The sequence below is a fragment of the Cryptomeria japonica genome, chromosome 8 (assembly GCF_030272615.1).
Source record: "Cryptomeria japonica chromosome 8, Sugi_1.0, whole genome shotgun sequence".
NCBI classification, from domain to species: Eukaryota; Viridiplantae; Streptophyta; class Pinopsida; order Cupressales; family Cupressaceae; genus Cryptomeria; species Cryptomeria japonica.
Genome location: NC_081412.1, coordinates 300,428,996 through 300,501,084, shown reverse-complemented (window position 1 = coordinate 300,501,084; position 72,089 = coordinate 300,428,996). Strand labels below are relative to the sequence as shown.

The 72,089-nt window shown below is 36.3% G+C and overlaps 1 protein-coding gene across 1 annotated transcript; it reads left to right on the top strand.

Annotated features, from left to right (window-relative positions):
• Positions 1-11,627: 11,627 nt before the first annotated feature.
• On the top strand, positions 11,628-68,634 carry LOC131060549 (uncharacterized). The gene is made up of 5 exons (XM_057993796.2): positions 11,628-12,055; positions 46,895-47,013; positions 67,557-67,614; positions 67,778-67,855; positions 68,084-68,634. The coding sequence occupies exons 1-5, from the start codon at positions 11,857-11,859 to the stop codon at positions 68,275-68,277; spliced, it is 648 nt and encodes a 215-aa protein (XP_057849779.1). The 5' UTR covers positions 11,628-11,856; the 3' UTR covers positions 68,278-68,634.
• Positions 68,635-72,089: the final 3,455 nt, after the last annotated feature.

Genomic DNA, 72,089 nt, shown 5'->3' with positions numbered 1-72,089 from the left:
AAAACAAATTCGATTCAAGGCAGATTTCTGAATATAAAATCAAATATTTGACCAGATGAAGATTTGCAATAATTTCAGGAAGATTACAATCAGGAATGAACCCAACCTAGATGCTGAAAGAGTAATATAACCAGGAATGAAGCTGTGACAAGATTCTAGCCCTCCAAGTGCTGCACGTGGGAAGGATAGTGGCTGCCAGGTACAGTTGTACGACTGCCAAGTACACCCAACTAGATAGAAACCCCCAAACCCCACGCTGAACTCTGTCAAAATCATTGAAACCTCTAGAAAGTGTGTCGTACAATCTCCAAGATGCTAATAATTGCAAGCAAATCCAAACCATTGTATTGGGGGCTACGTCCCAAACAGGCAAGGCATTGGGATTGGCATTCTACATGCTGAAAAGCTCTTCCAGAGCCAAAATCTCAAATCCAAGATGTAAAATGTGTAGAAGATACCCAAGAATTAGGTCTCAACTTCCTTATAACACCTTCTCACTTAGCTCGAACCCTAAAAGTGACTCAATGTGGCGTTTAGGGTTAAAATGTTATATTTCTCATTTTAAGTTGCCAAGTGCATAGAAAATGACCCTTTTTCAAATATAAAGAAATCCGTTCCCCGAAAGGATCTGAGTCAAGAGAGAAATATTTAGAAAAGTCCAAGACCTTTCCAACGAGCTATTACACCAAGGGATATGCATCCAGATGAGGCCAAAAACCCCTTATTACTCCAAAATGGCTATAAACATAGCCTTATTTAAATAATAAATGCTAACTTAGGAAGTATTAAAAATATAACCCAAATAGCTACAAAATGCTCAAATGACACCACAAACCAGCAAGTCAACTTGCCACCTATCTGTGACTGAAGTCAGAAATCAAGGATCCACTAGCAATCTCATCCCTAAAATCTAGGGATGCTCTTAGAAACTAGGAAACAAACCCAAATCCTCTGAAACTGAACCCAAGGAATAATCTCAAGGAGACCCAACCCTGGGTATGGTCATAACCTCCTAAATAGTAGGGATATCCTCCATAAACGTAGGAACTACCTCCTAAAAATAAGGAACTACTCCAAACTGATCAACTACTACCAGAACACCAAGTCCCAAACACTGTATAACCACACTGAGTCTCTATCCATCACTGTCAACCTACAAGACCCCATAATAAGCTGACTCACATGTCTCTGCTAGACAGAGCTAAAGAGGGGACATGACAGCTAAGGCAGACATAGTGAAATCAACTAGCTTATCCGGAACAGAAATAGCCAAAACCCCTGTCGCCGGATTAGAGAGATTTTTAACTTCCGGAAGACCGGATTTCACCAGAGGCCTGACTCCAAAAAGAGAAGACTATTTATTTTCTTTACCTCTATCATGTGGGTCCCCAGTTTTGGAATCTTTATCTTCCACCGATTTGACTATCGCCTTGTCCCCCTCAGTACCCTGAGAAGCCTGAGGACCAACATGATTACCAGCTCCAACTGCAGAAAGACCGCCATCCCCAGGTTTTAAATTTGAATTTCCTGCTCGTCGCTCCTCTCCACCCATTTTCCCTGCCCAAATAGTGATATAGTAACAATGATCATTGTTAAGAGACGAGTTTAATCTACATTTCACAGTACACAAATAGTGATATAGTAACATATATTCAATGACAGTCCGATATGCTTTGTTGTAGCATAAAGAATTTATACAGTGAAGTCAACCATTCACAATGCATCAATGGCTAGTAAAAACAATGCCTAAGGTCTTGACAATGATGAGGACACTATCAGAGCAGTAGATGCAAAAGCATGTGCAAATTTAATAACTCAAAGATGCATTTCAAGAGCACTTTCAGAAAAGTACACACGATGACGGTCATTATTAGAGCAACAAGATACAATGGCAAGAACAGGCCATTGACAAAATAAAGAAATCTTCAATACATAGTCACAGATGATGATCCAAGCAAATATTAAGAAAACAATGAATACAACATGCAAAGGGTGAAAGAAGACACTCCAAGAGCAATATTCAAATCTAAGATTTGTTGTAACATCAAACCACTAGTAGTACAGTCCATATGAAGGATACTCAGAGCAGGAAAACCCTTTAAAAGCATTAAAGAAAAATATGACAAAATTTGAAGTTTAGTGCCTTTCACTGTTCACAATATTACTGTTATCAAAGACATAATGGCATAAAGACAAACAACCTAAGTCACTGTCCAAAGTTGATAATGCACAGTAAGCACAAGGGTATCTTTGACAATAAAACCTTGAGTGACAAAGATCACCTTCACATCAGCCATGAGACCTACAGTCACAGAGAGATATTGCATCTACCAAAGAAAGAGAAGGCATGAATAAAGGATTTCAAACAAAACCCTAAATATAGGCATGAAAAAGAAAAGACTATGCGTTTTTTCCTTCTAGAAAGAAATAATAGCATGAAGGAGGAGAAAAATAAGATGCATACCATACAAAGAAATCCAAATGCAAAGCCTTCAACTCCAGTTTGAGCACAAGCTCAAAGCACATGCATGGCGGCCACAATAGAAAAATTCTTCAAGAAGATACAAAATAAAATGATGCAATGCTTTTAGGGTTTTCTTGCTTTTCTTTTTACATGCCCTAGTTCGAATTATCTTGGATGGGCTTTTTGATTTATTTTCAAAAAATAAATCATTTCCCTATTATTAACCTCGAGGGTCGTGACTTTTAAGTCAATGAAGACTTATGCTGCTAATGAAACCCATGAAGCTAAAAGGGTTCATAATATATTATAACAAGCATGATGCCTTCATATGCTTATATGTCATCAATAAATTAAAAAAAAATTATCAGAACAATTTTATTAATTATTTTAATAATGTTATTTTAAATTATTTAAAAAGACAAACATTTCATATGTCTACATGTCATTAATGATTTAATTTAACATTTATTAAAAACCAATTTTATTAATTGTTAAATTAAATTATTTACAATTGCACATGAAAAGATTGAGGCAATATATTATGCATGTGAGATTGAGTGAAGATTAAAAAAAAACAAATAAACTTTATTGGTTTTCTTTAATCATTCAAAGGAGGAATTTGGAGGCAAAATTGAAAATATGCATGTAATTTGAGAGTTTTCTTTTGATTTTTAATCAATTGAAGACTTTTTTAAGGTTCACTTGAGTCAAGTGTATCATTGGACAGAGTTTGGAAGCATGACTGCATGGAATACTTTATTTTTGCTCCCTTTTTTATGGGATTTTTATTTCTGATTTGAGAAGCATTGTTTTGCTTTTCTCACTCTCAGTTAGCTGTGAGTTCCACCTCTTGGGCTCATGCTTTATTGTATTATAAGGAAATGAGGTTTTTTCTTTTTCCTTAGTTTTTGATTTTTATCTTTTTGTTCTTGGCAAAATAGAGAGATTTTTTGTAAGTCAATTTTACAGTTAATATTATGCAATGACTTTTTTACATGTTTTATCAAATTTGTTATCAATAGATGGATTCTTTTTGGTTTTTATTATTATTCAGTTTTTCCTTCAAGATATCATATATCATAATTGTGGTTGATTTGATAAGAAATTTTACTGAGTTTCATCTGGAAACCTTTATTTTTTTCGTCTTTTTAATGAGTGTGTGTATGCAATTAAATTCACAGGTTATACATTGTGCATGTGATCTTTATCACTTTTAGTTGTGAAAACATAGTTTTCCTTCGAAAAGGATAATTTTGTCAGAGCCTTTGTATGAAATATTTTGGTGATTAAGCTATCCAGGTTTGCTTGTGCAAGTAGAAGTACTAGAAAGTCACTGTGAATCGGGTTGCAATTAAGTTTTCATCATTAGGTGCATCACCTTCATTTAAACTCAGTTCATGCATTCATTTCAAACCCTTTTTCCCTTTTCCATCAAAGTTACAATCTTATATTATAAAATCATACAGGAAGACGACCTATAATTCGGAGGTCTATTTTCAATATAAGTGCCCATAACCTGAAAGTATTCCCATGTTTCACAGGATTGCAGAACATTTATTGTTTTAACACATGGGTGCAATCCTTCGTGACAATTGAAACAAGGAGGAAAGAACACAAACATAGTTTAATACAACCACAACCACAACCACAACCACAAGATAATCCCCCTAAATTCACTCAATGAATAATGCCCCTAGTCAAATATAATTTGACACTATATAATTAGAGTGATTACAAATGCCACTTTCCAAAAACAACAAAGTGGTCTCGATCTTGGTACATACAAATTGCTAATTTTTTTCATAAGCTCAAAGTACAATTATTTATATAGGATGAGATCAATCAATCACGCTGTTGCAAAATACAAAAAATTCATCCACTTAAAAAAAATGGCACCCAAAAATGTTATTGCAAGAGCAAGAACAAGGCCTTGAAGGTTTCTAGAATGCGAAATGCTCAACAACAGTTGTGAGAAATTTCAATTTCTATAAAATTCGGATATCACAATAAAAATTTGCTCGCACCATTGTAAAAGAGCATTGAATTCTACCATAAATAAAAAAATTGGTCACAAAAGGGAGCCTAATAACTAAGATATGCCCTTCCAAAGTTTTACTTCAAATTCAAAAGTGTCATTGGAGAGAGGGGGGCAAATTAAAAAGGCCATACTAAAATTATGCCACATCAACATAGGCCTATAGCAAAACATTTCCTTCACCAGCTAGAACATTCCTTCGTTAGCACTAAAATAGAATATTCCTTAGGATCTTGGGGTGGATGAAATATTCTCTATGAATATTCTATTGGTTGAGTGTGATGTTAGCGTAAGGATATGGGACCTACATGGGAAAATGGTGAAGCACCACATACTACTTGTACAAGTGCCCTACTTGGCACCTTTATATCGGTACCTAGTATGAAAAGAAGTAAAATTCAAATTCTTTTTATTTTTTCTTTCAACTATACCTTATTGACCTTCCCAAGAAAAGTGGTTCGATTTTGATGATTTGGCAGGCAATCTTGTGGTTCTTGGGCCTCCTAGACGCAATGGTAGGGTTAGATTTGATTCAAAATACTCCAAAATTGCAGCTACCTTTTGGATCTGGTAACCACCTCTCAACTTCAAAGCCTTATAGTTTAGGCCTTCTATGTTCAAAATTGATGAAACAAAAAGCAAAACTAACTTTCTTGAGTCCTCTAAACATAATGGTGACCTTAGATTTGTGCTAACAAGCTTCAATTTTGATTTACAATACAAATTCATAAAGAATAACTCTTTAGAATCTAGTATTTTTATTAGTTTTTTTGTAATTCTCCAATTCATAATTCGATGCAAGAGAAGAACATACTCAACCTTTCAAGATCTACCAAGATCTACACTCAAGATCTCTTAAAAAGACAAACAAAAGGAACCCAACTTGCTTTGATACCATACAAAATTTGGTTATGGAGATAGCCACCCAAGATCTAGAGGCCTAATGAAAAACACAATGAAATGGGAATATCTGTAAGGAAGTTAAGTAGCAGATTAACTTCCTTACAAGTGGTATCAGAGCTTGATCACCTTTGGTTTCAACTGTGGGTTGTTGGGTTTTTTGAACTAATCTAAATTTGAGTGGGAGCTTGTGCAGAGGACACTTTTTGATCTTGTTGCAGGAATTTTCAGATGACATGTTTGTCGGGGAGAATAGAGGTAGAGAAATTTAATGAAAGTAATTTTGAGATGTGGAAGCTGAAGATGGAAGATCTACTAATAGATCGAGATCTATGGGATGTTGTTGATGCAAATGTCTCAAGACCCTTAAATCCTACTACAGTTGCTCAATATGATGTTATGGACCATAAAGCCAAGGGTCTAATAAGATTGTTCTTGGCGGACTCTGTTTTGATCAATTTCCACGAAGAGAACTCTGCACAGAGACTATGGACTAAGCTTGGTGAGATGTATCAAGCGAAATCCTTATTAAATCAGATTTTCTTGAGGAAAAAATTGTATTCCTTGAAGATGGAAGAGGGTGGATGAATTGTAGACCACCTGGAAGCATTTAACATGTTGGTGGCTCAATTGGTATCTGTTGGTGTTAATATGGATGAAGAGGAGAAATGTTGGATCTTGATTTGTTCTTTGCATGATTCATGGGATTCTCTTGTTATGGCTATTGATAGTACTTCTATTGTTTTGAAGTCTGAAGATGTGGTGGGAGCCTTACTTGGTGAAGAGATGCGGAGGAAGGTATCCACCAGTTCGAAGGAAGCCCTAACTATTTGTGGAATACCTAAGGAAAAAGGCAAGAAGAATGAGAAGCGTAATAAATCCAAGTCCAAAGGGAGATCAAAATCTCTTGGAAAGTCCAAAGTCATTTGCTGGAATTGTGTTAAACCATGACACATCCGTAAGGAATGCAAAGAAGAAAAGAAGAAGTACGATTCTGATTCTGAGTCCGAGAAGGAAGATGGTGATGCATTCATTGCGGCTTTGGCTACTCATGCAGGTAATGATGCATGGTTAATTGACTCGAGTGCATCTTTTCATATGACTTCCAACAGAGATTGGTTTTTTGAATATGAAGAATTTAATAGAGGTAAGGTGTACTTGGGCGATGAGTCACATTTAGATATTATTGGTCGTGGTAAAGTTAGGATCAGGTTTCCTGATGGTAGAATAAAAAAGATCGACAGTGTGTTGCATATCCCTGCATTAAAACAAAATTTATTATCTATGAGCAAACTGATAGATGCGGGTGCGTAGGTAGTCTTTTCTGATGCAGGATGCAATATGATTAAGGGTGCTATGGTGATTTCTAGAGGTGTTAGGTTTGACACTTTGTATAAGTTAGAGGCATACACTGTTGAGTGTAATATCACTTTTGTAAAAAGTAAATCTGTGGATACTTCGTCGAAAGATTTGAGGATTTCACCTTCAGCAAATGGACATGGCTTTTGTGTACCTAAGGGTGCTCTTTATTTTGAAGCAAAGTTACTTGTAGAGAAGACTGTGTTATGGCACCAAAGACTAGGTCACATTGGAGGAAAGGGTCTAAGGACCTTGAAAAATAAAAACCTTGTTGAAGGTTTGAATGATTGTAATTTTGAATTTGATTTTTGTGAGCACTGCATTTATGGAAAATAAAACCACGTCCAGTTTTACTTGAGTTCTCATAAAACTTGTGGTGTTTTGAATCTTATTCATTATGATGTGTTTGGTCTTGTAGATGTTCCTTTGATTGGAAAATCCACTTATTATGTTTCATTTATTGATGATTTTAGTAGGACATGGATATATTCTTTAGAGAGTAAATCTGAATTTTTCAATTGATTTAAAGATTTTAAAGCAATGGCTCAGTTGCAAACTAGAATAAAAGTTAAATGTTTGAGGACTAATAATGGCGGTAAATTTTGCTCTAATGATTTTGATAGATTTTGTAAAGACTGTGGCATTAATAGACAAAAGACAACTCCGTATTCTCCACAACAAAATGGAGTTGTAGAAAGAATGGACAAGACATTGATGGTGAAGGCTAGGAGTATGCTGAGTGGAGCTAGTCTAGAACAAAAGTTTTTTGCAGAAGTTGTTTCCATTGCTTGCTACCTGACTAACAAGTCTCCTACATCAGCTCTTGTTGATAAAATTCCTATGGAAGCATGGTCGGGTCACAAGCCTTCATTGAGACATCTTAGAGTTTTTGGTTGCGAGGCATATGCACATGTGCCAAAGGAGAAGCAAACAAAGTTGGAGAACAAGGTTGTGAAAGGTATCGTCATTGGATACAGTTATGGTGTGAAAGGATACAAGCTTTGGGACCCTGTTGCACAAAAGGTGATACATAGTAGGAGTGTTATTTTTAGATAAATTAAATCTCCTTCTATTACATTGCAACTAGAACCTAATAAATAGGAAGATGTGATTCAATTCCCTTATACACCTAAAAGAGTTGAATCGAGACCCCTAGATAGACAAGAAGTTGAGGAGAGCTCGTCTAACTCCGAATCTTCAGAAGAGGAGGAAGAACCTCCAAATCGACTTGTTCAAAGGTCTACAAGACATAGACAACCACCTGAAAGATATTCACCTGATGATTGGGATGTATTTTTGCTTTGAATACTAATATGGATGAACCTAGATCTGTAGAAGAGACATTAGGTATGAATGATGCAAAATCTTGGAAGATTGCTATGAAAGACGAAATGGCAGCTTTGAAAAAGAATGATATATGGGATCTTGTGCCATTGCCTGAAGGACGAAAACCTGTTGGTTGTAAATGGGTGTTCAAGAAAAATATTGGTTCAGATGGAAGCATTGAAAAGTATAAAGCAAGGTTGGTTGCAAAAGGATACTCTCAAGTTGAGGGTGTTGATTACGGTGAGATATTTTCTCCTGTTGCAAAAATGAAATCCATTAGATTTTTGCTTTCTATTTTTGCTACTTATGGTTTAGAGGTTGAGCAAATGGATGTGAAAATTGCTTTTCTTCATGTTGATTTAGAGGAGGATATTTATATGACACAACCAAATCACTATGTGGTGAAAGGTAAAAATAATTTGGTCTCTAATTTACAGAAATCTCTGTATGGCCTCAAATAGAGTCCTAGGATGTGGTACCAGAAATTTGATACATATGTGTTGAGTTTGGGATTTGAGCATTCTAAATCAGATCACTATGTTTATTATAAATCTGATTGTGATCATTTCCTATACATTGCATTGTATGTCGATGATATGTTATTCATTGGTAAAGGGAAAGGTATGATTTTAGAACTTAAGTCTCAGCTTACTACTAAATTTGAAATGAAAGATCTTGGTACAACAAAGCACATCCTTGGGATGGAAAGTAGAAGAGATAGAGTGAACAAAAAGCTATGGCTAGGCCAGAGTAAGTATGTGAATTCAATGTTACAGAGGTTCAACATGCAGGATTGTAGACCATTGTGTGTTGCTTTTATAGTTGAAATGAAATTATCTATTTCAAATTGTCCTACATCCCCATCGGAGATGGAAGACATGAGCAAAGTGCCTTACCAGAGTGCAATTGAAAGTTTGATGTATGCTATGGTCTATACTAGACTAGACATTGCCCAAGCAGTGGGATTTCTTTCCAGATATATGTCTAATCCCGGTAGAGTTCATTAGGATGCAATCAAAAGAGTTCAAATATTTGAAGGGTACCTCAGAGTATTCTTTGTGTTATCATGGTAATATCGTTGGAGACATGATTTCCCTGGATATTCATGGTTATGTGGATTTAGACTGGGCAAATGATATTGATAGCAAAAGATCCACCAGTGCTTATGTGTTTACTTTATTTGGTGGTGTACTTAGTTGGATGAGTAAGCGATAGTTGTGGTTGCTTTGTCCACTACTGAAGTAGAGTATATGTCAGCTACTCATGCTTGTAAAGAAGCCATTTGGCTTAAAAGACTGTGTTTAGATATTGGAATAAAACAAGGAGCAATGACAATTTATTGTGACAGTTAAAGTGTGATCTGCCTAGCTAAGAACTCGACATTTCATGCCTAGACTAAACACATTGATGTTCAGTATCATTTTGTCAGAGATATGGTCGAAGATGGTAGGGCGAAGCTAGTTAAGGTAGAAACTTTGATGAATGTTGCAGATTCTTTAACTAAGGCTATGAGCACAAATAAGTTCAGATGGTGTTCCGAGTCTATGGGCCTCATGGCCCCTAGCAATTAATTTATTGTGTTGATACTCCCTTTGCTCTTGCAAGGTGTTCGACAAGTGGGAGAATGTTGGGAAAATGGTGTCTCAACCTTGCATTGACATGAGATTACTATTTATAGCAAGTTTTCATTTGAGCACGAAATGGTGTGAAATTCTCCCCAAAGCTTCTGGTTGGCTAGATAAGTATACTAGTAAAGTTTTGTCGCAAGATCATAGCTAGTTTTGAAGATATTGAAGTTTCTATTTTGGAGGGGTGTGATGAAAGGTTCAAACTTAATTTTGAGGACTTTAGACCATTTGAAACACCTTGAAAAGTGAGCGTAAATAGCATAGTGGTTTATGAGGTGATAGAGCACTTCGCGAGCTTTTTGGCACTTCGAACGATTCATCAATCGAACACATGGTTCACAAGTTATGGCCTCTAGAAGTTTGGACTCCTAAAATAGGAAATATAAAATGCATCAGACACATAAATGAGCTATAAAAGGGAGGGACACGTGTTGATGTGTGTTTTGACATGTCATTGGGCATTTAGATTGGAGATAAGGTTGGCTATACTTTATTGGGTGGTTTAGCCCATGGGTTTGTAATACTGTTTGATGGTTTCTTGTATTGTATCTCCTATGTATGAGGTGTGTGAGATAGAGGTTGTGTGTAAGAGTCTAATGGCTATTGAGTTACCTCTGAATCTTTGATTAGTGGTACTCTTGCGAAAAGCTTGCTCTGCAAATATATTGTAATCTGTTATTAATTGCTGAATAATATATTGAGCTGCTTTTGGAGTGTGGGGTTTTTCTCCCAAAAGGGTTTTCCCCAAGTAAATCATTGTGTTGTGGTATGCATGTTATTGTATCTATTTTTGTTAAGTTTTTGTAACTATTGTGATGATTGTAAATTTTTTTGCATTACCTCCTCTCAAGATTAGTGGAGGAAGTTGTTCCGCTACTTAACTTCCTTACAAGATCAATATGATAATAATAGTTTGTATTCTTATTAATGAATGCAAATCTACAATGAGAATAAAATGAGGTTACAAGGGGAACCCCTTGGTTATATAGACTAGGGTGAGATAAAATATCATAAGATCATGGTAAGTGGCTTAATCTTATGATATGAGACATAAAGTGACAAGATAATATAAGATCACATGTAAAGTGATAAGTATTCCATGTGAACCCTAAGTAAACATAAATGATAAGGTGTAAAGAGGATCTAATAGTGAAAATAGTTAGGTAATACCCCTTTTTACACCAATATAGTAGACTAGGAAGATAGGTTTTGTATATAAGATGTTTCATCTCTATATATTCTACTTAGACATCACTCTCTTTAACGATTTTTATACTTCATTCCTACTAAAAAAATGTAATTAATGAAATTTGTTTCTTTCCTAAATATTGAATGAATTGTTGTTCATTAGAGAAACTCAAATTATTGAATAGTGTAAAGGCATAGATTCATTCCCAAGAGCTTGGAATGTACATACTCTATCATATATAATAGTTATTTGAACCATTTTTACATAGATTTTAATTTTAATTAGTTTTCTACCACTTTGTAATAATGAATGTATATGTTTCTATAATGAATTATAGGTACATTAATAAAAAAATTAGATATGCTGTCACTCAAACTTAAAACCTATTTGTGACTTAAAACCTATTTGTGACTAGTGAAATTTTTCATGACTGAACTACTTGCTCTTTCATGAGGAAACTTTTAAAACCTCATATAAATGTACTTCGTTAGAATACGCTCTCTAAGATACATTCATGTTGAGATAATTATGATACAAAATTCAAACTTTCAACATAATATACTTTAATTCTAATTTTTTAAAATGAGATAGAAATTATGATACATTTAGTACATAAAATACAATATATATATATTTTTTCCATATAATTTAGAATAAAAAATATATTTAGTATATTAAACTTTAATTAAAAATTTAACTATGGAAAATTTCTCTTTTTATCAGCTTGCCCATTGATGGTCTAGTGACTTCTGAAGAAGAGAATGCTCCAATTCAAATCCTGCCGAACGTGGCCATATAAAGAAACCACCGCCAACTACGGGGCCCTAACCGAGAATCTTCCACAGAGTCCTACAACCTTTTTCAAGGCTTGGGGTTGAATTCCATTTTCTTCGGATAATCGAAATCATCGAAAACGGATAAATTGGGTTTTGTTTTGATCAAACCTTCTATTGCAATGGCTCTCGTGCACCCTGTAATGGGATTAAATACTGTAGGACAGAGGTGGCTTCATTTGAGCACGCGTAAAGCTCAATGTCCTCGTCCTCTCATTAATGCCACATTTCATCCTCCTCCTGTGCACAAAGGTCTCAATTCCTTTTCTCCTGCAAGAAGAATAAGAACTGGCACAACAGTAAAGCGGACAGCCGGTAAAGGTAAGACAAACAAACGATTTACCCGTGCTTTTGCAGTGCCAGTTATATTTTGTCACTCGGTCTGCATCTTATACTATCTATCGATTATTCTGTTGGCTTAGTTGTTAGTTGTTTATGCTGCTTTGGTTGACCTGTTTTGATTTCTTCAGTTTAGCTCAGCCAGTTAAAAATTATCATCAGGTGTTTAAAAGGGCTGTTTTTTTGGGAGTGGCTATATTTTGAGTTGCCAACTAGCTATTGGTGCTCATTTAATTGTCAAAGTTAAATGCTTGCATCGAGCATTGTTAGGGTTAGGATTAAGCATATAGGTAGTTTGATACTTAGAATTTACCATGGAAGCGGTACATAATTAAAGCACCAACTGTGCTAATAAGCACATCCCTTTTTTGATACTAATGGAGACAGAAAAGGGATGGGGTTCTGGTATTATATAAATTGTATCCCGCTTCTTCCTTTTATTCCTCTTATGATACAATAGATTTGGGGAAGCATTTCTATTGTTTCACAATCCACCTTTCCATCATTCATCTAAGGTACGGTATGATTTCAGTTATTCCGAGCTCTGTCTGTCCTCCTAAATAATGAAAAAGTCTTCACTTGCTGGAAGGGGGTGAGGTTTGTTCTAGTGTTTCAATTTTGCAACTTATACCGATGGTAAAAAATGTTGTAAATTTATTGTTTCCTTTGAATGACATCAATTTTGACCATGATATTGAGACGAGATGAGAGGTCGGAATTAAATAGATTTCTTAATTGCTTAAAACAGCTGAATTTTACCCGTGTCGACTGTCTAGTATTATTCATGATATTACTTCCTTCACTGCAATGTTGTTAGGGTTAAATCTTAAAAAGATAATTTTTCCTACATTGCCACTAATGATACCGCACATACCTCTTATATCTAGTTTTGACTTGGAGCAATGCCCAAAGATTATTTGAAGAATGCAGAATGAGTGGATGCCAAGGCTGAACTGCTCCAAGCATGCAATATGGACCAGGAAACCTATATCAAGTTACCAGTGATGCAATGTTCATCTCATGTAGATATAATGATGTTGTAATGCGTCTAATTGTATTCTAATGGGTGTCTGTAAATTTGTCAAGAAAACATCGAGGAGAGATTTGTGGGGACATCAACTTAAATGTTAGGTAATCAAAAAAACATTATTTTTTGGTTAAACTTAAATGTTACAACATGCTATGTGTTTGTTTATTATTATTTTAAATTTTTTATTAATATTAATAGCAATGGGTATGAATGTGTTTTTCATTTCAGTCAATATTTCATCATGCCACAACATAAAGACTTTGCATGGGAATATTGTACTCCAGTTCCCCATATGAAAAGGATAAAATGCAATTTTGTAAAGAAGAAAGTGGTGGGGAAATCCACTGTTTCAAATGTCACCTTACAAGGTTGCCAAGACATGAAGTAAAACCTTGCACGAATTTGTGTCCTCAGAATGTGACCAAATAAGCAAGGTTGGCATTGCCTATGTAGAAAATAAGGGAGAAAAGGCTAGAACAATCTTGGGTTCATTGATACGGTCTTCTGGTGAGTGTGATGATGATCATAATGCAATGACCACTTTTGGTGAGGATGAGGACTATCTACTATCAACACCAATGCATGATTCTATTTCTTCTAGTGAGTGCTACAGCGATCATGATGCAACAACCACCTTTGGTGAGGATGAGGAATATCTATTATCAACATTAGGGCATGAATCTATTTCTTTTTGTGATAGCACCTCTTCCATACCTTGTGGTGGTAGCTCATATTGGCCTCTCTTCCACATAGCCACCAAAGAACATTTTCAAAAGATTTAATATTGGTGGTGGAAGGGTGAATGCCTTTTTTGCACCATGCAGCACATCTAGATCCCAACCATCATTGGAGAGCATGGGATGAAGGAAAATTGTTCATGCACATACAAGGAAGACAATATAAATTTTTTGGTATTACTTGAGCATTTCATTCTACATTACTTGATCTTCTTTTTGGAAAGCAATGGTTGATGTTATTGCTATTTTAGGTTCGAGTTTCAAGTCCCCTCATCTAAGATCCTTAGAGTTGACATGTTGACAAAGGTAGTATAGGATTTTACTAAGATGGTCATTGAGTATCACAAGCTATAGAAGATTACAAGCTGTAGTATTATGTTTGATGGGTAGAGTGATAGAAGAAAATGTACATGGATCAACTTTCATTTTGCATCAAAAAATGTCATGATGCTCCTAAAATTTGTAGATGCATTGGATAAAGTGAAATCAGGTCACTTATTGTTTTCACTTTTTGATGAGTCTATGATGGATTTTGGACCAAAAAATGTAGTCCAATTCATTATTGATATTGCAGCAAATTGTAAGCAAACTTCTAATGGAGAGCCCCACATTGTTTTGGAGCCCATGTGTAGTACATTGCATTGATCTAATCCTTGAGGTCATTGGAAAGCTCAGTTGGATTTAATATATAGTGGAGAGGGGGAGATCCATGACCAAATTCATTTATAACCACACTATGATGTTGAGCATGATGAGAAAATTCACTCAGGAAAAGGAACTTTTGAGACCAAGGGTAGCAAATTTTGCCACTAATTTCTTGGCAATTCAGAATATATGCACCCAAAAGATGAACCTCAAACACATGTTTGCTATGTGATATTGCAGGAGTGCTCTTTTATCTGGTTAGATGGAGGGGATCAGCATTCCTTATCTTGTATTTGATGATGCATTTTGGAAAGGTGCAAAAGATATTGTACAAATTTCGAATATCTTTGTCTAAGTGCTAAGATTTGTTGATGGGGGAAAATCCTCCAAGTGTTATCTTTATGAAGCCATAGATAGGGGCAAAGATGGCGATACAATCCAAATCGTGAAATGGTAAGAAGAGATTTATGTTGGTTTGGGAGATCATTAATGCTAGATGGGATTGCTGTAAGATCCTTACCAGAATAATTTGACCAAACTTGGAATTTTCACAATTTTAACACATGGGCATTTCACCAAACACTTTGCATATAACCAGATGCAAGGTATTCCTGAGTGCAAACATTAAGGGTTGCTGCTGCTAGCATTTAAAATAACAAATTCAACATAAAATCATACCATTGTTCATTGAACTCCTTCAGACATTTTGTTAAACAGTTTGCATTCAGCTGATCTGAGTTTTTTTTTCAACTTGTTTGAAGGAACATGGTAAATAGTCATCATAGCATTTTATTCCTAATCTCAAATATTGATTATGTTTCATTTATATGAAATCATTGGATAAAATGGTCAACTAACAACTTTTCTGTACCACTTTATTGCTGTTATAAAAATAATATACTCAGAAATTTCAAATTCCTTACAGCTGAATTGTCTTTATTAAACCATCAATATTCACACACAAAATTGCTGACCTGTATGGTAGAGTAGTAAAAAACCAATCAATAATCTTCTTATATTTTCCTCTTGGCTGTACGGCAGGTTTGAACCTGGTACAGTAGCCTTTTGGCATGGGATGAACAGATTTAAGTGTGGCAGCTCCTTTTTAAGAGGCTGCGATTCCTTGCTGAGAAGCACTCAGGAAATTTAAGGCTTTACAGCCTTAAAAATATGCCAAAAATCATTCTTGCTATCATCTTAAATAGGCACGACTCCGTACGGGGCTTCACTTATGGTACAATTGGGTTAATCTCAGCATGCATAATAGTATATATATATGTATATATATATATATATATATATATATATTTTAAACCATTTTACCATTGCACACATATCATTGTAAATATTTTGATTTATCTTCATTTCACACACAACACTTGGCAAATTTATTTTGCAGGCAAAACTAAATGAATTTGTACCTGATATTCTGGGACCTGTAACCTTCAACAATAACTTTGTTTCTCTATGTACTGTGAAATTTGAATGAATTCACCAAGGATTGGATGGGTGGGTTTCTGTCCACAAAACCAATATTCACCTTAGGGTTTTTATCCTAGACCGAATAGTTGAACAATAGCTTAGACTCCAAAGAGGGTGTCTTCAAAATAAATAACCAAGAATTCATCAAATGAGCTTCCAAAGCTTCCTTATAAAACTCCCTATGGAAATTTCTGGAATACATAATTTAAAATCACTAGTAATTCTGTTTGGTCCATAAAAGTGACCTTATAATATTTTACTTTATTTTTGGCCCCAGGTAAATTCACTTTATAAAAATTAAATATTCAACTCATAAACACAATTGATTTAATATTGCCTGAAAAACATTAATTTAGACAGCTTAATTTAATTAATTGAATTATTTTCTCTCCGAATGCCTAGTCCAAAAGTGGGAAAATTACAATTGCCAAATGCCTTGTCATATCCTTGTAGCCTACTTTTTGAATCCCTCTATCTATCATAGCCCATCATTTATGGAAGATGGACTAGTGAGTGTAGGGTTGTTCAAATACATTTTCACATTCATTCCTCAATGTAGAGGAAAAATGAGCAACCATAGCAGAGCTGCCATTGTACAAGCAAGCAAAGGACTTCCTAGACATATGTGAAGTTGAATCAAGATAGTAATCCTGGGTATTAATTTCTAAATTAATAATTTGCAATCTGATTTATTAGAAATAAAACAAAGTTCAATGGTCAGTCACTTGGTTTTAATAAAATTTTCTTTTGCAACTAACCTAATGTCATTGTAATGGTGGGAATACTTTTGCTACGAGGCCAAATCATTTTGTTGGATGGTGATGCAAATTCTAACCCAACCGTGCAATGTTTTTGGTACATTGTTAATTTGCAATCTGATTTATTAGACATAAAACAAAATTCAATGGTCAATCACTTGGTTATAATAAAATTTTCTTTTGCAACTAATCTAATGTCAGTGCAATGGTGGGAATACTTTTGCTTTGAGGCCAAATCATTTTGTTGGATGGCGATGCAAATTTTAACCCAAACTATGCAATGTTTTTGGTTTTGAGTGTATTTGAGCATATACATTCTAAGAAATGCAATTGGTTTAGCCAAACAATGGATGCATGATTTGGGTTTTGTCTACCACAACTTGTGTCTTTGCTTCAAGAAAATATAAGGTTAGAAAATTTTCAACGATGACTTTCAATAATTTTTTATTTTTTATTTTTGTAATATACACTAGTAGGATGAGAATTTATGCATTCATCATTGCTAATCTCAAGTACTGTTGAAGATGATCAACCAAATGATCTAGATTAGATTGATCTTGAATCTAAAGAGATCACAAATGAGGATTTGGTTATCCTTGATAAGGTTATGGATGATCATGAATGTTCTTGTTGGACAAAATGGCTTCCTTAGAGGCCATTTGAATTTTGTATTACCCAATCTTGTTTTGTATATCAGATATGACTGTTGACTAAGGACTCGACTGTGAGTAACGAGTCTATGACATACTGATACTTGATTAGAATTATAAATGAAGTGTTTGGACTTTGTTTGTCATTCTATGCACTCTATTTGACATGAAATAATATTGCAATTTTCTTTTCCATGTTTTTATGATTATTTAGTGTGTTTTAATTTACCATATTTTTACCTTTTTTCTGTTAGGGTTTAGGCAGATCAGAGCAATAAACAATATTAAATTTAATGCAAAAGAAAAGAGGCAAAAATAACAATTTACAATAATGCAGATTTAATGTGGTTCACCCGATGTGAGCTACATCTATAGAGAAATAGTCATCCACTTTCCTTTTATTATTAAGAGGAGCAAATTACAATCTGTTGTTTTTTCATATTTCACAACCACTTATTTATCAAGCCTTTACGGCGGTTTACAAAGGTCATTTTACATACCAAAACAATAGCCGACTCCTTTATTAAATAATGAGTAATCCTTATATCGGCACTTCCCTGTTAATTGATTTGGGGGAAAATACAGCTGACAAAGTCATCAAAATTTAAGCCCAACAACATGATTCATTGCCACGTACCAACACTCTCCCACTTGGAGATTGATTAGGCTCCACACCAAAACAATCTCCCACTTGGACATTGATCTTGGACGAATATCGCTGCAATTGTAGCTCCCACTAGATTGACGCACTTGGACTTGGTTTGTTTTTCATTTCCACTATTATCATGCTTAAAGGCTGACAAAAATCGATTGAGCAGGGAACTAGTTTGTTTTGAGTTACTGCCTTGGTTAACATATTTGTAGGATTTTGGCTAGTGTGTATCTTTTCCCTCTTCAATTGTCCATCTTTTAAACTGATCGTATGAGCTGTATATGTTTAGTCTTAGAGTGAAGGGCTGAGTTCTTTGCAAGATGAATGGCACTCTGACTATCACTGTACAACCTGCTATTCTCTTGCTGCTTGCCTGATTCCTCCATAAACCTTTGTAACCAAATCATCTCTTTACTAGCCTTTGTAGCAACAACATATTCTGCTTCTATTGTTGAAAGTGCAACAACCTTTTGCAATTGTGAAATCCAACTAACTACTGTTCCACCTACAGTAAAGACATATCCGGTGATGCTCCTGCTATCAATATCATCTACTAAATCTGAATCAACATATCTCCTTGTAGAATAGAATTGGAACTTCCAAGGCATAATATCTGAGTAGTAGCACCTCTCAAACATTTAAGATTCCACTTTATTGCATTTAAATGCTTTTTTCTAGGATTGTTCATATACTTTCTCACAACTCCCATTGCATGTGCAATATCTGGCCTTGTACACACCATGACATACATCAAGCTACCAACTGCTGAAGAGTATGTAACTTTGAACTTGTTGTCCATCTCCTCTTATGTCTTGGGACACATCTGCTTAGTCAATTTAAAATGACTCTGTCATGTCCCCATCTTTGACCTAGAAAACAACAAACAGGTTGTATGATCAATGGTGGCAGTCTTGATCAATCTAAGTAGTTAAGAGTTAGTAAGTAATAAGTGTACATAGTACCAATATTAGGTTGTATATCTTTTGTAAGTAGCACACATTGAGGAGATAATCTTATTCCCATAAGAATTAAGACAAGTAAGATTGATATATTATCCATACATCAAGGCATAACGACTTGCAACCATCCAAGTTCTCATGGTGAAACAACTCTCTCACACATACGAATTCATGACCATTGATCAACTTAACCAATGATAGATGCATAATTTCATGGAGCTTTTCCAAACCCATAGCAAGACAACAGTGGTGCACATCATTGGAAGGTATACATATATCTGTTCATGAAGTAGCCAGGAGGATCTATAAATTGGGCTGGTTCAGATAATGAGAATGGTAACAGAATCATGTAATACATCTACACCGATCTGAGTAAGCAAGTCAGCACAATAATCAGATCTGAAATACATCAGCATACCGTTGCCATATAATCATGATTGAAGGTGGGAATCAGGTTATAGAATACATTCCATGGATGTTCATTGGAGAAGTCACAGATTTGATACGCGTGACACAAATTAATCAACAATGTTAACACAAGGATTAGTTAATCACTAATCGATTGTTAGCTTTGGGATCAGAAGATCGCCATAAGAGGATTATCGACCATAAGGAGAACATACTACCTTGACAATGATTCACAAATGAAGAAAACAACAGTAGTGATTAGTTAACAAAAGTACGCTCAGCAATTGATTAATGACCCCAATTAGTAAGAGGCACGATTTGTATAAGTTATGAAGGGATACGATGACTACACCAAGTGTAAAAGCATGAAGGCATTGATTAATATGGAAATGGTGTGATTAGTAATAATAGCGAAGGGTGACAGATATGAATGGACACGAGACATGTCTCGTCCAAGGCAACTCCTTATTCAAGAATGATGATATAAAAAGGCATTCATTCTCATCGATCAAGGGAGGATACCATCAGATTTTTATTTCTTTTATATCATTCCTTATTGGATCTGCTTTGCATCTGCTCTGTAAGAGGAAGTGCCATTGGCATTATCGGTTGCAAGTAATATCGTGCAAATCATAGATGGCACCAAGGGATTGCAAGTATTAAAGATTGCACATCAGAAACAGCATCAATTATCAAGTTGCAAGCATTCGAATATCAATCTGAAACAGCAACATACCACTTCTAGCAATATCAATATATTTGCATAATCAAATTGATATATTAGATACAGCAAACTCTTGCAGAAAGCAATATAAATCAATTGCATAAATATGTCATTTATATCAGACATAGTATCATCTCTTTATCAATAAGTGATACATAATCTCATTCATAGCATATTTCATATTTGTATATCAGACATTGCTATCAGTTTAGTACCAATCTTGCATAAATTTACATACATAGACAGAAATATCAATTGAGTATTTGTGGACATTCTTTTAATTGAACTTAATTGCAATTATTTGGATAGAGTACAAAGGTTTAAGTTAGGTAATTGTTCCACTTTCCAAGTTAGTCAGCAAGGGGACATTACAGACTGGCAAAGGTGTACTAACTAGTTTTGCATTTTGCATTTGAGATCTTTTCAACACCTTCTCTATGTAATCACTTTGAGACAATGTTAATGTGCGATTTTTCCCATCTCTTGTTGTTTTCATACCAAGGATTTGTTTTTCTGTGTAATATTCCCTATGAAATCTTGCCCAAATTTTTACCTATCCTTTCACAGTAATTTGTCAAACAATTTTTTCATAGCTGAGCTTAAATGGTATTCTTGATTGCAGGCATAGGTGTTTTAGGTTTATATTGATAATGTGCAGGGATGACAATTAAATGATGAATGCAATGCACAGAAAATAATAGCAAATCTCAGCTCAAGAACAATGGTATGAAGAGCTAACCTTCTTGCAAGTAGAAATCTGGAAATTGATAATATATTGCTCAGAACTTCATAAATCAATTTGATACAAGCTGCAGAAATATGGAGATTAACACAACTAACTAGCGATGATCAATCAGCAACTGATCTCAAGAAATATTTGACCCACAACCCTGCTGCTGTGATAAATCTTTCATGCAACAATGACAGTGATATACTTGCAGAAAATAATACTTGCTTGCTGTAATAGAAAATTCTTCTAAATCAAATTGTAATCATTTCAACCTTAAGAAATTTGTCTTTTAAAAAGACTTAACAAATGTGATCAAAGAACATTGAAGTGCATATGCGAAATCTAGGTGATTCTGCCAAATACCAGCTAGGGTGGATACTTTCACCACTGAAATTGATCTTCCCAAGAGGGTTTGCATCCACAAGAGGTCAAGATGTAACAAGTTCCAAGCTCCAGAACCACAAAGGTTTAAATCCAAGAGAAAGGATAAACTCAACATATCCCATTTAGCCTCTCACTGCTCTTTTATAATCTTCTGGGAAACTCTTCAAATTCACCTTTTCAGCTTCCCTTTCTCTTCATATTTCCCTTTCTTTTTAATTTCTTACTTTAGCTTGGGCAATAAAGTGGTCACTTAGGAATTAATGACCATCTTAATTAATTAAAACTTAATTTTAATTATATTTTTAGGCCAGATAAAAGAGGGACATTACAGTCCTCCCTTTCCAAAGATTGCTTGCCCTCAAGCAATCTTGAACTTGCAAGGCAATGCCAGGGTCCCAAAAAAACCTGAAGAATGCTCCAGCAAAAATCTCTTGCTTCAAACCGATGCAACTGAACTCAAAAACATTGCCAAACTCTTTTACATTGTGAAGCAATCCAATGCCATGCCAATCCATTCAACAGAAAGTCGTGGGTCCCAAGGTCTTGGAGATCTATAGTGCCAACTGCTCAAAAGATAGCCTTGCTGAAAACCAGTAAAAGACATCTCTTGAACACCACCTGTAGGAAGAGCAATCCAATACTGTACAAACTCGGTCAACTTCTCAGCAAATTGCTTTTCGAAGAACTCATATATTATTGGAGTAAGTTCACGATAGTCATCAAAAGCCAACTTATTCACAACAACTGCTAAATTGCAGTCCCATGTGAGCCTTGGGTTCTAAGTCAGTCTTAGAAAAAAGTCACCACGCTGATGTGTTCCACTCTAATTATAATAGTCTGACTCATGTGCCCAATCTGCAACCTCGTGTCCTGGAACCCCAAGAAGTACTCAAAATCCAAACTAACATACTTGAAGGGGCTGAAATAAATATTATGAAACAAATCCTGCCTAGGCATCTCAGTGAAGTACATATCTCTGTCAAATGCATTCCTGAGTAATAACAAATGAAATCTTCTCAACCATAGAATAGAAATCTCAACATATTCCCTCAAGATGCCAAAAGGGTTGTTTTGGGTACTCAACTCACCCAACACACCACAATCATCATAGTGTTATTTGTAGATATGAATATCAATACCATGGAGCGTTTGCAGAAATCATTACTCATTGTGGTGGATGCAAAAATCTGAATTGTACTTGAAAAATTTCCCACAATTAGCTGTCATTTAAGCCATCAAAGGCTCAAAATCTATCAACCCATGAACTCTACCAACAAAGCTCAACCATTCAATACTTGATTGCTGGTCAGAAGAGGTAATCTCACTCATCTGTATGTCATGAACAACATTCATGAGAGAATCGATTGGATAGTGGACAACGGTAGCATCACTGGAGTTTGATCCACAACTCCAATCCTGTCTCAATAGCATAGTGTTGGAATAGCATAGTGTTGGATTCTACACCTAGGTCTCATCTCTTATGCTCGACTTCAATTTCATCACTGGAATCAGAAGGAACTCCATCACCCAACTTAAAGAGTGGATTATTATAAGTCACAATAGCATGTACCTCAAACAAAGGATTATCAATAGACTGAAAACAATCCTTAACTCCGAATCATAACAATGTTCTTGCTGGTCCAAACTTCTGTTATGTGATCTTTTGGGACAATGATCCAGATCATAGGTTTCTTGTAGGCTGTCAAGTTCCTAAATCACCTCCTTGATCTCCTGTATCTTTCCTTTGTTCTCTTGCTTTCTAAAATGATTAGTGTCAACAATCTGATTTTCTGCTTCTTTTAGGGCCTTTCAAATATCTATCAATTTACCTTTGTTCTCTTGTATAAATCTAAGGTCTCATTTGCAACCTTAGTAGCTATTATCTCTACCATGGATTACATGCAAGGAAGCTGCCTTGATTTCTTCCATCGTGTTCTTCATTGTTTGCAAATCAGCAAGGGTAGCATTAAGCTCTTTTTGACTTCTTGGTGTGTTTTGGATTAAGCTTGTCATGTCCCCCTAATTAATAATTAACGAGTATATAAGATATATTAATTATTTTATATAAGTATTCCCCATTTATATAAATAATTAATATTTTCAAGACTGTATTTTACTTACATGTAAATCGTAATTGTTCCTAACTATTATGGGATTCTTAACCGATTGTGGATAATAAAAGGAATGAGCAGTACCTGAGAAGATATGTGAGTTTGATTAAAGCTAGACGTGGAGAAGATGACTGTTGATTATCTGCACGATATCAACATATGAAGAAAGAATTCCTTTTGCCGGACAAATACTGGCCTATTGGAATAAAAACGTTGAAACAAGGGGAGGAATATTAAGTGACCATTTGAATAAGATTGCCGAGACGTGTATAATCTACACATTGGTTAGAGGGAATGCTTGGGCATCGGTGTGGATGTGAGCAATACCACGTACAGGTCACGCATCATTCCCGTGTGATGCACTTGAAGAATACGAACACCATTCCGTAGAGTTTTACAAGAGCCCGCCATTCACAGAGCACCGTGTGAGCAGGTCAGGAGAAGGCGGAGGCAGGAATTACGAGATGGAAGTCGGGTTGTATTGGATAAATTGCATCGGATTGCAGGGGAGTCGAGACTTCCACCTGGGGCGTCATGGACATGAAGCACAGTCTGGGAGTATGAAATGGTTCACGTGTTAAGAGGGATTCATCAGCAGTTACCGTTACGAGGGAACCCACCATTGAATGTCCATTCCGTAAGAGTCAATAGAATTGAAGTTCACGACAGAGGCCTCTACGCAGCCAATCAGGGAGAGTACGAAGATGCTACAAGAGGAACATGCTAGCAAATATGACATCAACAATTAACAGGTGCACCTAGCAATACTTAACTAAGTAATATTAAATATAATGTCGGTTCAGTCAATGTAATGCTGAGTTCTGAATGTGTATGATTATTGTTCAATCTAAGCCATGTTGAATTATAGAGTATGAAGGTTAATTGACTTTATACTAGTTCATAGGCACTTCAACGTCCCATTGATTAAATTAATTAGCACCTCACTGCACATCTTGGACGTAAACATTCCATTACAGTTAGATTTCAGTAAGGGATTTTACAGTGGTATCAGAGCTCTTGAATCCTGCCAGTCTGCAGGGTATTGAAATTTCACGAAAAACTATTATACAGTTGATTATGCACCAAGGAAATTATAATTTCCGAAGTACTAGGGCCCGTCAGAACAGGTTTCCAAATTCTCCTTTAGCACAGAATAGTTCATCAATTCCATTTGAAATTGAGGATAGCCACACAGAAACAGACGAGGAATTTATTTTTGAAACCAACATGGGAGACCCGGATAACAATAGGGATTTATTGGCTGCATTAATCAGAAGTCAGCAAGATATGCAGGATAATGTTAATAGAATGACTAACTTGATGACCTAGTTTATGGCTAATAATATTAACCATCACCAAAATAATGGAAGACAAAATAATCAGCATAATGGGGGAAACAATGGGGGTAGAGATGAACAATCAGTTAATAATCAGCCGGAAAGAACAGGAAGAGCAAGACCATTTATGCCTACATTTACTGCTAGAAACCAGCCACCTGAAAATGAACCTACAATAAGAGAAATTCAGGAAGAAATACATCAAGACTGGTTAGGTTCTGGTGAAGAATTCAGATCATCAATGACATTTAGAGAATATTTAGATGTCAGAATAAAACATAGGCCAAGAGGACAGCGAGGAAACAACAGTGAATTACAAAGAAAAATTGGAAAGATGTCCATCCCTTATTTTGATGGCTCAGGTAAGACAACTGCTCGGGCTTGGGTGCAAAAACTAGATACATATTTCCAATTAAACCCTATGATGGAAGAAGAAACAATTAAATATGCTGCATTACATCTTGACGGTGTAGCACATGAATGGTGGCATCATGGACAAATAACTTTGGGCCATAATTTGATAGGCACTTATGTTGAGTTTACTGAGAAACTTATTGATAGGTTTGATTCTAAAGATCCTGAATTACATCTTAAGGAATTGACTCAGCTTAAGCAAATTGGAATTGTTGAACAATATATTTCTGAATTTGAAAAATTGGCTGTCTTAGTGACTGAAATCTCAAAAAGACATAAGATTGTGATATTTATAGATGGATTGTCTGACTCCCTCAAAGGGTGGGTTAAATCCTTAAATCCCCCTACTTTACAAACAGCTGTCAAAAGGGCAAGAGAATTGGAACCATCTTCAAAAGGAAAATATTTTAACAAAGGACCACCTCCTAAACCAGAAAAAGACAAACAACCTTTCAACAAAGATGCTTTCCCTAAAAACAGGCTGGATAAAGAGTAAAGAGAAGAGCTCAGAAGGAAAAATCTATGTTTCAGTTGTAGGGACGCATGGCAGCATGGACGCAGATGTTTAGGGAAAGGGAAAATTCATTATATTGAGGTTATGTCTGATAGTGAGGATGAAGAGAATGTTAATCCTAACATAGAACGAACACCTCTGAATACTGAGATAGAAACAGGTATCAAACAAGGAGAAGGAGTAATAGCATCCATGACGGGAACCCCACATTATAATATTTTCAGAGTTAGAGGAGTTTTGAATGGACAACGTGTAATTGTTATGCTTGATAGTTGTTCTACTCATAATTTTATAGATGCAACGCTTGTAGAAAAACGTGGTTTACAAATAGAAAAACATGAGGGATTTGATGTTAGAGTAGCAGGTGGAACTAATTTGTCTAGCACTCATAAAGTTCCTAAATTGAATATTACTCTTGCCAATTACACTGTTACTGATGATTTCTATGTGATTGATCTGGCTGACACTAATGTTATTTTGGGCATACAGTGGATGGAAACATTAGATGAATATACACAGAGCTTTAAAAGAATGGAATTCTCTTTTAAAATTGATGATAAGAAAGTAGTCCTTCGTGGTATGTCTAACAGTGGGCCCAGGATCGTCAGTGCGAAAAGAATGGAAGCTATTTTCAGACATGGAAATGTAGCATGGTCAGCACAATGTTTAATCTCCAACAAGGTATCAGACTTTGAATCTAAATCTTATCAAGATGATCTATTAACAGTGCTAGATTCACATACATTTGGTTTTCAGTGATATTCCTCCAGGAGTCCCACCAGATAGAGGTTTTGAACATACTATTGAATTAGAAGAAGGTGCTAAACCAGTAATTACTACTCCTTATAGACACCCTAAAACATTCAGGGATGAAATAGAAAAAGCAATTAAGGAGTTATTGGATATGGGGCACATCAGACCTAGTTCTAGTCCTTTTGCATCCTCTGTAGTGTTGGTCAAAAAGAAGGATGGAACTCTTCGAATGTGTATTGATTACTGAGCCCTTAACAAGAAAACAATAAAAAACAGGTATCCGATTCCTCGAATTGATGAATTGTTAGATGAATTACATGGTGCTATCTATTTTTCTAAAATTGATTTGAGATCAGGGTATCATCAGATTAAGTTGAGAGAACAAGACATTCATAAAACTGCTTTCCGTTGTCGTTATGGTCGTTATGAATTCTTGGTTATGCCGTTTGGTCTAACAAATGCTCCGACAACATTTCAGTCTTGTATGAATCGTATCTTTAACAAACAGTTAAGGAAATTTTTGCTAGTATTCTTTGACGATATATTGATTTATAGCAAAACTTGGGAAGAGCATTTGAAACATATTGACATAATTCTTGGAATTATGGAATCACAATCATTGTATGCAAAGGCATCTAAATGTGAATTTGGAATGACTGAAATTTTATATTTAGGACATATGATCAGTGCAATAGGGGTACAGGTTCATCAAGAGAAGATAAGAGCCATTTTGGAGTGGCCACCACCACGGAACCTTACAGAGTTAAGGGGATTCTTTGGTTTATGCAGTTATTACAGGAGATTCGTCAGAGGGTTTTCACAGCTTGGGGCACCCTTGACAGATCTTACCAAAAAGGGGGCATTTAGATGGACTGAGGAAGCTCAACAGGTATTTGAGAAACTTAAAGAGGTAATGAGTTCTTGTCCAGTACTTGCTCTCCCGGATTTTAATCAGCCTTTTGTGTTGGAATGTGATGCTTCTGGTGATGGAATAGGGGCAGTTTTAATGTAGAACAAACACCCTATAGTTTATGAAAGCAGGAAACTTAGTAAACTTGAGAAATTATATTCCATCTATGATAAAGAAATGTTGGCAATCATGCATGCATTGACAAAATTTAGACAGTATTTGGTTGGTAGCAGATTTGTGGTGAAAACTGACCATAACAGTCTGAGGTATTTCTTGGGACAGAAAGATTTAAATGACAGGCAACAAAAGTGGATCAGTAAAATTCAAGCTTATGACTTTGAGATTGAATATGTAAAAGGTAAAAATAATGTTGTTGCTGATGCTTTATCTAGAAGACCTGGAATCAATGCGTTATCTGTCGTAACAGCTGATTGGAAATCTTTATTGCTGGTTGAGTATTCAAAGGATTCTTTTGCATGTGATTTGCTAGATGGTAATGTACAAGATGATAAATATACAGTTGCTAATGATGTTATTTATTACAAGGGCAGGATTTATTTAACACCAAGATCGAAGTTAAAAGAAAAAATTCTCCAATCTATGCATGATATTTCTCTAGCAGGGCATCCCGGATACTTCAAAATGTATCGTCAGATACGAGAACGGTTTACTTGGAAAAGTTTAAAAGACAATGTCCTACCTTATGTAAAGGAATGCACCACCTGTCAGCAAAATAAAGTTGAACAAACATATCCAGCCGGTTTATTACAGCCACTATCTATACCAGATCAGAAATGGGAAAGTATATCCATGGATTTCATCACAGGTTTACCAAAATCCCAAGGTAAAGATTGTATATTTGTTGTGGTTGATAGATTAACTAAATTTGCACACTTCTTTTCTATCACTACGGAATGTACAGCAGTTCAGATTGCATAATTATTCTTCAGAGAGGTTTTCCGATTACATGGTTTACCAAAGACTATAATCAGTGATAGAGATAGTAGATTCTTGAGCATATTTTGGGGGGAACTTTTCAGATTGACAGGTACAGAGTTGAATCATAGCACCAGCTATCATCTGCAAACCGATGGACAGATAGAGATAGTGGACAAATGGATTGAAGGTTATCTTCGTAATTGTGTAGCCGGTCATCAGAAAGCTTGGGTTCGTTGGTTATATTTGGGTGAATATTGTTATAATACTACCTTTCATATGTCAATTGGTATGTCTCCTTTCAAAGCATTATATGGCTATGACGTATCCTCTTTTCTCGACCTTGCTTTTGAACAGAGCAATGTACCTAGAACTCGTGATTGGCTTCAAGAAAGTCATGACGTTTTGTCAGCCCTTAAGGAGAATCTGCAACGTGCACAGAATCAACAGAAAATCTATGCAGATAAAAAGCGAGTTGAACGCCATTTCGAAGTGGGAGACTTGGTATTCTTCAGGTTGCAGCCTTATCGACAATCTTCTCTTAAACGTAGTGGATCTGAAAAACTAAAGCCTCGGTTTTATGGTCCCTATTAGATAGCACGGAAGGTTGGTATAGTCGCGTATGAACTTGATTTGCCAGTCGATAGTAAAATACATAATGTATTTCATGTATCTTGTCCCAAGAAAACCTTGGGACAACAGGTGTCCGTATCTGAGGTTTTACCTCCTTTGAATGATGAAGGGAAGCTCGAAATGGTACTCGAAGTAATTTTGGACACACAGAACAGGCCACTGCGAAATAGAACTATCCGAGAATATCTGATCAAATGGAAAAATCTGCCTCATGATGATGCTACTTGGGAAAATGAATGCGTTTTGGAGTTGCTTGAGGGCAAGCAACATGAGGTAGGGGAGATTGTCATGTCCCCCTAATTAATAATTAACGAGTATATAAGATATATTAATTATTTTATATAAGTATTCCCCATTTATATAAATAATTAATATTTTCAAGAATGTATTTTACTTACATGTAAATCGTAATTGTTCCTAACTATTATGGGATTCTTAACCGATTGTGGATAATAAAAGGAATGAGCAGTACCCGAGAAGATATGCGAGTTTTGATTAAAGCCAGACGTGGAGAAAATGACTGTTGATTATCTGCATGATATCAACATATGAAGAAAGAATTCCTTTTGCCGGACAAATACTGGCCTATTGGAATTAAAACGTTGAAACAAGGGGAGTAATATTAAGGGACCATTTGAATAAGATTGCCGAGACGTGTATAATCTACACATTGGTCAGAGGGAAGGCTTGGGCATCGGTGTAGATGCGAGCAATACCACGTACAGGTCACACATCATTCCCGTGTGACGCACCTGAAGAATACGAACACCATTCCGTAGAGTTTTACAAGAGCCTGTCATTCATAGAGCACCGTGTGAGCAGGTCAGGAGAAGACGGAAGCAGGAATTATGAGACGGAAGTCGGGTTGTATTGGATAAATTGCATCGGATTGCAGGGGAGTCGAGACTTCCACCCTGGGGCATCATGGACATGAAGCACAGTCTGGGAGTATGAAATGGTTCACGTGTTAAGAGGGATTCATCAGCAGTTACCGTTAACGAGGGAACCCACCGTTGAATGTCCATTCCGTAAGAGTCAACAGAATTGAAGTTCACGACAGAGGCCTCTACGCAGCCAATCAGGGAGAGTACGAAGATGCTACAGGAGGAACATGCTAGCAAATATGACATCAACAATTAACAGGTGCACCCAGCAATACTTAACTAAGTAATATTAAATATAATGTCGGTTCAGTCAATGTAATGCTGAGTTCTGAATGTGTATGATTACTGTTCAATCTAAGCCATGTTGAATTACAGAGTATGAAGGTTAATTGGCTTTATACTAGTTCATAGGCACTTCAACGTCCCACTGATTAAATTAATTAGCACCTCACTGCACATCCTGGACGTAAACATTCCATTACAGTTAGATTTCAGTAAGGGATTTTACAAAGCTTTCCACATGCTTGTGTGTGCCATCAACTCTAGACAGTGTTCCACGGGCGTTGGGGACGGGGGGACGGGGGGGACGCGTTTCCGGGACGGGGGGACCAAGGGCCTAAATTTGGGGACGGCGGGGGGACGGCGGCGGGGGGGCGGCGGGGTGGCGGTGCTCATATATATACATATAGTACTTGAAAAACTAGTTTTGAACAGATGTATAACAGTATAAGAATTAGATTTCAAATGAAACTATAGGAAATACCAAGATTACTTAGATTAGTAATACTAATTGCTAAATGCTAAATAAAATTTGACAAATGAAATTGTCAAATTGGAGATTTCTCATTTCTATCATATGAATATTGAAAAAGGAAAACGAAAATACGAATATTTGATGCCATTGCAAAGTCTATAATAATAAAGATGATTACATGATTCATCATTACAATGAGTAGCAAAATACAAATACGTGTAGCAATAGCATTACAAAAGAGACTAGAGTCAAAGACAAAATGACAAAACTCAAAATGTAGCTAATGGAGGCCTCTAATCATCTGTGAACTCCTCCTCACTGGAATTGCTGGACTCTTGAAGATCAAGGTCCCTCAAGCTCACACCAACTAGCCCTGTATTTGAAGTGGTAGGATCATCCTCATCAATCTGTGAAGGCTCCTCTGGCTCTACATCCCATCGTGCCGCTGGACTCTCCTTGTACATGAGTGTCTTGCGGTCTATGAGACGCAAAGCACTGTGTACAACCACAAGCTTCTCTGCTCTCTTAGAGGTAAGTCTGTTCCTCTTAAGAGAGTGGATGAAGCTATATGTAGACCAGTTCCTCTTAGCAGTTGAAGAACTGGAAACCTGGGATAGCAAACGGATGGCTAGAGTGGTGGTCAAAGATTTCGGGCCATGACAAGTCCACCACAAAAGTGGGTCCTCCCGTGCCATAGTGTCTATATCCATCTTTGCCGCATCTGAATAACCTCTAAGAGTGGCAAATCTTCCCCACTCGGTGCGCATTGTGCCGGCATCTCTGGAATCAAACATCTTCTCTATGCACCTAAAGAAACCCGCCTTCACCTCATCATCCTCAATCGGTGTCATTCTACCCGGTCTAGCCTTGTACCACTTAGGATTCAAGGCAAAGGCAGCCATATGCAAAGGAGTGTTCAACTTGTCCCATCTACTCTGAATGATAGGCCGGATTTGCTCATTGTAGAATGCTAGAGAGGGGTCCTTCACTCGCACAGCCACCCTCATCTGGTCAAGCATAGAGTCAATGCACTCATACACCTCTCCAAGGTTAGGTGCATCCCCATCCCCATATCTGATCACCTGGAATACTGGAGAAATGATGGAGACAATGTATTTCGCATCAGTCCAAAACACATCACTCTTCACTATCTCCTTCACCCTTCTCCCCTGCTCTGTCTTGGCCTCAACCCACCTATTCCACTCATTAGTCATAACCATGAGTTACAATAACTCTTGCAACTCAATCATTCTCTCCAAGAGAATGAAATAGGATGCATATCTAGTCTCAACTGGTTTCAAGAACTCCTCCTTTGCGAAGGTCCTGAAGAGTGCATGTGAAGTGTGGTGGTTGCAGATAAACATCTGCACATCTCTCGCATCGGTGACCACTCCTCTAATCCAGTCAATCTTCCCCATGTCCTTGAGTGCATTGTTCATGGCATGCACACAACATGGGGTCCACCAAATGTGTCTATAGGCTGCCTCAACGAGTCTCCCTGCTGCTCTACACACATAGGCTGCATCTGTCACTACTTGGACCACATTTTGTGGCCCAACCTCCTCAATAGCCTCCCTGAGGACCTGAAACTGGAAATCAACATCTTTACGATGCTCTGTACAATCAACTGCTCTAAGGAAGTATGGGGCCTCTGCACATGTGACCATGACGTTGATGAGTGGACGATGGCTAATGTTCGTCCACCCATCCATAACTATGCCGCACCCCGATGCCACCCAACATGCCTTCATCTTCTCCATCAAAATATTGATCTTGGAATAGCATTTATCCAAGATCGAGGTCCTCATTTTCGTCTCCCCTGGTGGCACATAAGATGGTCCTCCCTTGGCCACCATAGCCATCATCTCCCTATAATAAGGAGACCGTGTAACATGAAATGGAATGCCATTGGCAAAGAAGAACTTGCCAATGGATTCATCTATCTCATCTCTCAGCTGCACATTAAACATATCAGCAATGGGGTTGCTCTGTGGTGTATGCAACCTACGTTTCCCAGCCCTGGCAGCAGTAGAAGTGGAAGTAGATGGAGATCCAAACATCATTCCTCCCGCCTGCGAAGCATGAGAAGTATGTGGCACTGGCACATTCTGGTTGTCGTGAAGTGATGCCCTAGCAGACAAAGTAGTAGGCATTGAAATATTTGTGTCATCTGGAACCCCCCAAAGCCTGTTAAACTCAATTCTGTACTGTATATTTTTGGGTTCCTCCAAAAACTTACAATGTTTCACACCTTTTCCTCTCCAAAACAGAAAGTGTGCATTCACCCTGCTAATGCTACCGAACCATTCTCTGTCACAAATATTGCACTTCCACTTCCTTGTTCCCCCACTTGAATGTGATGCAGTGCCTTGTACTGATATTCGTGAAGCAAACTGTTTTAGAGGAGACTTAGGATCAAAATGACCCCTAGCATATGGTGCCAACAACTCTGAAGGGCAACCTGTACTAGCTGGTGCACTTGCCATAGAACTAGATTGGGCTCCAGGATCAGCTCCATGGTCACCCCCCTCATTTTCAGGTTCATATTCTGAATCATTCTCACTATGAGAATGGATTTCCATGTCATCTTCACTCATGCCTTGGGAGCTCATTGTGAAATTGACACTGCATTTCACAAAATAAAAATAAAAATAAAATCAGCCTTGTTTAACAATATATTTTTAAATTTTTTTCCTATTCATCTCAAAATGAGATTTGATGTTGAATCTTGAGGGCAAAATGATGAATCATTTTGCCCTCAAGATTCAACATCAAATCTCATTTTGAGTCTTGAGATGAATAGGGAAAAAAAACCAAAAATGACATAGAACAATGAAAATCAGAAAGTAAAACAAAAAAAAAACAAGAAGAAGTTGAAAAACCCTACCTTGTGCTTGAAAAATCTCTCCAAAATGTAGAAGAATCTTCTTCTTCCTCTTCTTGAATCATTTTGCCCTCAAGATTCAACATCAAATCTCATTTTGAGTCTTGAGATGAATAGGGAAAAAAACCAAAAATGACATAGAACAATGAAAATCAGAAAGTAAAACAAAAAAAAAACAAGAAGAAGTTGAAAAACCCTACCTTGTGCTTGAAAAATCTCTCCAAAATGTAGAAGAATCTTCTTCTTCCTCTTCTTCTTGCTTTTTCTAGCTCCTATCACGCTTGCAATCACTTTTCTCACCCCTTCAATCAATCTTCTTCAAGTATTTCCTCCTCTTCAAGTTGCTGGAAAAAAATCAGTTTTCCAAAATGAGAGTGAAATCCAAAATAAACATGCTTTTGTGTTGTTTTGGGGGGTAGGGTGGGGCCCATGTCCAATTAGGGTTACCCCTTAACCCCCCCCCCCCCCAAAAAGGCACATGTTTTAAAAAAACTTAAAAAAGTGTCTTTTTTCACGTGGGAACGCGGGAGACGCGGGGATGTCTCCACGTCCCGGCGGCGTTTGGGTGGCGGTGGCGGGACGGCGAGGGACGTCGCGTCCCTGTCCCCCCGTCCCCGAGACGTCTCTGACGGGGGGACGTGCCCAAAAAGGGGGGGGGACGCGTCCCTGTGGAACACTGACTCTAGATAACACTTGCACTTCTTTGTTAGCGGATACCAAAAATTGGCTTCTCCAATCATGATCAATCAAGGAAGATGAACTACTATCAAAATTAGTCTTGTATCTTTCAATTGTGTTCTCATTGCTGTCACAAATCTGTTGTGCCTCTTCCCTTTCCTCTTCAATAGTAATCTGAGAATCCAAATCACTGAAATCACTAGGACTCTGCTTTAGACCATCAGATTTAGTTCCTCTAATGTCATCCTCAATGCAAGACGTAAGAACAACATTAGAATCTTTCTCCATTGTTTTGTTTTGGAAGTCAAACCAAAAACCTCCCATTTCATTGTAATGAAAGAAAGAATTATTATTAGCTGATTTGAAGCCATCATATCTAAAATCAGAATGCACATTCACCATTCCCTCATTTGTATTAGCTTCATTAGATAGGTCTACAGGTGCATTCAAAGCTACTGTTTGGACAATTTTATTGCATTCATTTTTCAGCATGTATAGATGCATGCACCCCTAAGGAAACATCCTGGAAATCTGTCATACCTTCATCATGAGGCAAAGTATTCTCTTCTGCATGTATAGATGCATGCACCCCTAAGGAAACATCCTGGAAATCTGTCATACCTTCATCATGAGGCAAAGTATTCTCTTCTGAATTGAGTTCATCTTCTATCTGCTCTTCTTTATACAAGGAAGATTTCAACTTTTCTTCACATTGTTTGAATATACTGTCGACCAACTTATAAGCATCAATAGAAGTAACCCATTCTTGTTTATAAACAACCAATAGCATAGATGAAATAGGTTGGGATGCAACATCACTTTCATTTATACACAAGATCATTATCATCTTCATCACTGCAATAACCTCTTTATCATGTTCTCTCTTGATTGTGACCAAGAAATGATGAAACATACCGTAGATCAGATCTTGCAATTCCAAGTCCAATAGAAGGTTACTCACTTTGATATTTGCAAAGATTTTCAGTATGAGAATCCTTCTTGAATAATGAATGCTTCTAATGTCATCAAGGACTTGAAAACTATCTACAATTAGGTGCAATACTTACTTCATGGTGTCATTGTCATAGGGAACTAGAGGTGCCAAAATTCTCATGATCTCACTTAAACAAAAGGTAACCATCAACTTGATCTCCTTATCTGAATATCTCAACCACTTGTGCTGATTCAGGGAGGTCACCGTAGGAGTAAGAGCTATCTGTATGACTTCACAAGGTGACTGCTCAACTAGGATCAAACATCTTCCACCTTTTTAAGTGTGTTCAAGACATCATCCCTCAATTGAAATCGATTAATGAGCTGCCTGGTTGCTTCATAGAGTGATTTCGCCATTGTTTTGTATCTTCTGTTGCCATGATTCAAACTGAAATCAAATTCAGAATATTCTCCTAAATTTCCAACTTTTCACTCTGTTGTAATTTCCTCTTTGCTTGGATATTTTGTTTGATTTAGATTGCAAAGACTTGATTTATAATCATATTTGCATGTTTATAATCAAGTACATATAATCAATGAGCTAGAGAGCTAAAGCTGAAATATTACCAACTTCTGAACTGAAAACCAGAATGGAACCCTATAATATCCATAAATAATGATTAACTTTTTGACGTCATCTCTGAATATACAATGTGCTTTGTAAAGACTTCTTCGCACAGGCCGATAACGAACAAAAATGCAGATCTGTAACTCCAGTCTGCAGCAGGCAATCAATGAACAGCAGAAACATATATGAATACTGAGTTATTTACCAATAACAACTTAATACATAATATCATTCATCAAATTGTGCTCTCTGCTGTTTTCACGTTAGGTATAAACTCAAACTCCTACGCCCAGTGATAGAAATTTGCCAAGATCAATGGACTTTGCACCAGGAAGTAGCTAAATATTCAAATCATGAAGAGATTGACGCCACAACAGCAGATATGAGTCCAATAAATTGTTAAACATGACCTATTTGGAGATATGTGACCAGCAGGTGAGATATCTCCCTTCACTTCTAAAGCTATATCCTCACATAGGAAATGATTTGCACCAAGAAATAGAAGCTTGCGCAAGAAGAGGAAGACCACGACTCAGCTAGAATTTCACCTGCACGATATATCACTCGAATGTCAGATTACATATGATGTTCATTCACATAGCAATCCCAATGTGTATGTCTATCAAATTGTTTCCCTGATGGTCTCAGACTCTTCTCAATTTCTCTTGAGCTACAAGAAATGAACAGTTTCAATACTCCACAAACACCAATACATGCTATGTCAACAAGAAGACCAACCGATGCAGAATGAAGACTCATGCCAGGAAATATGTAACTTACAGGCAAATATTTGCAACTTAATTTCCCTTTAAGCATTCCAAACTGCAAATCAACAAATCACGTCTCGCTTCACAAGAAACGACTAAAGAATTCCTCCCAATATATTTACTGCTTTGAATTCCACGATTTCTCCATCTTCAGTGGCTAAGACAAATAAATTCATTTGATAATATTCTTTTCATATTACCAAAGTCTCATGTTTTGAAATCTTTTCCTTAACTCCCACAAACTCGAAACTTTCCCGGCAAGCCAAATTTGAAATTATGCAGAGTATCCTCTTGTGTTTGGTTGCAGAGTATCAACACCAAGGAAGAGACATGTCTCTTCGATAAAAGTCTCTCACAAAATACATAAATTATGCAGAGAGAATAGGAATCACACGACAAATACGAAAGGATGATACAACTTCAACTTGCCTTTCTGCGTATTAACACCACAATTTTTAACTCCATTCATGCAAGCACGAAATCAGGAAGCCACCACGAACTCAGGATGAATAGCAGCGCAAGCTAGGCCCTTCATTTCAACTTACGCTTCGGGAGACAATAAGAGTTGGGGAATACCCAAAAATATTCAACCTGACTTTAATGCTTCTTTTCATTAAATCGTCTCTTCATATCCCTGATATATTACTTTAGTCCCCAATAATTTGATTGAAATCTAATTATTCGCCATGCTGAAATAAGGAGTATATAGCAGCAGAGATTCTTGGCAGAAAACTTCCTCACAACAATTTGCACAAGCAGGCAATTCAGGAGAAATCCTCGAACTCCAAAGACACCTGTGCAAGAAGAGAGTTCCCTGATCACAACTTTTCTTGTGAATATTCAAACAACCAGCTCCAATAGAAAGGGAAACTGTTGCCGAAGCACAATGACTCACGATTTAGAACATTCATAAGACCAAAGATGCTGCATCCTTTCAAGAAGGAATTCTATCCATGCTAAGATTTGGAATGTCAAAGAGTTTGAAATGCCAAAGAAAAATATGAAACACTCAACTCAATGAATTCATCAAAAAGTTGAAACGGCAAAATGCCCAAGTGTGCGTGAAATATCCTCCCAAAATGAACTTGTTTTCTTTCTTAAAATTAATTTGGTATCTCTTATGCCAATACAAAAATTCTCCACCGATACCTTGAAGCTTTCATGCACCAAATATAACAATCTGTAATTAACCCTTTAGAATAATCTTTCACTGCCGATGTCAAAGTCACAATGTTTTCTTTTAACTTGTCAGTCTGCAGCAGCTACGTTTCATGGAAGGAGAGGAATCTTCTATTGGCTTAAGAATAGGAGTCATTTTGTGACTTAAAATTCACATTGATGATACAAAATTAGTTTCATCCATCCCAAAACACCAACACAAACTTAAATAATAATCATAAATCTTTCCAAAGACTAGGACAAGATTTGCATAGATAAAAACCTCAACCAGGTAACCAAGGCTGCACTCATTTGTCATTCATGTAGCCTCATAGGCTGGCAGGAAAACCAGCACTGATACCACTGTAATATCCCCTATGAAATCTTGCCCAAATTTTTACCTATCCCTTCACAGTAATTTGTCAAACAGTTTTTTCATAGCTGAACTTAAATGGTATTCTTGATTGCAGGCATAGGTGTTTTAGATTTATATTTGATAATGTTGATAATGTGCGGGGATGACAATTAAATGGTGAATGCAATAAACAAAAAATTATAGCAATTTTCAGCTCAAGAACAATAATATGAAGAGCTAACCTTCTTGCAAGGAGAAATCTGGAAATTGATAATATTTGCCCAGAACTTCATAAATCAATTTAATACAAGCTGCAGAAATATGGAGATAAACACAACTAACTGGCAGGGATCAATCAGCAAATGATCTCAAGAAATATTTGCTCCACAAGCCTGCTGCTGTGATAAATCTCTCACGCCACAATGACAGTGATATACTTGCAGAAAATAACACTTGTTTGCTGTAACAGAAAATTCTTATTAATAAGATTGTAATCTTTTCAATTTTCAGACATTTGTCTTTTAAAAAAACAAATTTGATCAAAGAAACATTGAAGTGCATATGTGAAATCTAGGTGATTCCGCCAAATATCTATTGGAATCGTTTGCCGTTGTGCCAAAAGCTACCATATAATAACAGGGTTATATAGCTACCATTATCCGATCTCTTAAAATAAACACAATGATCATAATGACATCTGTTGTAACTCTGTTCAGCCATAAAACTATCAAAGTTCGAATGCCATTGTTGGGGTACTTGCCTCAAACCATACAAGCTCTTCTTTAACTTGCACACTAAGTACTCCTTAACTTTGATCTTATATCCCTTTGGTTGCTACATATAAATCTATTTCTCTGAATCTGCATGGAGAAAAGTTGTTATTACATTTAGTTGTTTAGGATGCAAGTCTTCTGCACCACAAGGCTTAAAATAGTTCTGATTGAAATCATTTTAACAAAAGGAGAAAATATTTCATCAAAGTCTATACTTTTCTTTTGTGCAAAACCTTTTACCACAAGTTTGGCCTTATATCTTTTCTTGCCTCCAAATTCTTCCTTAAGCCTGTAAACCCATTTGTTTGACAATACCTTCAGGCAATTGAACTAAGTCCCAAGTCTAGCTTTATGTCAAAGAGTCTATTTCCTCTTTCATTCCTTGCTCCCATTTCTTTCTGGTTTCTACCTGCATTGCTTCTTCATAACTTTTTGGCTCACTAAAATCAGTCAACAATACATAATACATTGAAGGCGAGTATATTTTTAGCTATACTAATTCTAGTAGATCTTGTAGGAGTTTGAGGTACTTCTTGTTGTTTTGGTGGTTGAATATTTTGATTGTTTAGGCACCTTTGAAATTACATTTTCTGGGATCTCATCAAGCACCGTATGTTCAATGTTTTCCTTTTCTCGTTTCTTTTCTTGCATCTAATCTTTTTACATGGCCTTCTCATTGAATATGACATCTCTACTGCTAATGCTTTTGTGATTCTTATAATTCAATAAATGATAACCAAAATAATTAAGTCCATATCCAATAAAGTACACTTTTGGATTTTGCCTCAAGTTTTGTTCTATTTTCTATATCAATATGGACAAATGTTTCACAACCAAAAGTTTTCAGAAACGAGTAGTTTACTTTTTTACCCATCCATGCTTCCTCTGGAATATCACCATCTAAGAAACATGAAAGCCCTTTGTTTATTAAGTAAACAACAATGTCCACAACATTTGCCCAAAATTGTAATGGCAATCTTGCATGCAATCTCATACTCCTTGCACGCTCCATAATTATTCTAGTCATCCTTTTTAGATACACCATTTCCTTGTGGTGTTCTTGGAATTGTCTTTTGTCTACGAATCTCATGGTATGAGCAATAACTATCAAACACTATGCTGCAATATTGGCCTCTATTATCTGATTTGAGACACTTAAATTTATTTCCTGTCTCATTCTCAACCAAAGCTTTCCATTTCTTGAAAGTATCAAATACATCAGATTTTTTGGGAATGAAATAAATCCAAGTTTTTCTAGTTGCATTGTCAATAAAGGTAACATAATAATAAGAGTCACCAAGAGATGATTCCTAAGTTGGTCCCCATACATCTGAATGCACAAGCTCTAACTTTTTTTTTAGTCTTCTTTTCTTTCCCAACTCTGAAAAATCTGTCTCTCTTTTGTTTTTCATAAACACAATTCTCATAGAAATCCAAATCAACTTGCTTCAAACTTGACAATAAAATCCTTGAACAGAGGATCTTTACCTCCTTCTCACTTTTGTGCCTAAGTCTATTGTGCCATAATGTTGTTTTTGTTTTTGTGAAAGCTAAGGAAATAGAAAAATCAGAATTACCAGTACATAAATACATTATTACTACCTTTTCTTCTTTTGCTATTATCGATGAGCCTTTAGTGACCTTTCATGAATTGTCTGTAAATCTAACTGTGCAACCTTCACTTCCCAATTGTCCTACTGAAATTAGATTTCTTTTTTAAATCAGGAACATGCCTTCCTCTTTTAGCAACCATTGATTTCCATTCGATGATTTTCGCTGTATCTTATTCTTTCCAACAATTTTGCATGGTTCATCATTATTTAAATAAACCTGTCTAAAATCCCCATGAACATAGTCTAGTAAATATTTCCTATGGGGTGTGGCAAGAAATGAAGCCGTTGAATCTAACACCCAAGAATTAGTAATATTATCTAATAAAAGAATTAAAGTATCTTGCCACCTTTCACTTGCTACATTTGTTTCCTTGTTATTTTCTTGTTGTCCATCCTCTTGTTTTCCCTCTCAGGAACAACAATTTTTCTTCAAATGTCCTTTCTTCCCACAATGTTAGTAATCCAACCTTACTCTAGATTTGGATTTGCCCTTCTTAGATTTCCCACGGTTTGTTGAGCTCTTTCCTCTTTCCCTCTATCTTCCCCTATTCTCAATAGTCAAAGCATTACTTGATGTTTCACCTGTGCTTTTCCATCACATTTCCTCACTAAGGATAATACCAACACCATCATCAAACTTTGAAGTGTTTGAACCATAAACAAAATTACTTACAGCCATAACCAAGCTATTCCAACTTTCTGGTAATGAGCACAAAATCATGAGAGGCCTAACCTTATCATCAAAGGTTACTTTTACAAACTCAATTGACTAGTAACCATGTTAAACTCATTTAAATGATTAGCAATAGACCCACCTTTTGACATCTTCATATTAAATACAGGTTTTATAAGAAATACCTTGTTGGATGTTGAGTTTTTTTCATACAGTTTGTCCAATGCCGACATTAAGTCCATTGTTGTTGTTGCTTTTGATATATTGAAAGCCACCAACTTTGTTAGGCACAATTGTATTGTTCCTAGTGCCTTCTTATCTAGAATCTCCCATTTTGGATCTTTCATATTCGTTGACTTCTTTGGTTTTCCACCCAATGGTAAGAAAATACCCTTTTGATATAGATAATCTTCCTTTTGCATCTTCTATAGTTGATAGTTTGGCCATTGAACTTTTCAACCTTAAACCTGCCTTCTTTCACCATTGCTCCCACTCAAATCTGAAATCTCTTACCAAATAATTGAAATACATGGCTCTAATACAAGTTGCCGAGACAATAAACAATATTAAATACAATGCAAAATAAAAGAGGCAAAAAATAACAATTCACAATAACACATATTTAATGTGGTTCACCCAATGCAGGCTACATCTGTAGAGAAACAATTGTCCACTTCCCTTTTATTATCCTGTGAAGAGAAAATTACAATATGATGATTTTTCACATTTCAGAGCCACTTATTTATCAAGCCTTTTTGGCAATTTACAAATGTCGGTTTACATGCCAAAACAATAGCCTACTCCCATTAAATAATGGGCAATGTTCATATCTCCACTCCCTTGCACTTCCCCGTGAATTGATTTGGGGAGAAAATGCGGCTGACAAAATTACCCAAATTTAAGCCCAGTGGCATGATCAGTCACCACATACCAACATTTTCCCATTTTAAATCCGTGTAGTTGAATTCAATGTACACTTTGGGGTTGCCATGTCATTATCTTGTACCTAGAATGTGACAATGGCCTTGAGTGAGTTGTTCATTTTCCATTAGAATTCGTGAGTCCAAATGAGTTTGTTTGAATTTTCCAACTATGATCAGGGTAATTGTAGTTGATGACCATCAACAAACTTGTTGAAGCATGAGTGCCCCTTGATTTCCTCATGTTGGAAATTTGTCATTGATGTCAAATAGACTCATTGAGTCTCATCTTCCTATTATTTCTGATTGTGATAATAACATGACAACGTTTTGTTTGGTGATGTGCTGATTTTGATAATATCGATGACAGAATTTTGATCAATCTTATTTGTGTGATGAAGGGCTGATAATAAGATCATATCGGGCCAAATGGATATACTTATATATTGGGTACAATCTGAAGGTTAGGTTTCAATTATGTTTGATCACAAACTAGTGGCGTGTTATTATAATTACGTTGGGTAAAGCTTTTTTTTCCAACGATATTCAAATGAGTTAGTTGGCTCTCTTTTCCAGTGATATTCAAATGAGTGAGTTAGTTTGTTAAATGTTTGTTAAAAAGACAAACAATAATCGGTTGTAACCATTTGTAAGTTACTAAAAACAAATTGTAACTACACAACTGTAGATAACTTATTTATGCTGAAGAATATAAAGCATTGATGAGAGATGTGAGAGATGTGGAGTTTGTTCTTCCTTTGGTAGAGATGTGACAAGACTTGAAATGAAATAAAATTGAAATCATACACGTATTCAGCAAAAACATTTGTATTAAGAAATCAGGATGCTTTATCACTGAAGGAAAGAGAGGACATGTGGAGTTGATCGAATGTGAAGTATAATACACTGTGATCATTCAGAAGTTCAGTTTGAAAGATGTTATCAGATTTGTGTGAGTCTGAATTTTGAAGCTTTGACGTTGTAATAAGGGAGAAAAATCTTTTGCAAGTGCTGTAACTCGTAATGATTGTTCATAGAAGTTTGGTATTGCAGTTGAATTTTATTGGTAGTTCTATTTCAAGAGACATATATGAGATACCATAGAACTATTCTGAAAAACATTTGAGTGCAGAAACAGGTTGATGTAAGGTGTGATTAAGACAGTGACATACTGATGATTTTGAATTCTGAGTTTGTATTGACAGGGGTATTCAATATTGCAAACAATTTTCAGTTTGTGAACAATTTGTTTTGCAGATTTCTCGGAACTAAGGAGTTCAACAGTAAATGATAGATTAATGTTCTATTTGTGATAATCTGATTATACATGCTTAATACTGTAGATAAGTTGTTTGATACTTATATTGCAAGGAAGCATTCAGATTACAAAGATTAAGCAGTATTGATAATTGCAGAAACTTCTGATAATTGCAGTATTGAACTATATCTGAAAAGTGTCTATTTACTAAGGGTTAGAGAATGTTTGTATATTTCTTATGCTGTCAAGGATACTGAGTTGGTGCTCAGTTTGCTATGTTGAGATTTGTGTATGGAGTTGGTGCTCTCAGAGGGGATTTGGTGATTCCTTGGGTTGGTGCCCTAAAAGTTTGTAAACTTTTTAAATGTGAGGTTGGATTAGGACAGTAGATCCTAGCAGCATTTCTCACCGTGGTTTTCCCATCTTGGGTTTCCACGTAAACTTTTGTGCATTGGTTTCTTTGTGGTGTATCTTTCAGATTTCAGTTTGGTGCTTTCTTTCAGAATTAAGTTTATAAGCTTTGAATAAGTTTGTGAAGAGATTTAATTAGATAAGTAATTGAGTTTTATTTACTATGCCCCCACCCCCGCCCCCTTCTCGGTAGTAAACCCGTGTTCTACACCTCATTGATCTTGTTAGGACATAATGAGCTGCTAATTTGGGACACAATGAGTTGCTCAAATGAATATTAAAATGGCCCAAATGAAAAATAGTTACCAAAGGATCCTGCAGGATGGGTTGATAAATCAAATAACCAAAAGCTGGCACAAAGGTCCTTCCAAATAGAGGTAAATATATTGTAACCTCAAAGGCCCGTCTGAAAAGAGGTAGGATCATGTTCTGGAAGGGTGACTCAAGGGATTTTCATGAAAAGTGTAAAGGCGCTCTCTTAAAGGGGGTAAAGATAATGAATGTCTGGAGGTTGACCCAGAAGGCACTTCCTGAAAGAGATAAATTTACCAAGACCCTAGATGTCATTTGCAAAGTGTACAAGTGCTGATAGGCTAATTATTGAAGTGCTTGAATACAAACCTGAATGCACTTCTGTGTACAAAGAGATTTTCTAATACGTTGATACTAGAACATTTAAGGCACAAGTACAGAAGCAATAATTGTATATAAAATAACATAGATTAGAATTTTACCATGTGATGTAAGTACATATCCAAGTCTTTTAATTGCTGATACAAGACACAGAATAAAGACTAAATACACAGTGCTGCAGTTTGCTGATGTAATTAAATCAGAGACTGATATAGCAGGCTCATATAATCAATGAAATGCTCGAGTACAAACCTGATACCCTTCTGATTACAAAAAGATTTTTCAATGCAAGTACACGAAACTGGAAGGCATTAGTATGACAGCAATATATGTTTATAGTGACTATACAATAGCATCAGACAAGAATTTCAGCATGTAATGTAAATAACTATCTCAACCTTGAAGGGTGGCTATGACTGCTTGTGTATGATAGATAGTAAGCACCAAATACACATGGATGCAATTTTTTCATGTAACTGATTTGTACACTGATTTTGCAGGTCCATACTGTAGAAATAGAATATGGAAATTCTAGTTAGATGTTGGAAGGTTGATTGAAGGACTGCCAAAGGTATATGGAAGTTCTTTCACCTAATTGATAATGTAAGAGAAAAACGCCCATGAGAATTAACTTCTCAGGATGGTAGGGTCATCACTTCATAAAAGTATATAACTGACACAATCAGTCCATAACTGACATCAACAGCATTTAAGTCTTCACTTCCTTACAATTATAGGCTACTTGCAGATTTTGGTTTCCAAAGCTGCAAAATGATGGTAAAATTAGGCTTCTTGACCTTACACTTATATAGACTTAATGCTATTAAGGAAATTATTGAACCTAGCTGGCAAAACATAAGCATGGTGTTGATTGACATCAGCATGTTGAAAGCCAAAGATAATTAGTAGAAAGGTCATTTTCTTGCATTTTAACTTGGGAAATAAAAAACAGTTACGATTGGGACAACCGACAAACTACAAAGGCCATTTCTTGTATTTTAACCAATTATATGCATGTTATTTATAGTTAGAAACCTCCTGTTATGTACTTCTAAATGGCAAAACTTTAATTCCTTTATTTTCTAGATTTTTTCAATTACATACCCTTCTTGGGTTTCAAAGTTGGTCTTATGTTGTTTAGACGTCAAGGTTTTAGGGCCCTAACAAGTACAATTCATATGTCCTCAACAGAATTTTCATGCAATTCATTTGCTTTCTGAGTAGTACAAGTAATTCCACTCCGATACCATGTCCAAAAGGTCTTGATAGAGAGGTTTTTCTGAAAAATATGGACACCAGTTTCCTATTTTCCATGTCTGTTGTACAAGGAATCTGTAGCACCAACCTTTTGATGCCTTGTGTTCACAGCTAGTCCATGATCAAGCATTAACTATCTTACCACTTTGATCTTGAAAGAAAGTTGAGCCTTCCTAATTGTATGGAGACTATGGACACCTCCCTAGCCAATGCGCCTCAGGATCCCTACAACCCATCTCTTGTTGAACTATGTGGTAAGAGTCAAAACATGTTTACTATTTCTTAGATCTATTCTCATGTAACTTTAGAAGGCCTTTCCATTAACCATTTCTAGTCCCTCCACAAGAGCTGTGCCCCTTGAAACTGCATCTAAAAAGGTCAGTATATAGGAAGCAGTCTACATGTATCTTGATATGCAGCTTTGTTTGCTCTATCTAATTTTGGAATGCAGTTTAAGTCACATTCCATGAATGACATTGTCAAAATTTGCAGTTCCCTGAATTTCCCCATCATAACAACAATTTCCTGTCCAATCTTTTGCCAACAAAGATAGGAAAGCATAATGTACCAAGCAGTCCATATTTTGTTAATCAGCATCAAGCTGAAAATGTGTATGTCTTACAATTGCTAATTATAGTACATGATTGGAATGGGCCTGTGATACCCTAAATATGTTGTGGCATTTGAATTTTATGATGGAATAATGCCCTGCCATGTTGCCTCACCCTCCATTGCTTATAACACCCACTTACTCTCTAGGGCAGACAACGGACTTTTAGATCAAGAATTCAAAATCCCAAACTTCCTTGATTCTTTGGTAAATTAGAAATATCCCAACACACCAGCAGGATCCATTTCATACCAACTTGCTCGTCTCAGAGAAAGCTTCCGAGCAGCTCTCCAACATTTCTTTGTAATTTGTTCACAATTTGTTTCTAAAACCCATATGAATTGGACAAATTTAACACGATGGTAAATGTTTCTAGCTTTCATGATGTTTGAGTTTTTGATTGTGTGCTCATGGGATTATTGTGTGAATTCCCAAGTCCATTTGATTGTGTGTTTCTGGAATCACCATCTGAGAATTTCTGGAACTAAAACTCGCTTATGGTAATCCCAAAAGTATGTGACCAAAAAGACATGAAGATTTCTGGATACTTAGAGCATAGTGTTTTGTTCTTGGAAAGAAGAGTTGGTTTCTGTTTTAGGACAAAGCTGTTTTTGTGGGATTTAGCTGTGGCTTTATGTATTGAGTTTGGTGATAGGTTTCTTTCTGTTTGTTTTGGGATTTTTAGAAAGACATTCAATTCATTCTTTAAGGCTGGCATTTGCCTTCTGAGCAAATCTCTCGGCACCGAATATGCCTGTATTAGTAATTTACATCTTATTTCGAGGCCTTAACTGTCATCATGGACACTAAATTGAATTCAAAATATAATTTTCAAGTTTCACTAATTTTTGATTCTTTATTGCAGCAAGAGCAGAGGTACAAGCAGCTGAGGATGGCACAACTGCAGTGGATATGTTGAATTTTAAACATGTACTTCTACCCATTATTGACCGAAATCCATACCTTACAGATGGTACAAAACAGGTTGTCAACTCTTCTCCAGGTTGTTCCAAAGTCCTGGTTCCAATTTGTGCACATGTTTTTAGTTGTATATTTACTAAAAAGGTGCGTACCATTATCAGGCAATAACAGAGGGAAGGAAAATAATCTTTGCTTATTCAACTAAGATGTGTTTAATAAACCATCAGAGAGAGAGAGAATCTCATTACCCGAAGGTCCTATATACATAAATCTTTAACTTTTTTGTATGCCTGGAGTGCGTTTTCTGCCACACCAAAAACTGATATATTTCAATGTGCTTTAGAAATCCTTTTCTGAAGCTGTTCTTTGTTCCTTTAGGTTTGGAGATTTAGTTCAATCAAGCTCATTAGTATTGAGTAATGACATTGGATATAGTACAGTTTTGTGATGTATATGAAATTTTAGACACAAGTCATTAAGGTAGCTTTTCAATGTAAATATTATATGATATAATGGAAGGTTGCCTATGTTAGCTGAATCATGCAGGCTTATCTTTACATTTTATAATTTGTTAGTTGCAGTAACATGCATCACATAGAATATGTGCTTTTATCTATCTCTGAGCTGCATTAGCAGGTTTTCCAGTAGGGGTGCCATGGTAGCCTACTTATATCATATGCATTGAGAAGGCCTAGAAGTTGGTTCTCAGCTTATTGATTATTGATTGCTGAAGCTATCATGTTCCGTTTAGAACAAATAAGCTACCAATTTTTTTCATTTTTTTTAAATGACTGTACTAATACTTCAAGAAAATTTATAATGAAGTCACTGCACTTAAGTTTTGATATTTATATCTCTGATATACTGATCATTATACTTTGATGGCATGGCTGTAGGCTGGCTTGTTGATTTAATTAAAATGTTTATGTATTTATAAAGTAGACCGGACCAGGTGGAGAAGGAATACTTTGGACCTAGGGAGCAGACCACAATGAGATTTCTCTGCTATCGTTAAGCTTTCCTGCATTTGGCTACACCTCATTTTACGGAGATGCAGAAAGTTTACCTAGAGGTTCATATGAAGACCCTTAGACGAAATAATAGATATCTGGATGGATCATCAACTAGAAATGTGATATCTAATAATCGAAATGAGAGGGATCAATGAGAATAGGATAGTACAAGAAGTTAAGAGTAGGTATTTTAATCTTCATGCTATGCTCCATGGCATCTCTGAGATGGGCACAACAGGATGCATTTCCACAATAGTAGTTCCCATCATTATGGTGTGCTCGCATTTGGCTACATCACATTTTGATTTTATGGAGATGCAAAAAAATTAGCTAAATGTTGAGATGGAGGTCCTTAGATGAAATAGCAGATATATGGATGGGGCATTTAGTAGATATGTGATATCAAATAATCAAAATGATACAGACTAATAAGAAACAAGATAGAAGTTAATGGTAGGGAATTTAACCTTCATGTTATTATCCACGACATCTCTGGGTTGGGAATGAGACAATAATAAAAAAGTAGGGATCAATGTTAGACATTGATGATACTTAGGAGTTTGTTGATCTTGAAGTTGCAAGTTAGCATGTATGGCACCAAATAATCCAATCATTGGGGGTAAGCCTGTTCCTCTTTATTGAATGATGTTGTTTATAGATCAATTCCTCTTTGTGGTAGAAGAACTAGTAGTTTCTGAAAGGAGGCAAGTGGGGAGTGTTGTGACCTTTTCACACATCGCCCCATTGCAAACAGGGACCCCCTCTTTCCTGTTTTCTGCGTTGGTTAGTTTAAGGTTTTGGCAGCATAGTGGGCAATTTTGAGTTCTCGTGCCTGAGTTTCGGATTTTTGATCATGCCTATTTGTCATTAGGGTTTTGAAGTTATAGGATCAAGTGCATAAAAGTTGAGATTTTAAATGATCCTAGTTTTGTCCAAGTGTAGACCTTTTGAGCGTTAATGTGTTTTTGATTTCCTCGTCAATGTTTTTTTAAGTGCTAAGGTGTTTTAAGGCCTTTAGGAGTTGTTTTCTCTCTCCTATGAAGTTATTCAAGTTGATTTTGCACTTTATTCCAATAGGTTTCCTTTTGTTTCGCTCAAATTTTGGTAAATTTGCCTAAGTCCCGATGCGTTTTATTAAAATTCTAAGTGTCCAGATGATTTTGAGTGGTTAAATTGTTAAATTCTTGATGAAAAGCCATGTTCTAAGGGTCAAAATGTCAAAATACCTGATGGGAGGTGCTTTTCCCTCCACATTTCCAATGATCCATGATTTTCCCCCACTCAAAACCCGATGGGAGGTGAATTTTTACTGGATTCCTGATGGACCTCTTTTTTCCCCCACTCAGAATCCAGACATGGGACGATTTTCCACTAGAGAGGCAAGATTTGACTAAGTGTTGGGAAATCCTCCCGATGACCCACGTTTTTCCACTAGGATTGTAGATGACTTTGATGATGACTGAAATGATGATTCCTGATGACAATCGATTTTCCACCAGAGCTTTTCATGAGGAGATTTTAAGGATTTTAATGCGGATAATGATTCCAGACATGAGGCGAATTTCCACCAGTGAAGATTTTGATGATTTTTGATCTGGAAAATTATCTTGATAGGGGTCGATTTTCCCCCAAAGTGTTTTTTTGAGCTGAATGATGAATTTAAGTTTGAATTTTTCATTCCAGACAAGGGTTGATTTTCCCTTGAAGGCATTTTTGTGCAAATTGATGGAAATTTTGTTGAGATTTTTTATCCCAATAGGGGCCGTTTTTCCCCCAAATGACATTTTGATGATTTAATAAATTTTTTCATTGGGAGTTTTATCCCAATATGAGGCGATTTTCCCCTAGGGGTCAATTTTGATCCAAATTTTAAATTTTTTTTTAGAAAATTGACCCAAATTTAATTACTTTTGTGATCATTAACGATTATTCAAAAAGAAAATTAATAAATGATTTGCAATAAACAGTAAATGATTTTACTTCTTAGAAGCAAATCAATTTTCCCCAGGCAAGTATAAAGAGAAAAGTTTTATCCCACATTGCCTGTGTGGTGAGAACCCAAGGTGAAAACTAGTTTAAAGAGAGGGAGGCCAGCAATATTTTATTAATATATCTGTTGAGTGTGGCATCCAAGTGGCTAAGTTTGGCGATTTTCTCCAGCAAGGCGATTTTGGTGAAGTGTCTTCTTGACACCCATTTGAGCTGGAAATTGTTTTTGTTATTCATTTTCTGCCTATTCCTAGCTGGGCAATATTTTTGGGCTGCCATTGGAGTGTGCTTGGAAGACTTTTTTTTCAGGTTTTGGCGATTTTATTGAGGTGGCGCCATTTGTGGAGTTGGGCGATTTTCTTTGGGAGGACATTTTCCTCCATTTTTGGTGCATTTCCTTCATCATTGTTGGCGCCATTGCTGGGAATTTGCTGTTGTTGCCTTCAGACCTGCATATTTTCTCCATTGCTGAAGATTGTTGACCTCCATTGTTTGCTGGGAACACATTTTTCAGACATACATTTCATTCCCAACTCATTTACACCTTAGGCAATTTTGTCTAGGGGCTGTTTTGAGGAGTTTTAGGTACATTTTTAGAGCTTTTTAGTGCTGTTGCAGGTCTAAGACACCATTGTTGCAGGTTGTCCTTAGAAAAAACTTCATTTCCAGCCACTTCCCAATTTGACGATTTCACTTGGGGGTCATTTTTCCACCATTTTGGGATCATTTCTAGGGTTTCTTATCACTCTGCAAGGTGCTGGTAAGTCTGAAAACATTTTTCAGACTTGTCTTCAGAGAATTTTCCTTTTACCAGCCATACATACATACCCATAATTGATTGTTTTCACCTTGGGAAGATTATTTTCATCAAATTTGTGCATTTTTGGTGATTGCAACATGATTTAAGTGACTAATTTGTAGAGTTGCAGGTTGTCTTTAGACTTACTGACAGCCATTGTTGATCTTGGGAAGGTGTCCTCAGACAATTTTTGAGTGAAAATCCTACTTTTCACACCTTTCCTAGTTCATTTCCCAATCCGCTATACTCCTTTGCACTTTGATTTTGATAAAATTTCTAAGCATAAGGAGGTGTCTTCAAACTTTGTTAAGTCTGAAAATTGATGATTTTAATGAATTTCATGAAGGTTTCATACCCTAACTTTGTCATATTTACATTCTATTTTCGGAACTCATTGAGAATGTGTATAATGTTCTTGATTTCCATTCCTAAAGTTGTCCAAATCATTAAGAAATCAGAACTTTATTTATTCTGAAAATAGTTATTAGGAAAATTTTCCGAAGTTTCTAACTTCTCGCTTTGTACAGGTGCAATGTCGAAGTCCGAAATTAGCATTCAGAAGGAACAACAGAAGTTAGTTGAGACGGGATTCTATCCAGAATCTAAGTTGCATCCAGATGGAAGGAGATTACAGACACAAACATGCATTTCCTAAACATGGACCAGATGCGGCAGTGGATGTTCGGAATTGGAAACCAGATTCCTTCCCTTATTTATGCAAACATTATGAAGAGCGGTATCTACCAGGCCACCAGATTTCCACAATCCATACAGTGCAGCGAGGTAATCCTAGAGTGTGCACAATGTTATGATCCCCGCTCCTGAATGATCAAGACTCCTAAGGGTGTTACTATTGCTTTCCTGGTTGAGGATTCCATGTGGTGCAGATACGAAAGATAGGACAAAGAATGAATATGAAGAAAATAACAAGAAGAGGATGGATGCATGTAAAACTATAGTAAACAAGGAATGGATGATTGAACCTAGGGCTCATCATTCCAAGGCTCCCAAGACACTCATGTGCACAGATTTGAAAGAGGAATATAGCGACTTGGTATTCTTGCTTAACCGAGTGATGGGAATGTCACAAGGTGCATTATATCATGGGTGGATGTTCTATTTTATCTAGGATTGTCTAAGGGGAACATTGATCAATTGGTCAAAAATCATAAGTGACAATCTGGATTTTCAGTTGAGGAATGTGGAGAGATCCAAATCATTTGCCATGTTTTCCTACCTCGTGTATGTACTTGCACGATTTGTCACTTACAAAGGGTTGATATATAGAGGCGAAGTCGGGAATGGACAAGGGCAGTACAAAAGTTATGAATGCTATCCACAACCGAACATGTATCAAATTGAAGATTATAAGAGAGTGGATGATGCATTCACCATGTACATCGCACATATGTTGCAGGGCGGAATTCACAAGAGGTTGTCCAAGGAGGCAACAAAGTTGATTGAGCAGTATGGATCATGGTACACACAGTTTCCCACTTCCACATACCTAAGGATTCATGAATTTCAATCCAATCCTTATAGGTTTCCTAGGTATCCTACAGACAAATTGATATTACTTGATGTGGTGAGACAACTTTTGGAGTTTGATTCTATCCAGAAGGAAAAACATAGAACATGGATGACATTTCCTATTTCGATAGGGAAGACATTGGAGGTTTGCCATTTCGCCACTGTAGCTAACACAGTTATCGAGGAACTTGCATTTTATTGCCTTGCGACATACAAGAGAAGAAAAAGATTTGATCCGAATAAGAAAGTTGGAAGGATCAAGGGAGATAAGTTTGTACACAAAGTGGACATAGAAGATTATTGGGCCAACCTAATGGACGAGCAAGCAGTGAAAAGAAGGATGTGGTCCAGAATGTCCGTGGATTTCATGAGGAAGTGTGGATTTTTCCTCAATCCTGATCAAATATTAGATGACAAGGATCATACACATCCTCAATATGAGAATGAAATGAAGAAGGCAATTCTATTGCTTAATTGGTCAGAACAAGAAGTGACAGAATTGAGTGTATTGATGAGAGAGGTTTTGAGTTTCTCCCGAGGATGGGTGGATAGACAGATGAACAAGTTAGTTGATATGGGTGTTATCTTCACATATGAAAAGATGAAACAGGAGGAATCCTCTTTGAAGATGATCAAAGAACTATCAACGACATACAAATTCATGTGGATGAGGAAAGTCAAGCTCCCAAGCAAAGGAAGAACACACCAGGAGAAGTCAAGGCTAGAGGGAAGAAGATTGAGGAGGTTAAGAAGAAGAAGCAAAAGATTATCATTCCTTCACCTTCCCTCAGCGTTTCATCAATCAAAGAGATTGAAGTGCCAGAACAAAACAAAGAGGTTGAACAATGTTCCAACACAGTGATATTACCAGAGAATGTTCAGGACTTACATGCCACCGCTACATCTTCTCCACCTAATGAAGATGATGATCAACCAGGATCTCTTACTGCCCTTTTGGAGGTTAGTTTGGGGAAGAATGTATATGATTTGACTAAGGATAATCCTGATGATGATGATGATGATGATGATGTTATCTCGACATTGAGAGAGCTTGATCAAGAGATGTGTCTCGATGATGGTATGGAGATGGCCGCTATTCCTGATTGGCTAATGAAGAGTATGGAGAAAAGTAAGAAGATGGTAGAGGTGCAACTGATAGACAACATTGATGACTACTTAGCCAGGAGCAACAAAGAAAAAGAATTGAAGAAGGCTGAGATTTTGTCACATATAGCTAGAGATGAGACAGGAATGCAGATTGCGCAGGTGGCTGTTCCTATTGGAGATGTGACGAAGGATGTTGCTACTCCCATGGATTTCCAGATTACTTCAGTTGCCCTTGGCCGTACTACAAAGGAATAGGAATTTCAGGAAATGGTGATACCCTCAAGGCAATCGATGCAAGATTGGACAGGGAGATAGAAAAGAAAGAGGAATATAAGAAATAAAATATTAGACTTAGAGAGTACATTGCAGGGATAAGGCGTGAGAATTCCACCCGTATTTCCCCTATTGCAGTTGATCATGGACTACATACAGATTACGAGGCAGCGAGAGATACACTTTCGGAAGTGAAGAAATGGGTTGAAGATACGAAGAGACAGGCAGATGATTTCCTTACTCATTTTATCCAGGCTTTTGACAGGACGATACTCATGTTCAGGACACAGGATCTAGAGGGAGTTTGGGAGGAATTTCGACCTATTCAGGAGAAGACTATTCCATGCCTCAGAGCCTTGAAGAGAATTCTTATGTCCACATTGATTAGAGAGAATATTGTGCATGATGGAGACAAATACGATTTCCATGGCTGGTATTGTTCATTGGCCATGAAGAAATCTACTTATGAGCACACACAAAAGGACTGTGCAGAGATGGAAGGATCAATTCATGATATCCAATTGATGATCCTCGCCTCAATTGAGGAATTATTGGGAGTTGATGTCAGTGAAGCCAGTGGTTTATACTTAGTAGAATTGAGAGACAAGATGAAGTTCATGTACTTCAATCAGTTGGACTCTTTGAAGAAGAGTCAGATGGATGACTTAGTTTATTTGTTGATTCACGTCCACAATTCGCAGAAGCTCATGTCAGATTGGGAGAACACCTTGGATGCTTGCTCGGATGCATTGGATGTGATTGATCTACGACAAGATACCTTACCCAGTGTTTCCATGGAGGAATTAGATTTTGTATTAGCTAGATTCTTGGATTATGCTGTGAGAGAAAGAGATGTATGGCAGAATCTTCTAGAAGATTCCCTATTTGATGACTAGGTGTCTTTCTATTGGGCCATATGTTGGTAGCTCCATTTTTTATGTAAACCCTAATTAGGGCAACTCTAGGGCTTTGTTGGCATGATCTTGGCCCTTGATTTTGATTGAATCTTGGCCATCCATTTTGTTTGAGACTCTATATATACCCCATTGCCTCTAATTTGTGAGAGAGATTTTTGAGAATTGTTGTTAGATGCTGCAGATTTGAATATAAATCATTGTTCGACTTGATGGTGATTTTTGTTTAAGTGTTGTCTTGCATTCAAGGTTCTCAATTCCTCCAAGTTAGATTAGAATTTGCTTTTAAGTTTGTTAGATTGAGTGAAAGAATTTTGTTGAATGTATTTGTGTGGAATCCATTTATCCATACCACTAGCCTCTTGCTGATTGTAAGCGTGCCTTGCGTGGTCAACCAGAAGTTTATGCAAGCTTAACTTCGATTATTATGCATCCATTGTTATGCATCAACTTGGATGGTATCAATGTCTGATGGTAGTAATTTGAAAATCTATGAAATACACCTTAGATTGCACTAAGCTTGTGTCAAAATCTGTTCGACTTGATGGTGAGACCTTGTGTAGTTTGGTTCCACTGAATTTGTTCATCACTTCTTGCATTCTAGGCTTTAGAATAAAATTCTGTAACCCTATTTCCTTTTACCACCTTTCTTTAGAAACTCGTTAGAATTAAATCAAGAGCTTCATTGTTAAATCCTAAGTTATCAGCACACCTATTCCATATTCATGATAATCAAAGTTGATTTGAACAATTGTGTAAGTCCTCAAGTGAAAACAACAATTCACATCGACCATTGAGTTACCCACATGTCAAGACTTGACTGTAGAAACCTTGGAATCATTTTAGTTGACCTTACCCTTAGCATCTGAGGTGATTTTGTTCAAGAGAGGGTAAAGTACTTTGGTATTTTATTTTGATGCTTGCATGTGCATAAAACACACATCAACAGGGAGCATCCTCAAACTCCATTGCATCCTTGCCATGCCTTCCCACCATATGATAGGGTCATTTTGAGCTGTAAGTGGCCCCATCTGCCTTGCACTCTGGTTTGTTGAATGTTGGTCTGTGAAGATTGACAAGACCAATCCATTGCTCTTGAAGTTTAGATGCTTCTTCAGCATTGTACATCTTTTAAAGGGCTTTTATAAATTCTTAATTCATCTCTTCATCTTCAAAAGGGGGCATTCTCCAAGTCCTTGGTGCGTCACATATTAGATTTAGAACATAGGCTGCCATGTGAAGCAGGGTGTTCATAGTTTCCTACATATTGTTGATATACAACTTTTAATAGATATAATATAAATTCTGCTTTATTTTTATTGCATTTTTTTAATAAATCTTGGACAGATCTTTTTTGTATTTTTTGGTAAGTATAAACTTTCTCTAATTGATTCACTTAATCAAGATTTAATTTGATCTTATCATCAGAAATCATTTATTTCTCAAATAGCGTATATTATTGTTGTACTATTGTGTCACAACAAGCTTAATATGCTCCTTATATAGTCCCAAATCAAGATCCTTTTTATGAATTGCTTGCTTCATTTGGTCAAGCATGACGTCAAGTGTTTCATTAATTTCACCAAAACTAGGATAGGTTGTATCAACATACTTAATCACTTGCACAATGGGTTAGATTAATCATTAAAGAGAAAATGTTTACTTAATTCTGATTTAAAATTAAAATATAATAAATTTCAAAATTTAAAATACAAAAAACGAAAAATAATGATGATCAAGTAAATTTCATTAAAGTGGACAACCAATCATCATCAAGGATTTTTCGCTTCACACTCTTCTCTTCAATTGTTTGGCCTCCACTACCTACACCATCAACGTTAACCATTATTAATTTTATAGGCTTGTTAACCTCAAGCATCCTCTCTAAGAAGCTAAAATAACTGGCATATCTAGTCACCTGCTCCACTTAGCATTAACCATCGTTAATTGTAGAGACTCTTACCTTCAAGCATCCTTTCTAACAAGATAAAATGAATAAATATCTAGTCTCCATAGGTTTTTAAGGAATTTTTTGAGTGTCATGAAGAGAGATATTGAGTTGTGATTGTTGCAAATGAACACCTGTTTGTTGTTAGCTTTTGCTTTCACAATTGTCACCCAATCTATCTCTCAAATGTCTTTCAGTGTACCATTCAACACGTGAACACACTTGGGGTCAATGTGTTTCCAAACACCCTCTACCATCATGCCAACTAGTCTACAAACTTGTCAAGTTATTGATAACCCGTATAACATTTGAGGCCTCAACCTCCTCTATGGCCTCACTCAAAATCTGAAATTGGAAGTCTACATCCTTGTTCTTCCCTAAGCAATCAACAACCTTAGGAAAACAAGAGCCGATTGTAGATGTAGTACGATATTTATGAGTAGTTGATTCTTGATATTATTTAATATTGCTAATCATTTACAAATATTTTTCTCATATGAGCATCAACATGAGACCATTACAAGCTCTTGCAAGCACAACTATGAGACTAATATTAGCTCATTTTGAGCAAGCAAATCAACCTATGAAAAACCAATAGTCACAACTTAGAAATCCACACCACCACACTAGAAGTCAACTATGGAAGACCAAGAGTCACAACTTAGAATTCCACATTAGATGTCCCTTTTGGATTTGAACTTGGATCTCCACAATGAGAACTCAATGCTTTAACCAATTAAGCTCAATCCCTTGGACGATTTTTAATATTAGTCTACACATCCATGACAATTGAGCAACCCATCATTAGCCAAGTTTGCCTCATGCTCTCTAACAACAAACTCACCTTAGAATACTCTTTATCAAGAAGGGTTGTATGTAGTATATGTTCTCTAGAGGGCATATGAGGAACCAATGAATTTATCTCTATCAACAGTTCTTTGAAATAGGGAGAATGTAGCACATGAAATGGTATGGCAAGGTTAAAAAACAATTTGGCAACTGTGAATCTACCCCTTCTTGTGATTTCATATTCAATATCCCCGCAACATTTATATTCTTTTTCTTTCCTTCAGTAGAATCTTCTCCCTTTTGAAATAATAGATTGTAGACTCTATTGGTACACACTTTTTTCTTGCCTCACCCTCCACGTACAACCTAGACGCCTGAGGTCTTTTCATCTAGGCTTATTTTTTTAACTACTTACTGCATGTCCAAATATGTACAAAAGATGATTGTAAATCTTTGTTTATTTGCCTTTGAAATCTTTGTTGCATGCATGACAACCAATGTCTAACTCGGATTATTTTTTCTTGTCCTTGTGTATAGGAGCTGAAAATTGCAAAAGGGTTATTTGGGATTGAATGGGTCCCTTGTATAAGATTTTTGGATAGTGGAAGTGTATTCAATTGGGCTACTATGATATCCTAAATTGGACAAACTAGAACTTTAATCCATATGTTGTTGGGAACTCTTATCTCAAATCAAGAATCATGGAATGGTATATTGACAGAAAGTTACAATCTCTTCAGCCGACATTTCCCTTTTAGTTTAGCATTCACCATGTAGCACTTTCAATGAACTTCCTCAACCATTTACCTCTTCGTGCAATTGTTGTCCAGATGAGATTCTTTTTCCAATGATTTGTGTTCCCACCACTTCCACTTAGGTCATCACTTCATTTGGAAGATTGCGATTACTATAGATGTGGGTGTTCATGAACCACAAAATGGCATCCCAAAATTGTCAAATGCCACTAAAATACAACTTGTTGTGTTGTCTGTAGATATATGAATTCCTTTGCCCTTTACTAGCTAATGACAATTGTGGAATATTACGTCCAACAACAATTATTTACACATCAATTCTTCACAGCCTCTCCATCATTAAATCTTTTCCTTTCTTTGTCATTGATAAAATATAATTAAGTAATTTGAATAATCATTTGAAATCAGATTACATTACAATCGATATAATCAAATTACTTGAATGAAACACAATGGAGATGCGGATTTTGTGCCAAATCCAATATCTGAAACACATGTAATCTTTGGAAGAGATTATCACTAATGATCTTGAGGGTTTTTGTCCTCAAATTGGAATGTAGAAGATGGAGGTTTTCGCAACCAAGATACACCTTCAACAAAAACAGGGTTTTGTTTGGAAATTGAAAATTCTGAAGAAATTTTGAAAGGCTCAACCATAAAGAGAATTTGATAATGATAATATAATTTTCTTCTCCTTGCTTGGTCTCTCTTAAATAGAGTTTCCTTATTTTTCCCTCCAAAAGACACTACTTTTCTTATTTCTTTCATGATGCTTGATTGATATTTGAGAGGAATTATTTAAAATTAACTTTAATTATAAGAGATCTTATTCTATAATTAATTTTACTTGAGATTGTCTTTATTATAATTTTAATCTCATTTCTTTAGTGCAAATTTCCCAAGACCCATGGAAAATGTATGATGGGTGTTTTAAGTTTATGTTAGTTTAATTTTGAAGAATAGATTTTATCTATGTTTTGTCGAGTTACACAACGAACAATGTTCACATGAGTGATGAGAGTCAAACAAATTAATAGTACTACTTAATTGCTTCCATAATTCATGTCAAACAATCAATGTGCCTATGACATAAATAATACTGCATACATCGGAATCATTTTGACTTTGCATTTACTCCAATTCAATGTGATTTTCATATGAGTTTTGTCAGACACACGATGGGAAATATGTGATGTGTTGTCCTTGTTTCTTGAGTTGGGAAAGCATAGTTAATGTGTTGTCCTTGTTTCTTGAGTTGGGAAAGCATAGTTAATGTGTTATCTAGCTTTTTTCCCTTAGAAAGCTAAAAAAAAAACAAAAAAAACCGCTATGTTTTTTGGTTGAAAAAGTCAGCTGGAAAATTGGGGACAGTTGGCCATCCCCAATAGGGTCGGGGGATGTCCAGGAATCCCTTGGCTGTCTCGAGGACAATTGGCCATCCCCGAGATGTCCCCTTCAATTGGGGATGTCCCTGGACAAAAGATGCATTTTGAGGATGCCTGGGAAACTTCCCCAAGGCGTCCCCCGTCCTCGGAATGTCCCTTGTATAGATTCTTGGCCTAAAACCATAGGGGATGCGTTCTTGTGTACCCCCGTGTATTATAGCTACTTCTTGTTAAGCCTACAACACTCCCATACCTAGAAGAACTATACCTTCACGACTTGTTCGTTGGAACTCGATCTAATCACTTCCATAATTCTCACTATAGTTCATGTTGTTTTCTCTTAAGTTTAAAAACAGCCGTGAACATAAAAACGCCCCCAAAAAGTGTAAATATTTGAAACTTTGAGGGACAAAATAAATTTGGAAAGGATTTGTGAAAATGAACGATGGATGCCAAATATACCTGAAACGTTATGATTTTGATGCTTTCTTGTCTTCTTCTTAGTGCTTTTCTTATTTTCTTTTCCTCTCGTTCTTTGTCTTCTTCTCACAAAATAAAAAATGATAAGTTTAGGAAATGAGGGAATTTTATGTTTTTAATATAAGTGTCTTAATTTTAGGTCTGGAGTTGTGTAAAGGGGTGTGGGTGGCCTTGTAGGTCCTCTCAATCCCCATTTGCCACCACTCCCTTTTTCCAATTTTTGACTTTTATGCTTGCTGGGCCGTAGGAGATGGCTGGCCTTCCCTTGATTGTCTTGGGGATGATCAGCTTGCTCCTGCAGTATTTTTGGGACGTCACTAATTTGTTTGATAAGCCGAGACAGCCTTGAGGGTGTGTTTCCTAGTTGACTTCCCTAAAATGTCTCCATCTTCAATTGAAGTATATTCACAAGTTGTTTTGTACTGTATGCAGAACCCCTTTGCTTCTAGTTCACCTTCACTTTTGAATCTAAATTCTTATAATGCATCGATTATGTTTAGAATTTGCCGATTCTAACTAAATATTTTCATCATCTCTAAGATTTTTAATTTTGTTAGTGCTAAATATAATTTTTAGTTTTTGAGTTAGAAAGCAGTCTATCTTTATTTATATCCTTTAATTTTTTTTTCTCAATGCGTTGTTCTTAATTGTATCCTCAAATACAACATGAAGGCAGTGTTACATGGAGATGCGCCATTGGACTTTTTCAGCAGTTCTCACGTCCCGGAAATGTGGGTGGTGTCCCCATGTAACATTTCCTTCATGTTGTATTTTAAGATAAAATAAAAAAGTATAGCATTCATTGAATTTGGAAATATTAATCGATGAGCAAACATTTAAAAGAAAAGAAATAAATACAAATGGAATGCTTTCTAACAAAAAATCTATAAATAGTATTAGGAAGGAATTGAGAATATCCAAAAGCTTAGAGATCACAAATATTTAATTAAAATTGAGAAATTCTAAACCTAATCAATGGATTCCAAGAATTTGGATTCAGAAGTGGAGGTGACCTAGGTGGTGCATATAATATAGAACAACTGTGAATAAAGCTTCAACAAAATATGGAAATTCTTTAGAGTTATGTTAGCCACAAGTTGGCTACACATATCCTCATTTACAGTGTAGGTTAAGAGCATAGCATGCACCTCCCCTTTAAAACAACATTGTCCTCGTTGACAAGCATTGTATGGTTTGTGAGAATTCTTCATCTTCCCATGTTGCAGCTTCATAGGCCAGATTATTCCACTTGATTAGATATCCTGTAATCATCCTCATCTATAGCCATTTAGTGTGTCTTTGAAGGATTTCCTCAAGTTCCAAAATGATTTTGTTTTTCTCATTAGGTTTTGGTGACTCTGTCTTGGTTGGAATTCTACATTGCTTACCTGTTGCTTCATAATGTTCCATGTCTTTGCCTTTTTCTCATTAAGACTAGAGACTACCTCGTGGCGGTGCCAAATGTGTTCTATTGCTCTAAACTTTTTGTCTACCCTCAACTCAAGGAAGAGGTGATGGATGGTGGTTGGTGCCGTAGTACTAGTTGAATGACATGATCATGATCTACTTTTGGAGGAAATCCTGTGACACATCCCTAACAACTACCATTTACACATCTTTAATTGCCTGTAGATTTGGTTGAGTAAGAATCTTTTGATTCTTCTTCTGGCATATCCATCATTGGTGACACGTTCTGACATCCTGTATGAATGCAAACATTTGGATCAAGATTGGCTTGTTCAGATGTTTCACCTTGATTGATTGGGTTTTGGGTTTATTGCTTTGATTGTGAGAATGGTATCTTCTGGATTGATTCCAGCCATTGCCCTTTGTCGTTGTTCTTTCATTTTAGATTTGATGCTATCCATTGCCCTTTCCCATTATTCTTTTATTTCAGACTTGGTAAAATCTTGTAGTTTATAATACTATATTAATATATACCATTGCCCTTTCCCACTATTCTTTCATTTTGAACTTGGTGCTAGCCGTTTCTCCTTTTACTTCATACTGCATATTGCACATGCTTTTTTCCAACTGGTTCACTTTGTCATCTATTGTGGAGGAAGTAACAATTGAGTTCCCACCTGATCCAAGCTCCAGGTTTGTGTCCTCTTTGTCAGAGCTCTTTCCTGTTCTATAGGAATTCTTAGCCCTACCTCTAGTCTGTGGACTTACCATGCTAAGGCATGACCATGCAAAATCTAAATTTTTAGCTGCCCAAAAAACTTGATCAGATGATTTCAGAATTGTTGGCCACAATCTTAAAATTTCAAAGAGCAGTCACCTAGTGATCATTTTCAAGTTTTCCAAAAATGTAAACAAATTTATTAAAATTCCAAAATTTGCAACCTACAGTTCAAATTTACGATAAACTCTAAAAGAGCAGTCCCCTAATGATTTTTGCTTTTCCAAAAATATAAACAAATTTTAAAAATTGCAACCTACACAGTGAATTTACAAGAAAATCCAAAATTGCAATAACTTACTCAAAACGGCTACGAATGGTTTCAATTTGGGACTGTAGGTAGACCAAATATTTTGTTTTAATCCTTCAGAATTCAGATTTTTTTTTTTTCAGCCCTAGGGGTGATTTTGTTGGAAATCTTTATTTTGCAATAACTTCTTCAAGTCTGCTCCAAATGACCTCAAATCTGGACTACATCAATTTCAATATGTGCTTTATCAACCCTCCAAAAAATCAGAAAGAACATCGCCAAAGCGAGAGATATGCCCTTCGCAATTTTACCTATCAAATGATTTTTTTTGCTTTGTTCCTTGCCTTTTGGATGCCAAGATTATGTTTTGATATTGCTTGTAATGAAATAACTTTCACAAGAGAAGAGTTTAATAGGAAATCTGCTGCAAATACTTAATGATAATAGGCCACTTTGAGAGGGAAACCTCCCAAGGCACTTTGAGGAAGCTACCTACAATAGTCTTTAATAAGAACACAATATACAATATGATGATGATAATTAACCTCTACCTCCTATATATACCATATTCGTGGCATGGATGCCAGCCAGGCCAACCTAACTGCCTATTTGAATTCATAAATGATCATATAACTTATTTAAGGGTCATGCTAGCCTCAAGTTGGCTATACATATCCTCATTTATGCTATAGGTTAAGGTTGTAGTAATGTCCTGGCTAGAGGTTTGATTTTCTAGGTGAAGTGAGTTGCCAGTCTGTATGTTGGAGAATCTGTAGTGTCATTTCTATTTGCTTGCTAGGAATATGCATTTCTTGGGACATTTGTTAACAAGGAAGTGGCATGGGAGGGTATTTCTCAGAATGATTATTTTGTTGTCGGAGACTGTTGTTTTAGGGAATGTGTATTGGCTGGAAAATGAAACAAAAAATCCTTTCTCAGCTCATCAAATGCTCATGTTGAGCATTTACATGCTGTAAAATGCTATTTGGTTGTCTTAGTTCTAACTTCTAGGAATAACCATTTCTAGTATTTTTTCATTCTTTCTTTTTGTAAATCTATATTGTTGCCTATGAGACTCACTCAGATCAATTATATGATTAAAAGAAATACAAAAAAGACACTACCACAAAAATAGCTGGTATCTAGCTCAAACCTCCCATCCCTTCTTTCCCCATTTCTGGGAATGTCTAGGAAGATGAGTGCTAGGAAATTATTGGTGTCAGGAGAATGCAAAATTTATTTCCCAAGTTCTTGTTCCTATCGTAGATGTTGGTTAACAAAATTTGCCGTTTAACTCTGTTTTCTCATGCCCAAACAAATGGCAAGTGAAACCATTAGTTGAGTCAGATGTAATGATATTTTATACGTGCTCTCTGCTTATTTTACAAGGTGCAACTACCTTCTAATAAAACGTAATAAATGAAAACCATGCATGCTTTTAGAACAAGATAGAATGCAAAGATTCTATACTGAACAATCAAATTGTAACAACCTCTAATTTAATGACTGTCATAATATCCATTCAAAGATGAATTATTCACAACAGATACTCAAATATGAAATTTTAATTACTTCTGAAAACAATAAGAAATTATCTAAAAAGAGATGCATTCCACATAAGAAGAATACACCATTAGATCATCGTGACTCTCAGGAATCAATTCAGATATTTTTCATTAATTGCATTACATCCTTCTTTCTTCTTCCCCATCCATTCTTATTTATAGCTAGGTTTTAATAACTATCATCAGAGGTAATGGCTTCTTGAGGATAGCTGTTATAAAGTTAAACAAGACTTGAAGAAAAATGACTTTTGCAGAGCCATGCCACATTCTTCTTCGAATATTTGGGGGGACATGTCTTTCTCATTTATATTCTTCATGCCATCAAGATTCAAGATCATATTCTATTCTTGGTGGTATCAAAAGGACCAAAATTTCAAGCATAATAATCAATTACCCAGAAGAATTCTACAATACTGGAATTCAGCGAGTTTGTATAGACTCAGAGGAAGTATATTTCACGGGACCACATGAGGAACATTCAAGGCCTTCAAGATAACCTGCCTGAAAGGGACACCCTAAAGAGATGAGGGTAAAGAAATGGGATAAATTGATTCTAACTTGTCTCTTTACTTCTCTGCAACTTCTTTCGCGAAGGGGAAAACTTAGAGCTCTTGTTGTTGCTTTTTCGAGACGAAAAAAAGAAGTTAGAAAGATGGCGGTCATTTTCAAAGATTAAGACATTAAATGCATTTAATTTTGGTGGCTACGGTACTGCAACTTCTCTTGAAAGTTGTGCTAACACGCTTCTAATGTCTTCTATCATCTGCTGGTTATGAATGAACTAAATTGTCTGATGTCACGAAAAGACAGTGCCTCGAGAGCTGGAAATGCTTTGAGTCGGGCAGTTGGCAAAAAGTTGAACTGCTGAACCAGGTTAGCGAAGAATACATAGGTTCCAAAATATCCTGATTGACCAATTATAAGAATTCATACATCATGAAGACCGACAACATTTTAAGAAGGGTCGGATGGTTGGGGATTTCTTGAACTTGCGGATCCAAAGGAAAGGTTTGGGGACATGTTAGCCTGTCGACTAGGTACAAAGGTTCGATGAAAGCCTAACTGTAAACAAGACTTGGCAATGCTCAGTGAATGTGTCAGGGCGAAGAGTGATATATGAACTCGTATTTTAGGCTTAAGGTGGGAAAAATGAAAATTTCAGAAATTGAGGCAACAATAGAGAAGGTGGAGATTTAGCTTGTGGTGAAAATCGTAACTGATAGTGATAATCCACTGATCCGATGATTTGTAGGAATGTATGTGGAGGTTAGATATCCTCAGGTGTGTATCGATCTTTGCATAGCCCATTCCTATGAATCTAATATTAGAGAACCTAAATGATGTAAAAGTATGAGAATTGTAACAATACAAGGAGATTCTGAAATTCATCTTTAACCAGAATATTCCTCGAGCAACATGTTTAAACAGTTTCTAGGTTAGATCTGTTGAAAACCACTGAGATGTGACAAGTGCACTGATCAGAATTTAATGGTAATGAGCATCTTCTTGAGTTTAAGCTGGTGATGTTGCCCTTTTCTTGAGTAAACAGTGGTCTGTATGAAAGCTTGACGATTCAGAAAAGACATTTGAATTGATGTCATGGTATACCTATAAATGATTATTGGTTGTGTATAACTGAGTTTATCATTGTGTGCACAGAATCTATGATTTCCTAAATTGGGAGAAGTGACATAGATAAGCCTTGTGTGTCAAAGATCTATGAAAGAATGCAATATGTGACGAAGGAAACAATTGCATTATAGGAGCAAATGAAAGAACCTCTGCAGATGAAGGCTTGATTGAACATGTAAGGAAATAATCATTGAAATACTAGGTAATGTCAACACCCCATTTTTTGCCATATGCATTGAATCCCAAATATTGTTGTGAAGACTAATTAATAACAATGGGAAAAGAAGGCTCCTGATCCAGGTGGAAATTCGACATGAGAGCCTTGTTCACACATGCATATCCCAACTATGCTTGTGCTGGGTGCAGCTGGGTTAATGGGCCATGGTCTCTCTGGGATGTGAAGCAGTGGTCCACCAACAGTTGATTCACCTGAACATTGAGAAATGTGCGGTCCCTAGTTTTTTAACTATATCCACCCAAACATTTAAAGAGTATGCAGTCCCTAATTTTGTCACTGTTTGTTACCCTACTACAGTTACTTGGCTGCAGGCTTGTCATATTTTCAATATGAGTGAGTTTTCTTCTACAACTGCTTTTTGGATTCTACATACGAAATATTTCTTCTTTTGATGTCTTTTCATTTCTTATTATTATTATACATAGTTGTATAAAAACTTACTCCTGAATGTGAGGGAGAGGAGAGAGACTCATTCATCTCTTCCAATAGAATGCCACTTTTACAATTATATGCATCTTTTGGATTCTTATACGAAATTTATTTTGTTCCCTTTTTCTTATTTATACTTGTTTCCACATATAACACATCTGAATTCTAGCAAATTAGAGTCATGTCCCCCAGATGGCTCCTTAGGTTCAAATCTGCTCCACGCAGAGACTTGTAGGTAGCTGAAGGGCTTTAAAAAGGCAGTTTTGAAGATGTTCCCAGTTTCTAGTCAAACTTCAAAGGTGTGTAAATTTTTTTAAGAAACAGCTTCCGGATTGAAGACTTTGTAGACATCTCATCATAGATGATGGGATAGATCTTGGATCTATACAAAGGTGGGCCTTGTGTGGAGTAGGTGAATAATTTTCACATATAGCTTTTCAGGTCCTTTCATTGGTGTTGTCTATTTCTTCAATCGCAGGGAGGAATTGAAGTAGTTATACCTTTATCCATGTGGTAAACTGTAATATATGGATTTCAAAGAATGTGGTAGATTTTTCAATACACACACCAAACTATGCCTTATATCCAAGAAGAAAATAGAGTATGATGAAGGGCTTACAAAGTAGGGTGATGTGGATCTCACAGATCTCAAATTGGACTCAAATTCAGGATTGTTCTGTCCAATTTGATCGCATAGGGACATATAAGAGGTCTACATTCTGTACAGGTATAGGTTGAATGATCAGTCAAACAATTGCATGTTCTGGTTATAAAAGTAGGAAGATTTCATTGAACATTTAAGGAAATAATTTTTGAAAGATGAGTTCAATGTACGATTGAATCTTTTTCAATTTTTTTTTCCTTACGTGTTAAATTTTTTCTGTCTACTGTATATTATATTTACCGTTTGTTTAGTCATATTCTGTTTGTGTTTTATATCTCTCTCTATTTCCAAAAAAATTGAATGTATCATCTCTCTAATGCTTATTGGCTCTAGAGAAAATTACAGACTAGAGTGAAATGAGTACGTGTCTGATGAGATTCATGAAATGGGTATTATACATTGAATGAGATTTGGCTTCCTAATTTTAGGTTATTCCATTTAGGATGATGGTTACTTTAACGCGCTGTCCAGAGTTGCACTTTGGTAAATTTATAACATTTTTTTAGCTTTGGAAATACGACACCTTTGGCACTTTATTATGTTCACATGTTTCAAACTTAGTTTGTGTTAGTGTTTGTATTGACGTTTATCATTTTAGTTATTTAGTTTTTTTCTTTGATATAAATTTTATGTTAGACTAATATTTTTAAGTTATCAACAGGCTGTGGCAACAACTACAGTGTTAGCAAAGAAATCTGGTGCAAAGGTCACTGTTATTGGTATGTTGTACAGTTTAGTCTTGGACTGACCTTTAGTTTTAAGTCAAAAGGCAAAATTTTCCACTCAATTTAAACGATTAACCATTAGTGCTTGTTATTAGTTTTGTGCTGGATTTTTCTAACACAAAAGAATGTGGAATCTGATGATTGATTGCATGTGTAGTTATTGATGAAAATGAAAAGGATGCAATAGCAGATCACGATGCACGGTTATCTACCATTCGTTGGCATCTGGCTCAAGGTTTCCTTGCAAGCAACACTTCTGTTTTATTGTATACGAATATTTTCTTCAACTTAGATAAGTTGCTTAATTGTTTGGCATGGTTTGTTCCTTGCCTGTAGTCCTATTCATTCCTTTCATCATTTGTTTTGGGTGCGCCAGCTTGCATAGTTTATTTTTTAATTACTAAAGGTAATGCTATCTTAATCTACTTTAATTATGTTGATTTTGAATATCTCTTGGTGTCAGGGGGTTTTGAGGAGTTTGGATTGATGGAGAGACTAGGTGAAGGAAAGAAGCCTACAGCTGTTATTGGAGAGGTTGCAGATGACTTAAATATTGATTTAGTTGTGATTAGCATGGAGTCGATTCATTCAAAGCATGTGGATGGAAATTTGCTGGCAGAGTTCATTCCCTGCCCCGTTGTCTTGCTTCCACTGTAGTTAATCCTCTAAGGTAGATTGGCAACCATTTAAATTGCCTTTTATGAAGAACACAAATGTGACATCTCTGTTCTTTGTTGTCGCTGGTATGTATTCTCATTGAAAAAATTATCCTAGGAAATGTATCTGATGATTTTTGGAGTACTTTAAGGGTTCATCTTCTGATTGGAGAAAACTTGTAGAGTCTGTTAAAGAATGTGAAAGTTTTGAGTCTTTGACTCATGAATGGGGATGTCTTTGTATATAATCTCGGGAAATAATGCCTCAGGGTAAAAGGTGCTAGTTATTGCTCTTTTATCACCTTTGAAGAATACATATGCAGGAGAATTAAATTATTGACTCATTTTACCTGTGGCATTGGTTTTAGTTCAGTTATGCTATTCTGAAAGTAACAAGTTTCACTAGTTGCTTCACAAACAGATAAGTTTTTATTTAAAAAATTTATGCAATAGCAATCACCAATCATAGACATTTATTATATTGTCAATGCGGAACATTTGTTGTCTCTGTCTCTGTACATAGTGACTTTTCATTGCTGTCACGTCTTTCTCACCTTATTTTCCAGGCATCATATTTTTTCTCTTCCACTTTTTGTTTTATAAATTTATAAAAATTACTGTTTACAAAATCTTTCAGCAGCCTAAACAATTATAAGTTACCTGTGTACTTATAGCACTTGTCCTAGATCACTGGGCTGCTGTTATTTATTGCAAATGATGTACTGAATAGTTTATCCTTCACAGAAGCGGTCATTGCACAGAAGTTCTGTAATATCGGTGATAATGCATGAAATAGAGAAGCAATTATATGCCCTCAGAAGGGCCACCATCACAACTGATGCACAAATTCTGCTGGAAACTATTCTTGCTATTTTGCATACCATAGCATACAAGTATCAAATATAGTGGTATCAGCGAGCTTAATTTTCATTCTTTCCAAATCTGAATGCTTTTGGATATCAATGAAGTTAAAGTGGTATCAGCGAGCTGGCAATGGGCAAGACAGAGAGCTCAAAGAAAGGCAAGGTAGAGCAGCAAATGTAATTATTAAAGGTGTGAAAGAATTTGGGAGAGATGAACGTACTCTTGTTTTGCAAGTGATTTTCTTAGAAACATGGGGGTTTGGCAAGGACAAATTTGCCAAGCGTGGAGGGTGGGTAAGATATGTGAGGAGAGAACTAGACCGATAAAAGTCATCATGTCAAGCGTTCGTGACAAGTAAAATCTTTTAAGTAAGAAGCAGCACTTGAGGGGTTCTCACTTCTTTTTGGATGAAGATTTAACTGTTAAGCAACAAGAGGAAAGAAGAGAGGAAGTGGTAAAGGTTAGAGCAGCAAGAGATGAGGGTAGAAGAGCATGGTTATACAAGGGTAGAGCCGTTATTTGCCCATTTTGGTCCTTATTCTAAATCAGCACAACAAACTCAGAGCAAAGAAATGGCAGCAAATTCTTTAGGAGGAAGCGGAGCAACAAGGCCCACATGGGCAAATAGGAATGAAGACTCGACTTTGAGTCTCGTGGGCCAAAACAAATAGCAATCAATTTCCACCCAGGTTCACTTAAGCGTAGTTTGTTGGAATTGTAGAGGTTATCCATGGAGGCGTGGCCCTGGGTTAGGACCTATTGTAGAAGGTAGAGACATTATTTGTCTCATAGAGACATGAGCATGAGGGTTGCAGGACTTCGCTGTTTGAGGGATATTCGAAAATGGCAGTGTGGAACAAGGCAGCGTGAAATGGCAAGGGGCACGGGGGTATAATGGTTTTAGTAAGAGAAAAAGGTGGTCATATCATTCAATTTGAAAGAGAAGATTCAAATAAACAGTTCCTTTGGCACAAAATTTGTGAAAATGATAACATCATTAGAATTGTTGCATGTTATTTTGCACCGGAAGTCTCAAAAAGTTACAATAAAAATGGGATAGATCAAAAAGACCCCTTTGCAGCCTAAAAGAAAGACATTGTAGAGTATATCTAGCAAGAGGAAGTCCTTTTGGTAGGTGATTTTAATGCTAGGACTGCAAGTGAACAAGCTAGCATTCTTTGTTGTTAAGAAGATTGCAATTCTATTTGGCTCATTGAATTAAGAAAACATCAATGGACAAAAGTTTCAGAAGACAACAAAGGTTTCAACCACTTTGGAGAGGATTTGCTTAATTTGTGTAGCACTTTTGATCTAATCATTTGCAATGGTATCAACAGATTGGAGAAGTTTGGTAATTTCACTTGTAATAGTTACAACGGGGCAAGCCTTGTGCATTATGTAATCAACTCTCAAAGTTTATGTGAGAAAATGGAGGAAGTTTTGATTGGTGAGCAACATTGGGATTTGAAGTCAGACCATAAACCAATTTACTCTTTCTTGGACTGAAAAACAACAACAGGGGATGAATTCTCAGTGTCTTCCTCAATCTCAGTCAAAGGGCATAATTCTTTAGCCCAAACAAACTGTGATACCTTCAAGATAACTCTTGAGAGGCTTTTTAAGAGGGAGAAAATTTTGTGTCACGGTCTGCATAGTCACGAGTTAACCAATTTAATTCATAGTGCACTTGCAGAGTGTAAAAGAATAAAAAATGAGAAATAAGATACAAATTGTTTTCCGGTCAATGCTTGGTTTGACGAAGAATGTAAAATGGCAAGGAAATTTCATAAAGATTCAAAAAAATCAGAATTAAACATTAAAAGTTACAAACAAATTTTAAGAAGGAAAAAAGTTGATTTCATGATCACAAGGAGAGAGGAGTTTATCTTCCTTGGTAAAAATAACCCCAAGTTATTTTGGAAGGGGCTTCAATCGCAAAAGAAGCAAATTGTAAATAATATCACAGCTACTCAATGGTTTGACTATGCAAGGCAGCTTTATGAGCAAGTTTTTGAGATTGATCCCCCATCCTTGGTCAATACTGTGGCAAATTTGTTCACCAGACGAGATAGAGACGAGAATTAAGAAATTGGGTGTTGGAAAAGCAAAAGACTTGTTTGAGCTTCAAGTTGAGTTTCTAAAATGGGGTATGAAAACTCTCGCTCTACACATTATGAAAATATTCAATGACATCATTTAGCGTGGTTTCCCTAAAGATTGGACAACTAGCCTTGCTATCCCTCTTTTCAAGAGTGGTGATGTCAACAACCCATCCAACTACAGGACAATTATGATTAGTCCTTTATTTGCAAAACTTTTTGGCAGCATGATAGAAAACATAATTAGCAAATGGGCATAAGTAGAAGATAAACGTGCAAAGGGACAAGCTGGTTTTAGGCTTAAACATTCCTTAGTAGATCATTGTATTACTTTGAGGCATATCATTGAGAAGGTTTGGGAGAAAAAGGAAGAAGCTTTTTGTTGCTTTGTCGATTTCAAAAAGGCTTTTGACACGGTCCCTAGAAATAAGCTTTGGCATAGGATGGAGGAGCTTGGGATTTCTTTGCATCTTAGAGAAGTTGTTCATAGGCTCTATGAAGAGGTTAAAGTTAAAATCAAAACCTTAGCTGACATTTCAGAGAGCTTTAGGAGTGATATTGGGGTCAAACAAGGGTGCCCCCTATCCCCTACCCTCTTTGGTTTATACATTGACAAGCTTGAAGAGTGGCTGAATTTACAAGATGGGGATGGTATTCATTTGGGAGAGTATGTGATTAGGCTTTTCCTCTATGCGGATGATCTCATTTTGATTGCTTAATCGACTCTTGGCCTTCAAGAGCACCTTTATGTTCTTGAATGATTCTGCAAAGTGGTTGGGATGCAAGTCAATATCAACAAAACTAAAATCATGATTTTCTCTAACAAAAACAAAACCAATATAAGTTTTAA

Bases quoted from the DNA above. Each gene is read 5' to 3' on its own strand.
- LOC131060549 (XM_057993796.2), top strand. From the start codon at position 11,857: ATGGCTCTCGTGCACCCTGTAATGGGATTAAATACTGTAGGACAGAGG. The intron at 47,014-67,556 runs GTTGTCAACTCT...AGTTATCAACAG, and splicing joins TTACAGATGGTACAAAACAG to GCTGTGGCAACAACTACAGT. The intron at 67,856-68,083 runs GTTTCCTTGCAA...TCTTGGTGTCAG, and splicing joins TCGTTGGCATCTGGCTCAAG to GGGGTTTTGAGGAGTTTGGA.